Source organism: Thalia democratica, chromosome 5, assembly GCF_965202585.1.
Source record: "Thalia democratica chromosome 5, ktThaDemo2.hap1.1, whole genome shotgun sequence".
NCBI classification, from domain to species: Eukaryota; Metazoa; Chordata; class Thaliacea; order Salpida; family Salpidae; genus Thalia; species Thalia democratica.
The window spans coordinates 40,589,568-40,661,656 of NC_139169.1; the positions used below are offsets into that span (position 1 = coordinate 40,589,568).

The following is a 72,089-nucleotide window of genomic DNA, read 5'->3' on the forward strand; positions in this document are numbered from 1 at the left end:
TTAATATTTTTTTAGGCAAGAAGTAAAAATTAATTTTTAGATTTATTTTAAAGTTAGAAAATTTACAGCTAGAAAAAAAAAAAGTATTTTTTAATATTTGTTTTCCTTTAGCATGTAGTTTTAAACTGTTGTAATTGAAAATTAACCTGTTTTTTTTTAAGAATATATCAAAAGTTTACATGACTTAGTTTCCAATTTTCGATTAGTTTTTAGTTAAACTGTTTTACTTTTGTAAATCTATAAATGTATTTGTTTATTTGTTTAGCATTAGTAAAAATTACAACTTAATATTGTGAGTTATTCTTTTGAGTTTTTTCTAATTTTTATTTAAGTTTTGTGTACGACTCGATGACTGAGACTTAAGAGCACTTTCGTACACCCCCAGGTCCTTAGACCAAAATACTTTGTATGTATTTCGTTTGTGACCGATAAACTTACTAAGTGTAACTTTTTAGAAAATTTGTTCCTTAAAATCTTTAAAGGAAATGATATGGTGTTGTTTACTAATTAGCTCGACAATCGAAAAATTTAAGACTTTTTGATTGTATGTATGAGTGTTTATTTGTTTTTTGTGTTCAAAAAACTCCATAACTTTTATTTCAAAAGCTTAAAGCATTTAAAAAAAAAAATACTTTTGTTTCTAAATAATACTGCACCTATCGCGAATAATTTTTATAAGAAGTACAGTTCACAAAATACTTTTCTATTAAAAGTAACCAACCCTAATGTAATCTATATTCTTCCTCCCTTATTATTTTAAGCTTAAAATGGTTAATGGTTTTGATCAACTTTTTCTCTCTTGTTCATCAAGTGGTTGCTACAGAATCTATTGCAGCAACTATGCTTTAATTACAAACTAGTTAAATTTGTTTTGATAAGTTAAGAATTTGTAAATTTTCAAACATAAAAAAAGGGAAACAAGTTTCAGCAAACATTTTAGAAATGGAATTAAAACTTTAATATAAAATATTGATTAACCTTGATAAGCTATAAAAACTTCACAAATACATAAGTAGAATTATTGCACTAAACTAAGTTCCAGCAAACTAATTAGTATGTACTTCTGATAGGATTTGTGCTCAGACTATTAAAGTCTTAAAAAATTACAGCACTTACAACTATGAATTTTCGCTAATCACCTAGCATGATGTTGCACCAATATCAAGCTGAAAAAGTATTATATTTGATGTCTTTTTCAACCATAATTTTAGGCTAAAAATCTATGTTTTATAAATACATAGTTAGAGTTAAACTTATTTCTCATAAACTGATAAACCTTTAGTAATTAATCGCTTTTATTTTACAATATAAATCAACTATATCAATATAATACATTATATGGATTATGATATTGTAAATTATAAGCATTAAATATTGAAGTTTTATTAATTTATAATAAATAAATTACTTCTTGTTTTCTATCTTTTTAAGACAAATTATCTTCTTAGACTAAACATGGATTTTGAGCCTAGAATTATGTTCAAAAAAAAACATCAAATATAATAAATTTTCAGTTTAATATTGGTGCAACATCATGCTAGGTAATTACCAAAAATCCTTTATAGAACTATTATAGACCTTTATTTGACAGTATTAAAATTAATAGTCTGAGCACAAATTAGATACTTTGTTATATAGTAGTTTTTTCACTGGACAAAATCAGACTTGACAACTATAGGTGTTTTTTGAGATAAAATTGAGAGCGTTGTGAAATGTTAGGTACTTTAATTAGAAGAATAAAAGAAATATTATACTAGATCAGGGGTTAGCAAACTGCCGCCTACAAGGTCCTTTTCAGCCAAATTAATACATTTTAAAAACAATGAAAACTAATTTTTTGTTATAAAAACTTACAGTTAGACTCTTAATTCAGTAAATACTCTTTATTAGTGCTCTAATATTGCTTAATTTATCATGTTTTTGATCTTAAATAGTAATTTTCTAATGATTACTAGAACTATTTTAAAATATAAACAGTCCTTTCTTAATTTTTTTCTAAATAGTGCGGCCCTAAGCAATTTTTCCTTGGAAAATTGGCCTTGCCAGTTACATAAGGCTGCCAACCCCTGTACTAGATTCTATATTTAAATCAGATCTGCAAAGTTTGAAATGTTTTTATAAATAGTTGTTTGTGTTAGAGTTCTTAGGTTAGTGGCCTATACTCCAAAAATGCAAATATAATTCTTTTTTAAAGGTACAGTTCAGACACTTGTAAGATTTCACATACATAAATTAGAACTATAAAATACAAGCTATATTGTCAGCTATATTGTATATTCAACAACAGGACTGCAAAATTTGAATAGTTTTTATGTGTATTGCTGACAACAGAACGAAATTTGATCAACTTTAAACCCTTTTCTTTGAATTTTATTTTATTATTTTCTTAATACATTTTCTATTATGAGCTACAAAGATCAAACAATTAAGAATTTTTTATCATTTAAATTGTTTAAAAGTATTCAAGGAATTGTTTCAAAAGTTCAGCTGAAGTTTGTTTAAAAATCATCTGACAGAAGTCTATCTTGTTAATGTCTTACTTTCATTTTACTTTTATACTTTATAAATATTTTATACTAAAAAGCTTCCAAAACATAAAAAAAAGTCTTTTAAAGTTAAGATATTGCATAAAAACTGTCTAGCAAAATCTTGGTGGTTAGTAATTAAGATTAAGTTATAATAGTGTACTATACGTACACCTGATATTAGCTGCTTTACCAAAAGTTGAATTTTCTTGTTCTACATTGACAGTTATATAATTAAAAAGAAAGTGTTAAATGAACTTTTACTTGGCAGGCCTCATTAGCTTGCAGGTTTCACTTTTATCACGCCTGGTGTACACTATAATGCAAAAGTTAAAGGTGTTAGTTTTTTAGTCTATTAAAAATATAAAAAGTGCTAATTTTAGTTTGCAGTGGTTGTTGAAATAAAAAAATCTGAAATATAATTGTACTAAGTTTTAAAGGTTTTAATACTGTTGCACAGTAATCTAGTAGGCAGTAACTAACTTTTATGGGGACTAAGATTTCAACTAAATAATAAATTTGTTTATATATACTGTATAGCAGTTTTTTTTTTAACTTTTTTTCTTTGCTTGATGTACTTTAAAAAATGTGTTAGTTTGGGTAATGCTTTTTTTTCTAATACTTAATTCAAAGATTACTCAAAATTGCATTATAAATTATTTCAAATTTTCAAAATATAGCTGTAACAACTACACAAAAAAACATATACCTTTGATTGTAGAAAAGTTTTGGATCAATACCTGAATGTTACTTTTAGACAAAATTACTGCTGATATATCTAGAAAATTTAGTATACCAGGATGGAAATTTTATCTGAAAAATCTGGAGTTTAAAATTTAGGAAAAAATGTCTTGAAACGTAAAAATTGCTACTTTTTGAAAAAAAAAGTTTAATGGTTTTTGTAAATAAATAACATTTTAAGTTTTTAATAATTAGTAACTGTTATATACAAAAAGAATTTAACATATTATAAAAGTTTTGTTTGGTATAAAACACATTTCAGTACCTTTCAGTAACTTTTATTGAATATCAAATCAATTTGCCATTAAATATATGAGAAAAATTGTATTTAGAAAAACCCTAAAAGGAGCTCAGAAAATTTGGAACACATTTCTAAAAGTCAAGGGCTCTAGTATACAAACTGTTTAGCTTATTCAAGTTTCCAGTTGATTTGTTTAGTATTTTATTTATGCTACACAACAAGAACTATTTAAAATTGCATTTGAACTGTCCTCTAGCTGTCTTCCAATAAAAAGTATATTAAAAATTCTGAAATACTTAATATCTGACAATTATTTTTTAAATTTTTATCTGATAAAAATTACATTTAAAAATAAAATTAGTTTTTTAAAAACTTAAAATACTTGAGTGTGTCTTTCTTCTTTGTTTTAAAAGTGGTATTTTTATAAAATTCAAGATAAATTTAAGATAATTAAGTGTGTATTTATGAATAAGAAAAGTTTATGATATGACTTTGATATTTTATAAATGTATTAGCTGATTTAAAAATATCTCTGCAAAATTTGAAGTTTTATTGTTTTTGAGATGTTATTATAAATCATTAAATTGAACAACTAAACATGTGGTTAAGTTTGGAAAAATTGCTTAAAGCTGGTAGTAATTTGATAAAAGTGTAGAAGAAAGTATTAAGAAAAATCAAAAAAAAAACATGATAAGAGTTTGATAAAAATTGTTTGTATTCATATTTGACTGTATGGTTTTTTGCTTAACTTTGAAGGTGTTATTAAAAAAAATATTTGGTAGTGTAAGCATATGTTTTTTTCTTTCTGTTTTAAATTAAAAGCTTAAGATTTTTCTACTATTTTATTTTCTATTTGTTCCAGTGTGCACTGTTTCAGTTATTTTTAGGTTAAATTTTTCTTTTTTTTGTTAATTTTGTCCCATTTTATGATGTAATTTAACTTTTTATCTTATAATCATAACAATTAAATGTTGTCTATTTGGTGTATTTTGTTTTTGCCTATGAATGATGATTTATTTGTTTTCTTTTTAAAAAGTATTTCTGCTTATATATATAAAAAAGTCAATACATCAATTTTTTTCTATAAATACAAACTTTTGATTATAATTTGATAACAAACGAAGTCTGATAAAGACTTTAAGCAATATACTTTGGTGCAAAACATCTTTAATATGTTTTTTTACCATAAATATATGGTACTCTACTTCATATAGGACATGCTTAGTTTAAAACGAAATTAATTCCCACCATCAAAATATAGAGCAGTTTAAACCAAGTTTATGTAAAAAAACATCTATTACTATAGTACTTTTACTTTCAATCAAATTGTTTGTGCTTAATCTATTTTTTTTTCTTTTAGGCTATCCAATATGTTTTAAAATAGAATATTGATTACAAAAATTGCAAAAATAAAAACAAAACTTAACTTAAGGGCATTTATTTAAGATATAACGACTAAAAAAGTAATATTAAATGTTTACAAAATGTTTGGAAAAAAATAATACTGTATTGTATTGAGATATATGATAATATAATAATAATAATTTTACTAAAATTAAAAATTATGTTTAAATTGAACTTTTTGTAAATTTTAGTTTTTAAATCGTAGGTCAGACAAAAATGAAGTACTTATTGTTGGTAAAGTTCATATGTTTTAACTAAACCAGTTTTTAAATTTTTTTAGTAAACGCTTATAAAATAGTTATTAAAATCAATGCCATAGCTAAAAATAGAATTTGATAGAATTTAATTATGCACTTTATATATTAAATAAAAGCAATGAAAAACCCCTTCCTTGAGTTTAATCCATCCAAGAAAGTAATTAGTCCATACATAGGCAGCACAGTTGGAAGTTTTGAAAATGAAGTTTCTTACATGTGTTCAAATTCATTCAAAAGACTAGAAACTTTATGCAAAAAATACGGAGGCTGCTTCCATCCAGTTGACAACAGAAAAACTTCATTAAATTTCCATCCATCTGAAGATTTTTCTTTGCTGCAGTCATTTGACCTCATTTCTAAAAGTAGGCCGTTTTGCATTTTTATTATAGGAGACACCTATGGACCTTTTTGTGATGAGTTTTCAATAAATGACGAAAATTTAGTCAATGATATAAATGATGTCACTATAGTGAAAAGAAACTTAAAAACTGCCATATCTCACGGACATTTGTGGTTGAGTGAAAAGCCTTTTTGCAATGCGAGTTTGCTTGAACTTGAAATTGAGTTTGCTGCCCTGCAGAACGGCAGCAGCTTATCTCGAAGCCACTGTCATTTCTATTTTCATGACAAATACAATATATTTTTGACTGAAGCTGAAAGAAAAGATGTAAAATTATCTAAAAATTCAATTGAAAGTTCTGAAGGCCAGGAAAAACTATCTAACTTGAAGGACAGACTCATAGATGAGGGGTACAATGTGAGGTTTTTTCATGATGAGAAAAGTTTAGATGATGCTGTGCTTGAAGATTGGTCAAGAATAATAAATTTACAATTTGAAAAAGAAGTTGATGAAAGTTTAATTGGTAAGATAATAATATTATTATTCTAGAACAAATTACAATATTCAAATATTTGTTTTATAGCCTATTTTTAAACTGGCTATTTTACTCTGATTATTTATATAGTTTAATGATATGTTAGTAAAACTTAAAAAAAACTATTAGTTGTTAATTTTCAATAAAGCATTTTTGAAAGTTTAAGCTTGTGTAAAATTTAAAAATGTAAATTTATTAACATGTTTGTTTGCGTACTTTTTGCTTTAAAGGTTGCAATCAAAGTTCTCGACTTAAAATTATTTATTATTTATTGACTTATTTATTTGTTTAAGTTTTAAGATTGTATAATTATTAAGTAACGTGCATTTTCCTAAATTTAGCCTAACAACATTAAAATTATCATATGCTAGTAACTTTAAACTATAGGTTTTAATTAGATTTTACTCAGTTTTTTGTTATACTTTTTTCTTTTTAACTTCTTTTATTTCAAGTTTAGCCTAATGTCTTCCTACTTGTTATCACATAAATTTTTACAGATTTTAAACAACTGAATATCTCGTTTTTTTAAACGAGTGAAACATTGTATTGTAATAAAATTTTAAAAATTTATCATTGAAACATGTTTGTTTAACGATTTCAATAACAAACTAACTAACAATTCAAAGTAAAATTTTATGAAGATCAAAGGTTTATAACTGATTAAAGAATATTATAGCATTTAAGTTTAATTTTTAAGTGATTGTACTTAAGGATTTGAAAGCAGTGAATTAAAGAACAAAAGTAAAATATTATTTGAATAATATTTTGTATATTATATTGGTTTGCTTTTTAAGAATACTAAAAAAAACCTATATATAAGTAAGAATTTTATATAAACACAGACAATCCTTTATTCAATCATGAGTGCTATGTGAAAAGATTTAATAAAAATTTGAAGGATAACTATTACCAATGTTCTGAGTTAAAAGAGCTTGAATCAAGCACTATTGACCATCTAAATTCAGTTCAGATATCAAATGAAAGCAACAAAAATGAAGGTTTTTTTTAATTATATAAAATTAAATGTATTTTTATGTGTAACTTTAGTTTTAACAGCTTTAATTTTACAAAAACGAAAATCAATTTTTTTTTAAATTGTATTACTATGTTATAGTATACAAAATTTTAAATAAAGTTGTTAAACAGGCGAAGACAAATATCTGTTAATAGGGGAACAACTAGGAGATGGAATATTTTCGACTGCTAAATCAATTGTTGAAGAATTAAAAAGGTTTGTTAATAAGTTTTTAACATTGAAAATTTCTTTATTTGTTTTAGTATTTGATTATGTATGTTTCTCTTTGTTTTTAAACCATAAAGTTTTTTTTTTAGTTTTTGAAATAGGCAAGCTTACGTTTTATTTCGAAGTATTTATATGTCAACAGCTATGTACAAAAGTAATTTCTACTTTTGCTAAAACACTTGTATACTTACCTAAATTTGTTTTTCCTGTGTTTTAGAATAGTTATGCTATTTTTTTTTTGAAAAAAACCGCAACAATAAAAGTTATTGAAAATAAAATAAAGATTCTTGTTAGTCTTGTGTTAATGTTTACATAGTGATCTGCTGTTCATAGTTTTGAAAAGTGTTTTTAACTTACTTATATATATATTTATACTTAAGATTAATACTATTATTATATTATACTTTACATTAGACTTAATTTCATAAAAGTTGATGTGACTTAACATTTATTACTTACAGTTTAACAGTATTATGAATTGATCATAGTATTCAATATTTTTGTTTGTTTTTACAAAACATAAAAAATAAACAATTGTAAAATATAGTAGCAAAACGACAGTTTTAGAGAAATAATTGTAATTTTATGGTTTTTCATTAACTAGTAGCTTTTCATACAATTCTTATACCATACTTGTTGAAAAGTTGTAAAATTTTCAACAAAAAAGTTTTTTATTTTAATACTTTTAGAATCATAGTTCTTTTCAGCTGTACATATCAAAATATAAAAAAATTACATGAAAACAGTTACATTATTATTAGATGAGAGGTATTAACTTTTGAAATTATAATATATTGTTGAAAGTTTAAATTTTTACCTAGTTTTTTATTTACAGTTTTTTAATAGTACTTTTTTAAGTGATTAAAAAAAAAATTTACTAGTATTCTTAATTTTTCTTTAATATTTATAGTTTTTTTTTGTTAATGATAGTTATCTATTGTAGTTATTAAACTTCTAATGTGCTATTTTCTGTTTCAATATTTATACGGGCTAAATAGTAAAAAGCACTTGTCTAGAACTTAAATTTCACACCGAATTTACTTATATTAACTATTTGTATTTTAATTTTGTAAACTTGAACTTTTACCTGAATTATTCTTCAAACTGTTTCAATTAACCACAAATTTTTTTAACAGCCCTACCAATAAAGCACCTACAACTTTGGAGGCTAAAAAAATTTTAGTGTTGTCCGGAGACAATTGCTGTGGAAAGACATCTTTTTTAAATAGTTTTATTAAAAATTATGAAAAAAAGTTACCTGAAAACATATTGGTATGCTATTGTACAATATAAAATAGTTAAAATTAATGATAAGCAGGTTTTTACAGTACTTTATTATTTGTAAGTTTGAAACTTTATTATATAAGATATCAAACTTTTATTCTAAGATTGGAAACTTGTTCAAAAGTTTTGATGTCATTATTATGTTAAAAGTATTCAACAAACAAGTTAAACATTACTAAAAGCATCATAAACCTACCGACTTTTTGTTTATACTTGTAATAAAAAGTCATTTTTAATATAATACAATATGTTTTAAATCTTAATTTTTAAATTGTAAAAAAAAAACTTTCAAGTGATAAAACATTGTTAATTTATCACTACTAATTCGTACTTTCAATTTTAAAATATAAATAACTACAACTACCTAACAATTCTCAATAACTCAAAAGTATTTATATAAAATCAGTTAGTTCATTCATAGGTAGTAAAAGAGTTTATCTGCAATGAACAAGAAAAAGTCACTGATGTTATGTTGAGAATTATTTGCAAAATAAGACGTCAAGTTGCTGGAAGGTTGTTAATTTTGTTTTGATATTTTTCGTTGAAGTACACTATAGACTTTTTCAATACATTTTTGTTAGTCGGTTAATGTGTTTTTGACTTTTTGTTATTGAATGACAAAGAATAACTGTAATAAAATATAGTAGCTTCTGTAATTTTATATAAGACTAATATTAGATATAAACAATTTTAAGCTTTATTATTGTCTTTGATTAAATCCTGGTAACAAACTATTTTATAAGTGAAATGAATAAAAAAAAATAATATTTTAAAGGTGTACAATTGCTGAAGTGTGTTGTGGAAATGAAACGTTTGAAGAAATATGTGAAATGTTCAAGTTCACCCTTCAACTAATTCCATGTTTTGTTTTTATCGATGGCATTGATCAACTACATGGTGATAATCCGAACCAAGTTGAAAAAGTTAAATGTTTGTTAATAATCTTAATATTTTTGATAACTATAAGTTTCTTTACTATATTTAATACTTAGTTACTTATTAAAAAAATGTAAAGATGACCTAAAAATAGGGGCGGTGATGTAGGATGCCAAATCTGGCCTTTAAAGCATAAACATTTGACCCTTGACGTACTTTTGAGCTTTAAACAAACTTGTTCAAAACGAACAAACTAGGCTTTTTTTTACAATTAATATTTTTATATGTGATACCTGTTCAAAATTTAAAGTTAATCGTTTGCCAATAAAGATCATAGCGAATCAAGCTCACTGGAATATATAATAATAACATATTTAAACAGTACTCTTTCTTTATTAAATTAACACATGTTCTGTGTGTTAAAAAAACACAATTCAACGGAGCTACGTAAAAAAATAATGTAACGAAAGAATGGAAGCTAAAGTAGGTGTATATTAGGGTGCTTATTTTTACAGCTACTTTTGATTTTCCAGCTGGAAAATTTTTTATGTTTCGGAAGTATCATAAAAACACTCTGTGCAAAATTTTAGATGATTTAAAGAAACTTTCACCTTGGCACCAATCGATTTTCTAAAAGCCACCCCAATGCAAAATGTATGGGATCCGAAAATTGTGACCTTAGAGCTTTAAGTTCAAATTTTGTTTACATGTGGCTAGTTGTCACACAAACACACTGTGAAAAATTTAAAACGATTTAAAGAAAGTTTTATGCTGGAATATATTGATTTTATGTAGTATAACTTTTTGTAAATTTTTTTGAATTTCCAATTTTTTTTTTTAAACAAGAAATTCCATCATAAAACTTTCTTTAATTTGTTTTAAATTGTTCACAATGTGTTTGTGTGACAATTAGCCATATGTAAAAAAAAGTTGATCTTAAAACTCCAAGGTCACAATTTTTGGATCCCATACATTTTGCATTGGGATAGTTTTTAGAAAATCGGTTGGTGACAAGGTGAAAGTTTCTTAAAACGATTTAAAATTTTGTACAGAGTGTTTTTATGATATATCCGAAACATTAAAATTTTCCAGCTGGAAAATCAAAAGTAGATTAAAAAATAAGCACACTAGTCTATATATGTGTTTAATAAATATATATCATTTTGTGGGACTTCGATTTGAATTTATTAATTAAGTAGTCTTATGAATTGGTATTTCTTCAACTTTCATGTGAGTGGTTTATATTTTGATTTATTATTTAATTTTTAATTTTATTCTACCTTATCATAGTTAAAATCTAATAACTACAAATGTTGAATAGGTTTATAACAGTGAGATTTAAGATTATATATTGTATCTGTTATTAACCATTGATATACAATAATCTATAGTAATTATTGTTATTTTCAATAAACACATATATACACCTACTTTAGCTTCTATTCTTTCCTTGCAGTATTTAATTTTTTACAGAGCTCCGTTTATGTGTTTTTTGTTAACACACAGAAACACGTGTTAGTTTAATAAAAAAAGAGTGCTGTTTAAGTTAGTTATTATTTTTGTATGTGTCAATTTAATTATTATTTCATTTGTGCTTATTTGATAATGAATTTATTACAAATAATATTTTTAAGAGTTTTTCTTTTTGTTTTATAACTACTCAGATCACTAAGATTTTTAAAAACAAGTCTGACCTTGAAATTTTTTTTTGTACATCTGGTCTACCAACTACAAAAGTTGCCCACCTTAATTGCAAAAATTAGCTTGTAGAAAATGTGTTTTTTTTCATTTCTTTATTCAATTTATTTTTTATAATTCAGTAGTGCAACCGAAAAATTTTATATTACTAAGAATATTTGAGAAACTTAGTTATATTGATACTGTTGTTTCACTACAGCATTAAAATGGATACCAGACAGTTTACCATCGTTTTGTCGGGTTGTCATGACAACGAACAGTTGTGATCTAACCCTCAAGTATTTGTCAATGAGATCAGATACTACAATGATTAAATTCCCCCAACTTAAAACTGATTCATTGCAGCAAGTAGCTTTGATCAATATAACTCCAAGCGGTTAGATTTTCTTTCAATCTTAGTCGGTGTTTATCAATGTGTTTTAATGTGTACATTAAAGTCAATTTTATTCTTCTCACATAATAATTTTACAACTAATTAGATATTTAAAACATATTATTTAACTTTATATGCTACTTTAAAATTATTCACAGTTGCATGGGGCATAACTTTTTTTTAAATGTTTAAAACTTTAAGATTAAAAGTTTTGAGTTATTTTCATCAAATGAACAATACTGACTTGTTCTACTAACTTACAGTAAGAGGCTTTCTGACTCCTGAAAGTCTGATTAGAATATCTGAACTTCCATTCAGCGACAATTTGATTGTGACATCCTTCGTGGTATCTCTGTTGAAATTGTGCAAAAACAAACAATCTGTTGAAAACCTGCTTATCAATCTGTCTGCTCGTAGGATCCTCAAGTTAGTACTTTTAGATAGTACCTTTTTGTTTAGTTATTATTACATGTTTTATGCTGTATAAAAAAAAATCTCAAACAAAATACAAAACATTTTTTTGTCATATTATTGGTTTATTTATTTAGAAGTTGTTGCCCAAAACATTTTAGTGTTGCCTAAATGCTTATCATTATAAATAAATCTTTCAATTAAACAAATCTTATGGTTTTCAAACTACTACGTACGTTCAAACACAGCTTATTTTGGCGGGGCAGTTTCAACTTTATCAGCAGAAAATTAAGTTGGGGCAAGGAAGAACATCCGGGTAGCTTCGATGCAAACACCACATCTGGGTGGGTTGCAGATGCACTAAAGCTGCTGCTGTGCTGCAATCGAGGTTTGCTGCAATCCGAGTTGCTGCACATGCTGCATTTAATGGGGTACACTGGCCATTCGATTGTAACTCCACACGATCTGCTACTTTTTATGGTAGTTTTTTTGTTAAGATGTTCAAGTATAAATGTTTTTTATTTCAAAATTATTTAATAATGTTTTACTAGCTCTCTTTACAATACAAAATGATAACCAAATGTTTCGATAGGTTCTATATATAGTTGTCTTTTATTAAACCAGTAGCCTATTTTCTCTAATGCTTTATATTTTTTAGTAGTTTGTTGATTTTTTTCTAAAGCATAATTTTATTCATACTTAATAATATTTTATTAACTTTAGTATCGGTTATTTGTGAGAAAATAGTTATATTTTTCATATTATTCTGTAATGTTCATTTTGTTTTATATCTTGTAAGAAAAATCCAGTTTTTAATCCTCATAAATGTCTATAAGATTATTTCAAATTTTATAAAGTAGAACTCACAATAATGATAATGAAAACTTTGAAGTTCTGCTTCCTCTATAATAGTAAAACTACTTACACTTAAAACTGTAGGTAAACTAAAATATTAAATTTGGATATCAACTTACAGTAGTTATTAACAAATTTCTTTCATATACTTTATTCAAAAATCGTTTTAGTCATTTTGCCATCCTGTTGTCAGATGTGTACCCGGTGGAAATATCATATTTTCAAATAAATCTGTTAAACAATCACTCGCTTACTCATTGATGAATGTTGGTACTTACAGGTTAGAAAATTTTTGATTGTATTATTGTTTAATTCATTACCATAGCAGTAATAGTGCAAGTTAGTGTTTTAATTCTGCAAGGTTTATAGTTATGTTAGTCAAATAAAAATTAAAAATAATAAGTTTCAGAAATTACTGTTAAACATGGATTTTAAGAAACTTTTTGGAAAAGTAGGATAGATTGTTTTGTAAAATAATAAGATCAAAATTACTTTTTTTTTAATACAATAATTATTTTGAATTTAAATGCATTTTTATCGATTAAATTTCTTTTATAGCTTATATATTCTATACTTTAAACTACCAAATAGTAAAAGTTTATAGAAATAGTGCTTAAAGAACTATTCGTTTTAAGGAATATATTTCCAAAAGATCTTTTTTCAAATGTGTTAAAATTTTGTCAATTATAAAATTAAAACTTAAAAAATGATTGCTTAAAGTACTGTACAAAAATTATGTTTACATTGATGAAGTCTTTTTTTCAAGTATTTTAGTTTGCATGTTTTTTAGGGTATTTATATTCACATATAAATAGAAATTTTGAACTTAAATATCTCTTAAAACTTTTTAAAATTTATTAAACTGCAAAAAATTGTATAAACTAATAACTTAAACTTAAACTGTATAAGTTAAGTAAAAAATTAAAAATTAAAGTTATTTGTAAACATGCTTTTAGTTTATTTTTCAGCATTTTCATTTGTAGTTTTAATTTTCAGTTCAAAATCTCAAGATCTTCAACTGAGTTTTCGCTCCTTTATCGCATCATACTTTGAGAAATTTTCAACAAAAAAACGTCAAATTGTTGAGTTGCCTTGGCAACTTGTGAAGACTAAAAACTTTCAGAAGTTGAAAACCTTTCTAACAGAACCCAGGTTAGAGCTTAAAAAATTTGTTGCTACAAAGCATGATAATGTACTTTACAGATTCCCCATGTTTAAAAAAACTACGCACAGCATGTTTTTAATTTGAAAGTTTTGTTCCCACCAAGTTATCTAATAAGTATTTAAACTAATTTTAATGTTTTAAAGTTTGTTGTTTGTACCATTAAAGACGCATGATGACGTCATATAGGTCAACATAAACTATTTTTCTGGTATACTTTAAATGGGGACGGGTAAAAATGCACGAAAACATTTTTACAAGAGAGTCAAAAAAATTTATTAAATAAAACATAAAATAAAAAAGTATTTAATAAAAAAATTAAAAAAAGTAGAAAAAATTGTTACCGACCAAGGGCAAGGGTTAGGTTAACAGTGATAGTAAAAATAAAAAAGAAAAAAAACTATGAAAAAGAAAAATTAACATAAAAAATATTATTTAAAAAAAATTTAACTGGTGCAAAAGTGTCTTCGTGCAAAATGACTCCTCGTGCAAAAATGTCCCTTTGTGCTTAAGTGACACTTCGTGCAAAAGTGTTTTCGTACAAAATTGACTTTTCGTGCAAAAGTGTCCCTCCGTGCATATTTGACACCTACTCACTTTGAATAAATCCATAAATAAAATACAAAGTAAATAGTTCATACTAAAATTTTTGTTTAAATTTTTTTTTTGGTTACAATGCAAACTAATTTAATAAACATGAAAAAATAGTGACATTTGTGGCTCCCTACCGTATGAAGTCTTTACGCTTCGCCCCTAGTTTATCCTTATATATGATAAAATAAAAAATATTAACGATAAAGTAGCTTTCAAAGTAACTTACGTAATAAAATTTTAATACTTTTTTTATTGTTAAAGAAATGGTTTGTGCAGAGTGAAATAATTTTTGTACACATGACTATAAAAAAATGTTATCAAAAGCTTTAAGAAACACTGCTATAATGATTTTTTTTTAACAACTTAAATATAATGATTTTTAAAATGATTATGGGTATATATACATAATGGATATATTTTTTATAAATTACTTCTGTTTTAAATAGTACAAGTGACAACTTCTTGTAACTCAATAATGTTCAAAGTAGCAAAGTTGTTAAAATCATTCACAGAAACTTTATAGAAATGTGCAGAATATCAACAACAGATGTGTTTTTCTTGCGACAAATTATTAGTTACTGGAACATTTTAATAGCAGAAAAGTTTGATGTTGTTCAATTAGTTGAGGTTTGTTTCTTAGAAATTAAGTATTTTTGAAAAAGTTTCAAGGTTTAGTACAAACATTTTTTACCGTAATGATAAGTCATTTATTAATGTTTATCTAAAATATTTAATTTGAACCTCCTTGATTTAAATATTTTATATTGTTTATAAGTTTAGTATTATAAGTTTGTAATACAGTAATTGTATCTCTAAAAAATGTCGTATTAAATACACTATGTTTTTTGTTAATATTTATGAAGAAAGTTTTTTTATATTCGCTCTAGTATTGCAAATGATATTTTAGTTAATTTATTTGTTATATATCTTTGTAGTACGTAAATTTGTATCGTGTTTATAGATTTTTAGAGATATTTCTCAAAAATTATAATGAAAAAGATATAAAAACAAAACATCTTGTCGTTTATGGTTTTGTTTGTTATAAGACATTTGATGCATTTAAACAAAAGCCGAAGATAGTAAATAAATAGTTTTAGATTTTTTTGATATATACAAATAAGTTAAATGTATCATACAGTTTTAAATTAGTTGTATATTGCGGATAAACTCATTTAATACATTTATAAAATGAGGTTTGAGTAGTTGTCAGCTAAGTATACTAAGTCAAGCATTGCATAAAATATTTTTATAGAGTATAATTCGAAAAATAGCTCTTTAAAGAAAATGGGAGTTACTTAAAAATTCTAAGAACATTATTAATTTTCTCATGTTCTTTTAAAGATTTTTTATAAAATTATTATTAATTTCAAATACAGTTTAAATATAAATATCTTAAATAATTTGATTTTTCAGTTTTGTTTTCAGTAACAACAAATTTTACTACTTTTGTTCTATATATCAAAAATAAAATAAAGTTTAATCGCTAGGAGATGCTCTCGAGTGAGAAACGGTTAAATTCCGATGAGTTTTCTGACGGAGTGCAAGATTTGTATATCGTGATGTCACAAATAAACACCAATGATGTTAAATATAATATCGATGATTTAAAATCTAATGAAAGTTTTGTGCCTGAACGCAAAAGGCCTGCCAATAAAAATGAAAATTTCCTTAACATAGGTTTGCTTTCATAACTTTTTCAAACAGTGTTAAAGTTTAACTGATTGGTTTCACCTTTAAAACTGTTAATAGATTTTGAATTGTAATATGTGTCTTTAGATTCTTTTATAAAATAAATAGTTTTTAATTTCAAGGTGTATACAACAAAGCTTTTTTATGTTTATGGTCAGCTTATGTTATTAATTAATACAAGTTTGAAACAATTTTTCAAAGTTTAACATTTGAAAATTTAATTTATAAAAACATGTTCGTCATTACAAACGGGTTTTTAAAAAATAATCTAAATTGTTCGAACATATTTATGTGCTAGTAAAGCTTTTAAATTATTTAAACATAACCGTTTCTTCACAACTCGGTAAACTTGTAACATTTGTAGAATGATAACTGTTTTTCTTTGTTTGTTTGAAAATTTTAATTGATATTCCTTCTTTAATTAAAAGGAAACCAAATTTTTTATAAAAAACATCATAATAGCTTTATAAACTTGTATGAGATAAGTGATGAAAAGTAATAAAAGCATTCACGTTTCTATCGTGTAGAACTTAATGAAAAATTTAATCTTTTTGAAATCAACAAAATTTTTATACGAGTAGAAATAATAGGAAATAATTTTATATTAAGGTGTTTATGGTCTGATTTTCATACCATAAACATTCACTTTTCAACACGTGAAAAAATGTGTTTTATCTCTTGCTTTTTAATTGTCTTCACTGTTTATATGAAAACACGTTTTAGAAAACCGAATATAGACAGATATGTGTTCAATAATACTATATAGTTTGATTTATGAAAGGCGGTAAATATACAATTCTAATTATATAGTAATTTTATGAATTAATAAAACTAAAAATGGTTTTAAACAAGCAAAAAACATATTTTTAGAAGTTCATTTTAAGTTTATGTCTTTGAAGTGTACTTTTTTTTTAATGATAGATAGAGCTTTTATTTTTTTGTTTAACTTTTTTTATACGATGGTAAATAAAAAAAACAGTAAGGTTAAAGTATAAGCAATATATTTTTATAATTCAAACTTACTTTATACTGATTTCTAGGTTTTATACAAAATGTTCGTGTTGTTGACCTTTATTTTTACTTATTTAATAACTTAGTTTATTACATTTAATTACATTTTTATAGCGCTGAGTCGTTTTTATTTGGCGCAAATAATAAAACAAGTTATACGCAATTCAAATATAGGTTGTATAGCAAATTATTAACTTAAAACAGTTATTAACTTTTTTATAAAGGTTGGTCGCCTGAAAAAGCTGTAGTGAAAAATCAAGATTGCAATTCTGACTTCAGTCAAACAGATTTGATAAAATTGAAGTTTTATGGCGCCTGGTTTTTGTACAAACTCGGAAAAAATTACTCTAAATCTGCCAAAAAACTTGCAATAGATTGTAAAAAGTTCATCGAGATTGTTAGTGTTTGTTACTATTAATTTATTCTTGTAAAATTTTATTAAGCCATGATGGTCAGTCTAATTTTTAAGTGTAGTCTGTTTAGCTTCTTAAAGGAAAAAAATAGAACTTTTATTGTTTTAAGTTTCTATTAAGTATTTTTTTCCAACTCGAAAAAATTCAATACAAAAATTAATTAAATTTTAAAACCCACTAAAAAGTTAGCGATTTTTTCTGTAACACTTTTTTATTATTAATATACTGAAGTTGTAGATGTTTTGAGTACAACTTCGAGTAGTCAGATATTTTTATTAACTCTTCAACAACTTTACAGTCGGAACCTCTCAACTCTGAAGAGCTTTTAGTGAACCTCCAACTCGTGGATCTCCTGTGCAAGATGAAAGTGTCTTTGGCGGAAGACAAGTTGGTGGGAGCTGTTGCCAACTGTCAAGCCAATCAGTTGGAAATACTCGAGTTGAACTGTGAAGAAAAGAGAGCTGCTTCTAACTTCAGAGGTTTACAAGCAATTGTTTTGTAAAAGCTTCCGACGGACACTTGTATAAACTTATAGAATATTTAATGACAGTGCTATCTAGAATAAAATTGAACGAATAAATATGTATAAGTATTAACAAAAGCAACTATTGGCTTTTGGTTTTGTATTGCATAGGTAACTTATGTTTAAATAAAATGAAAAGGTTTTATGAAGGATATTTTAATTAATGTTAAGCAAGCTTTTGTGTCAGTTGTTTTTTTAAACCAAACCTAAAAATAAATAGTTGGGTTGACAAACTGTCTTAAATAAGTATCACGAAAAAGCTTAAACTATTTTTAAGTAGTTGTAAGTTTTAAACTTGTGCTTTAAATTAATGTAACTTCAATACCCAAGTAGTTAGTACGTGTGCAATTTAAAAATTGTAACTTACAAGTCGTGTTCAAAATAACCAAAGTAAGTTCGTGTAAGTGAAATAAAAAAGAAATTAACAAAAAATAAGTGTTTTAATAAGATAGTTTATTAGTAAAAATCACAAGATATCTAATAATAAGTTTCTTATCTCATTTATTTACATATTGCTACAAGAACTTATGTGAGTAATCTATATACAATTAATATTAGTAGAGTATTTTATTTACCGCTGTATTAATTTTTATTTCTAATTACTAAATGTTTATCCTCTAATCTATATAAAATATTTACACCTCTGATAAAATTTGGTTTAAATTTTACCATAAAATAATGTTATAAAGTTGTAATTTAGTTGTTTATTCTACTTATAATATTGAATTGATTTATAAACAGTTTTTAACCGTTTTATTGGTTTTTAATTCTTAATGTGTGTAACAGAGTTATTTTAACGAGATTTTCAAGTTTTCATTTTGTTAAACGGGTAATTTAACTAAAGTATTAATTAATCGTTAAAAAAATACTTTTCTATTTTTTTGATATTTAATAACTAGCTATTCTCGTTATAAAGTTATCTAATCTTTTTATACTTGCACATCAAGACTTAATAAAATACAAAAAAATCAATAAATTCCACTTATGGATTAAACCTTTTATTTCAATAAGCATTAAAAACAAATCAAACGATTTTATGTTACTTACAAGCCATCAATGAAATATATATGTAACTCCTAGGTCGTTTGAAAATTAATGAAACAAACTAAAAGGGGGGCATTTTAAAAAACTCATAAATAATCAATTTAAAAAGCTTTCATCGCAATAAAAACACCTTTCATGAAAGGAATAAAAAAAGTTTTATTTTGTTCAATATGACATATTTTAAATTTACGTATCACAAACTTAAATTCAATTAAAATCGACGCGATAATGCAATGTAAATTTGTAGGTAGAAACAAAAATAAATCAATTATTTATTCAGCCGCGTCTAGAAATTTATGAAAACAATTCCTTTTTATTTGTAAACGGCTAGGTATTTTACACGTTTGCTAAAATATCCCTTTTTTTGAATCATCAAACTGAACTTTCTATTTTTGAAGACATTCCCAGTTTTTTCCCAAGCAATTTTTTAAAGTTTGTATGTTTTGCTCTTTGGCTTTATTCGGAATAAATCACTTTATAGTTTAGTCAGTTGATATTTGATTAACTTAATTATTTTTTAGTGAACTTTTTATTGATTTTACCGGTTTAAATCTGTAGCATTAAGCAATATAAATATTTTGTAGAAACTGGATATAAGTATTTTAGATACCGAAAAGTCTATAAAATGTTAAGTTAATTTTTAAAATTAGTACATATAAGATGTTTGTTAAAAGATGATAATAAGCTGTAACTGTTTGTTATTGCAGTTTAAAATTTAGAAAGTTTTAAGTTTTTTGTTTTATTTGAAACCCCAAACTAAATATTTTAAGTGATTTAAGTAACAATTTAAACAGTTAACTATTTTTTTTTCTTTACAAACAACATTTTAATTATCCTAAAATCGTATTAACATTAAAAAAGCTTATTTTTAAAACAATTATTCAAACAGGTGATATTCAACTGTACATCGCTGATTTGTTGATCCAACAAAGCCGGTTTCTACAAGCTAAAAATTACATACTGGTGAGTTCATTATTAACAATGTAATTGTAGCAAAAAATAAAAGGTAAAAGTTACGTTTTTAATTTGAAAAAATTCGAGACTTATAAAAACGGCTGGTAAAGTTTGATGTTTTCAAAATTAAAAAAATATGATTACTAACATTTTTGCTACGCAAGAATTAACAAATATTGATGTATTAGAAACTTTATGATTATGCTTTATGTTTTATACGAATAATTTGAAATTTTGGTGATTTATTATTATTAAAAAAAGTTGTCAAAATACGTTGTAAAATATTGAGTTATGACTGAGAATAACAAATATTGATGCAAAAAAGATGACATAAAATTTTGACGTTTTGTATCATTTTTTATTTGCATTTGACTCAATTGAGATTAATTTGTCGCACAAATTTCAGTCTGTTAGTTTTACTCACTTTACGTCGTAAATTAACATTTCAATAAAGATTTTTTTACTTAACTCTAAACTCATTGCCATAAAATTCATGACTCGACTTGGGTTTTTGATTACACCGTCGCATTATTTCAACTTTTGACGGTTTTACTTCTCAAAATTGTTATTTTTCGCTGCCAGAAAAACGATTAATAAACTGGTTAATAATTAAAGTGTCTTTTCAAGGGTACGAAGTTTGAGTTATTGATATAAGTTTATAAAGTTTTGAGTTATGAATAAAATATTGAAACCATTGAAAAAATCACTTTTTTCCTTCAAAGTTTTATCTATTCATATAAGTTTAAAGTTTACTATCTGAATACATTACAGGTTCTAAAATATTTTTAGAATAAACATAAGTATTATAAGTATTAGAAACAAAACCTTAAACTTCATTTTTAAAAGCTCAAAATTATTAGTAAAAATTCAATGTTTTTTATAAGAAAAAAATATTTGAATAAAAACATTATACGTTTAATTTTTTATAATTAGGTTAAGAAAATTTATATAAATCATAAGCTTTAATTCTATAACTGCTATTTAATTCATAAAAATGCTTTCTTTTTAATTTGCGTAAATCTCAAGTCTTTATATAAGTAAATTGAAATAAAGTTTTAACAGATGGCATCAGAAGAATATCAGTTAAGTTGTAATTTCGATGGTGAATCCATTTGTCAGTGTTATATCGCTCAAATACTATCTAAACAAGGTTTGTTGTCTTTTTTTTTACAATTGCATCGTTAAGAAGTAAAACTTATTAGAAAAAAAAGTCCTAAATAAAATTTTGGATATAAAAGTCTATCTAGCTATATAATTACATTTTTTGTGAAGCTTTTATAATTTTTCATTTAACAAAAAAATAGTTTAGTGTTTTGAGGTAGACAATGCGATGAATAGTTTTTTTCAAAACGTTAAAAAAATTTAAATACTAACTTTTTGGACTTTGTACAATTTTGTTCAGTTACAACTACAAAAAAAAAACATTTTTGAATAGCAAATAAAACAAAACAAATTATATTCACTGCTTTAAGCCATGACATCAAGTAAGCGCTTGAAACTAAGAAAAATTGAATTCGAGCAATAATCAAGTTAAATTTTCCTTGGTGGTTCTAAATATAATTCAATAACGCAAAAAATCTCAGCCAAGTATAATTGCCAAAAAACAATTTTCGAAATTCGAGCCAAATATTCGGCTCGTTAATTTACAAGAAAAAATTCGTTTACAAATTGAACATAGTCCATAAATATTTTGAAATAATAAACAGTGTCACCCGACAAACAAATTATTGGTGTTTGCCAAATGTTTATAAGATTAAGTCTCATTATTAACATGAATTTTTAGCCACACAGTTTCGATTATTTTTATTATGACCTCTTAAAAGTTAAATAACTCGCTTTTTAGCTCACTATTAAATCTTATTTTTGAATATTACCTAAAAATGTTTTATAAATGTGTTTTGCCTAAAGGTGTATATTTATAATTATTTTTTTTTTTAATTGAATACCTAGTTTATGTAAAAACATATTAAAACAAATACTTAGCATAACAAATTTTTATAAAATAAAATCATAATCTAAGTTGTTCAAAACCTATTTTATTAAAAGTTGTGTTTATAATATGCAATTTAATATTTTTAGGAAAATTTCTAGAAAGCGAAGAACTTTTTCAAACATCGCTAAAACAGGTGAAAGAAGTCCACGGAAAATCAAACTCAAAAGTAGCCTTTGTGAGAACTTGTTTGGCCGATCATTACTGCCGGTACCTCGATAAAAAGTTTGTTGAAATAACTTCGTGTAATTTAAATAGACAAAACAATTTCGAAGTTGCATTGTTAAGTAGCACAGGTGGCCATTATATCTGTTTCATCTCTGAGCTGATTCTAGTTTGAAATTACTTCGAGTAATTCACTAATGTATCGAAATTGTCATGTTAAGTATGAGAGTAATTCATATTTGAACTTATCACAATTTGGCATGCCTTATTGTTATGTAATTTGTTGAAGTACTCGTGATAGAAATAAGTTAAATATATATTTTTAGAAATTTTTCTACTTGTATTATTTTGTCAGAAACATGGTACTTTGTGATGATTTATTGTTTTAAATGAAAGACGTTTGGACTTAATAGTTATTACGGTGAAGTGTTTTGAAGTGTTTGCTTAAATTTTTATAATTTTGATTTTTCACAGCAATGAAAATACAAGGAGAGCGTTATTGTCCTATAAAGAAGCTTTAGAATTTTATGAAAGAAACAAAGATTATGTTCAATGCGCCAGAATATTGACATCAATGGGTCGGTTTAATTAATATAGTTGTTTTAGTAAACTTTATGTAATAAACAAGAAAAATAGTTTTTATCTTAATAAAAAAATAACGTTTGACAAAGTTGAAAGGTAGTAATGTTTAACGTAATTAAAAGTATACAATATAATGTTAACTGTTTTTTTTTATTTCAAAGGTATTTTATTTAATAATTCCAGGTAAATTACTTGATATGGAAGCAACTTTAAACAGCAAAAATGAAGCGTTGTATTGTTTTCAAACAGCAAAAGATTTATTAAATTTGAACTGTGATTCGTTTTCTAAAAACTATAAAGTTGTTCTAGACAGGTTAACTTAAATTACGACTAATATGATATAAGTTTAGTAATTTAAAAAAAAGTATTTAACGTCTATTTTTTGATAAGTAATATATAAATTAAAATTGTTGGTATTCTAGTACAAGGTTTTAATACATTAAAAAAGTATCAGTTGTTTTTTTGTCTAATATAATCAGCAAAATGTATTAACCCATTTTTAAAGTAATTTATTTGTGTATTTTAAGATATAAAATTGCAATAATGTGTTAGTTTATATCACTAAAAATGACATACATTTGATTTTATACAGTATTTTCAAATACGGCATAAAAAAGCATACAAAATGTATTGTAAAGTTTTATAAACAAACAGGAATTACAAGAAAACTGCGCTCGACTTGATGACTGGGAGGTTCAAATTTTCCGGGGGATATTTTGCAAAGAAAAATTCCCCGATCAACTACCACCGTCCCCGAAGCTTCATGTCGTGCGCCCCAAACACAGACCTGTATGACGTCATACAAGTCAAAAGTACACCGCAAGTTCGATTTGTGCTAACAATTAAAAACTAGTTTTTCAAAGACAGTTTTTTGAGTTAGAAATACCTTGGTGTTGAAATTAGTTGATGTTTTTCTGACGATTTAAAACAATTTAAACTAAAGCCATGGATGTCTTTTTGTAAAACTTTTTAGTTAAAGACTCTTCAACAAAATGCTACTAATGGTTATTATGATTGCAAAAAATATATTTTAGTTTAGAAAATAACAAGTACCGTGTTATAAAACGTTTTTAAAACTTTATAAAAGCTAATAAACTTTTTTAACAGAAGTTAAGACCACTGACATCAAGTTATGATTTGTATCGACCTTATGCAGTGAATTTGTACGGTACGCAGCCTGTATTAAATAACAAGAAAATTGATCAAATCACTGTTCGTTTTAATTAAGTTTTTAATAGTGGTAATTTATATTAAAATAAATTTTTCTACTATTTTAACAATACAAAAGCACAAAATTTTCTGAATGACTTAGCCGTTTGTATATATTTTTTAAATTTTTGTTTGAAATATTTGTATTTAAACTTTTGAAAGCTAAAATTTATTGAAGCTTGTAATATAGTCTGTATACAAACTTGGCTAAAGATCGTTTTACTTTTATTGTTATATATAGACGTACATATATATATATATATATATATATATATGTAGTTTTTTAAATTTAAGAACAGATCTACGAAGTCTCAAAAAAGCTTTATTCTTAGAGCTTTTTTGAGACTCCGTAGATCTGTTCTTAAATTTTTTTGAAAGCAGTGAAACGCCGTTAGTCGGAATAAAGTTTTAACACAAAAACATCTGTGGTATACATTCCGATAAGCTTAGCTTATCAGAATCTCTAGAATTTAACGCCTTTTAACGTTACATCTTATATAATTTATTATATTATATGTTTTGGTTTTAAGAAAACAAATAGAGAGATCTCAACTGCTGGAGGATAAATAATGAAATTATTCTTTCAAAAATTTATTTTAAAAACTAAGTTTCGGTCAAAGACTTCGTCAGTGCTTAAATAAATCTAAAAAAGATATGTGACAGTCATGGAAAATAGCATTTAAACAATTAAATTAAAATAAAACCAAATTTTTACTCAAATTTTTTACTTAAGAAACTAAATAAATCAAATTTTAATGTTAAGACTGAGATTTAGGTGAATTTTAAATTTTAGTTAAGTTTTAAAATCAATAAAACAACAATAATGATAATAATAAAAGCTGTATGTAGCTTTCTTTTTTCTTCTAGTTAATTTACAGAGCAAACATTGCTTAAGCAAAAATGTTATAAATAAAGTGAGCTTAAAATTGAGTTGAATTTAAAGTAGCTTATTTTAATCGTGACGTAACTATTGAAAACTTAAACAATCTTATGCTTTTAATCGTTATGAAAATTTGAAATCCCGCTCAAATGTTTTATATAAAAACTTATAGTTAAAACAAATTCTTACCTAAAAATAAAACAAATTAAATTATAATTCTGAGTTTGAATTTGTGGCAAAGTTTAAATTTTAGTTAAGTTTAAAAATCAAAGAACACAAATAATAATAATAGAAAAAAAAATCTGTGTGTAGCTTTCTTTTTTCTTCTAGTTGATTTTCAAAGTAAATGTTGCTTAAATAAAAAAGCTTAAGTTAAGATGAATTTTAATCAAGCTAAAGTTTATTGTTACTTGAATATTGTAGATTTAAGTAATTTTGTGCTTGTGATAGTTACAAAAATTTGATAAGTCTGAAAAATGAAATTTGATAATGTGATAGTCTCAAAAATATTAACTCAATTTTAAGCTCACTTTATTAGTAACACTTTTGCTTAAGCAATGTTTGCTCTGTAAATTAACTAGAAGAAAAAAAAAAGCTACATTCAGCTTTTATTATTATCATTATTGTTGTTATATTGATTTTAAAACTTAAATAAAATTTAAAATTCACCTAAATCTCAGTCTTAACTTTAAAATTTGATTTATTTAGTTTCTTAAGTAAAAAAATTGAGTAAAAATTTGGTTTTATTTTAATTTGATTGTTTAAATGCTGTTTTCCATGACTGTCACATATCTTTTTTAGATTTATTTAAGCACTGACGAAGTCTTTGACCAAAACTTAGTTTGTAAAATAAATTTTTGAAAGAATAAATTCGTAATTTATTATATATATTTATTTATATATATGTATATAAAAACAAATTAAACAGTAATCTTTCTTTATTACAATAACACATGTTTTTGTTTGTTAAGGGGTTAACACACAGAAACATGTGTAAGTGTAAAAACGAAAGAATACTGTTAAATTTGTTATTATTATTATATATTCCAGTGAACTGGGTTTGCTAGGATCTTTGTTGGCAATTGCTTAAATTCATGTTTTTTAATAATTATATATTTCTTACTAACATTTATATATATAACAATTTGATTTTTTGTATTAATAAACATTTACTAAAATGCTTTATTTTGACACATGTTAGATAAAAATGATGCAATAACTTGTTACACAACTTTTATAAAGTTGATTTGCTTAAATACATTATTTAGTTTTCAACTAATAAAACTTAACACCGTTAATTTAATTACAGGTAGAAAAAATGATAGCGGGAAAAAGTGAGTTTTTCTACAAAAATTAAAATAAATATTTACTCATTAAAACTGAATTTCTAAATGTTTAATAAACTTTTATTTAAAAACATAGGTTTATCTCATCAAAAATTATCATCACATCAAGTTTATGTTAACTTACAAACATGATTGTGTACTTTTTGTTACTTTTTTGTAACAAAACCTCCACAGCTAGTCAATAATTCACTGAGAACCAATTTAGAATATCAGCTTTTAATTGAGAGCTACAAGTTTAAATTTAATTTGCAACGAAAAATAAAACAGCTATTTTAATCACTCATCGGTTGAAATTTGCACCTGTTCCGTTCAGATTTGAACTTTTATTCTTTTTAATCTGCTTTTACATCATTCTTAATACAAGTTCAAGATAGCTTCCGTTTTTTTTTAACTAAATGCCCAAAATACACACAAATGAAAGATTGAATTTTGTTAATGATTAATTGAGTTTGTTTCAGAAGTTTTAACAGTTCAAATCGAATACTATTTCCGCTTAGTATTAATTTATAATTGGTTTTGGGCTAAATTAAATTAATTGTGATGACAGCGTTTTGTTTTTGCTTCGTTCAAGTATTGTTTACGGTAAATATTGAAGTTTTACGACTAGTAAATGGTAATATTTTGAACTTTTTCTGGTTATGATGACAATTTTTATAGATAAAGTTGATCAGTGTTTTTTATGGGTAAATTAAAATATTAATGTTGTAGTTATTAAAATTTTATACTTCAACAATTTATTTAAAGTTTTATAAATGTTTTTTAAATATAGTTCTTAATGTTTAATAATTTTTCTTTTTGTTTTACTTGAATGTAGTTAAATTTTTATATTTATATAACTTATGTTTTTACAGATAGATTGCATTTTTTAAACTTTATAGCTATTTACACAAGATATTTCCATACATCGTGTTACATGGCTAAAAATCAATAATATTTATATTTATAAATTCAACAAAATTTATTAAATCTATTTAACGATTAACAGAACTTTTAATTGAGGAAAACAACACCATGGACGAAGAAAATGTGAAATTAGAAGTGGAACGTTTGAGTGTAAAACTGGGAGCTGACGAGTTTAGAAATTTAAACAAGTTAGTTGATGCCAAGATGCCATTGAGACTTCCAGGGTTGAAGAATAACCTGAAAAAAGACGAGTTGAGCGTTGCCATGAAGTTTATAAACAGAACGAACAATGTGAGTTGGTCAACTACGTCACAAAAGCATTTTAATCACCTAAGTTCTACTGTTTAATTGACTTGTGCATCTTTATGTACTCAACGCTTTTTGTTTGTAAAAACGTTCTTAATGGAAAAATTTGTTCTTAAAAACTTAAACTTGAATGATAGTTTTAAATATAGTACAGTTTTATTACATAATAACACAATTTTGTTGATTTCGCAACACTAACTCAAATATACTTTGAATATTTACTATAATTTATCTTTTTTAAATAAAGTTGTTTATACTTACCCGACAATCAAAACAGGCTTACAGACCAAAAACAACACCCTATATATCGCGAAAAGCTTTAGTAAGCGCAGACCATAAACAAAAGACTATTAACAGACTTCACCGACCTAAGAGGTATGATGTGTTTATAGTTTTATTATTTGTGTACATTTCAGTTTTAAATATTATTATTTTTACGGGGTTTGTTAGTTACATAAAGGTATTTATGCTTTTATAAATAAAAAGCAAGCAAGTTTCTTTAGTAAAAAGTATACCACATATATACTTAAGCAAACAATACTATTTACAGAAAGTATTAGTATATCTTAACTACATTTGGTACATAATTAAATATTTAGTAAGTTGAATTTATTTGGTATCTGGCAATATATTAATCAAATAGTTAGAACATAGTTTCTTAAATAAGTCTTGAAAAAATACAGTTTTAAATTACAATTGACGATTTAGTTCTTGTAATAACAATATTGTAATTATGATAAACTGAAAAGCAGTATTTTTTCTTCGTACAAAATTCTTGTGAATATCTGTATATAATAAATCATTTAAATAAAGTATTATTTTTCCTTGAGGTTTTTAAGTAATAGTTTAAGTAAATGTTCTTGGTTTGTTTTTTATTTAAAATGCAACGTTTTCTAAAACTAATGTTCAGTAACCGATGACTTGAATTAATGATTCATGAGTTCTTCTTATTTTCAATTAGCATCTATTGAAAAACTTAGTATAGTAAATTTTTAACCTATGTATAACTTTAAGTCTTATACTTTGTATCATAGTGTTATTATAAGTCAAACAATACTTTCTGTTTCAAAGCTTTTATAGCATTGAAAGTATAAATAAACTTGTTAAAAAGTAATTATTAATAAGATATATTTTTATTATACAGCCACCACCAGCACAAAACGCTGCGACAAACCTCAACAATTTTGCAAAACATTCACGGACCTCATTCCCAGCTAGACTCACTCCAAAACCCGCCACCGAAACCCCGCGAAAGCGTCAGAAAGGGTTCCGGTCTGGTGCACAAAGGCTCCTGGTTCGATGTACCAGAAAGGTACATCACTAGTGGGAGCCATTATGCGCCAAAAAGAAACCAGGTAAGTTAAGGGTTAAAAAAGAATAAAAGTTTAGAGGTATATGAAAGTTTTTTATTCTTTCTAAATTATGGGTTGGTAAAATAAGACCTACTACTAAGTCAAGCAATTTTTTTTGGACTGCTACATATTTTTTTATTATAAAAACCTAATAAATAAAAAACAAATTTCAAAAATATATATATGGCAAAAACTTTATTATGAGTAAACTGTAGAGTTAACTTTATGACTATTTCGTTATGCTTTAGTTGTTGAACAATGAAAAGTTTATTTTAATAAAATTATACATAAGTATCGCTGCCCGCGAAAATACTTATCTAGTAACCCCGGCCTGTTGTGTACAAAAGGCTAGACAAGTTGGCCACCTCTACTCTATGTGAAATAATTTTGTTTACATATTTCAATAATACATATAGTTTAAAATAAGCTTTGGTTTTTTTTGTATTTATATGTTTTTTTTTTGTACAGATGCCTCCAGGGTCCTGGATTGAAAAATTTAATGAATTGATGTCTACATAGTAAGTTTGTTTGATTTATTAAAAAATTGTAGATAAACAAAAAAAGAAAATGCGATAATTAGTTCAACATTTTTGTAATAAATATAATATTGGGCCTTAAATAATTAAGTGTTTTTTTGTCTATGTACATTTATTATAGTTCAATTTAGTTGAAAATATTTTTTTTTAGTGATTTATTTTAACGTGAAAGTTTTTTTTTATTGTTAAAGTTTAAAAATATGTTGCATTTAGAGCAAAAATATTAGGCTAAAAAGTGCGATTTCAACCGATAGATTACCGTAAGTTGTGGTTTTATTATAAGCTCAAAATATGTAATGGCTTTTAAAGTTCTTTTTAGATACATTATGGACACTATTGCTTTAATGCTTTACAAATTATTTTTTTTACATTACAATAGACACATTTCTATCACCTTACATTTAAATTAATACTAAAATCCAACAGTTCAAATATTTTTAGAGTAATTTTTATCAATTCCATAATAAGCTTTTAGTATATATATATTGGGTATAAAAAAATTATTTCTTTTTCCTAATATACATATAACAAACAGTAGTAAAATAAATAAACGATGTTATATAAGTTTCACGGTTTATTAAAGCTGCTAAAACAGTGTAGTAAATAATAAAAATAAATTAAACAAATCGAAGTGTTTAGAAATTTTATTTACTTTTTAATCATTTTATAAAATATTTCAAGTAAATTACACATGCAGATAATCTATTGATATTGTAAAAAAAAAACTCATTATGTTTTACAAAACATGTTAAAGAAAACAGTCTGTTACGTAAAAAATTATAAATTTGTAATAATTCTACAAGAAAAAGTACTTTTTACATTAGAATATTTCTTAAATTATTATATTTGTTGAGCTAATTGAAATAGCTTTGATTGATTAAATGATTTTAAATGCTGAATAGCTGCCATTAAATGAATAATTTTTCTTAAAAATATTCAAATTTGGATTTTAACAATTTATATAAATGCCTAAAGTATAAAAAGTTACACATAAATTGAAGACTGATTAATTATATTTGAATATGAATTTAAAACTTTTACTGCTTTATCAACTTCTTAATTTTATAAAAATAATTGATTGTATGAAAAAACTTGTTAGATATGTGATTTTAAAATTCTAAAACAGAAATTTTAAAACATTTCTATACAAAACTTTAAAGATAAACACTTTTTTTTATAGAACATATAGGAGCTTGTTTTTAATTTACTTATATTTTTACAGAAAAATTACATTTAGAATACAAGTACGAAACCTGCCTATGAAAATTCAACAGCGATTTACTGAATCTGTGATGTCAAAAAACTATTGCAAATTATATGTTTATGCATTTATTTCTACCTATCCGTCTTTTATGTATTTTCTACATTGTATCGTCCTAATATATTAAATAAACGATGCAATTTAATATATTTGTTATGTTTTATGAAGGCGAAGTAGCAAAAGTAACTCGTTTTTTCTTGTTGTTGTTTGTAATCATAGGTCGTTTTACACCTTGACCACTCACACCGGTTGAAAAATTGTCATTGCAAAACTTGTTATTCATCCTCGGGTTGGTTCTTGGCTGAACGAAATGTCTGTTTTTAGGAGAACTCGAATAATTGGAACCCGCATTGCTAGTTCGTTGCAAATTACTTCGCTGCAAGTTGGTTTTAAGAGTTTGGTACAGTCCAGTTTTGAAATCTACAGGATTAAACTGGTCCAATAGAGGAGTTTCTTTCAAATCGTTTTGTATTTCTCTCACGGATTCCTCCTGAATATCAAATTCTGAACTTAAACTTTTTCGATTCATCCGCATCAACTCCTGACCTGAGATTGCGAAACTCAGCAGCTTTGAGCACGAGGGAAGCACTACAAAAATTCCGCTCGGTTCCGTTGAGTTGTTTGTGGCGTTTTTACAAATCAAACATTTCTGGTTAATTGAGAGCGTGTGACAAAGAGCATTGAACCTGTTCCTGTTCGACTCCAAATCTTCCCAGTCGATTCGCCAGCAGTTGGAGCTATAGAGCATGTGCGGACGACCGAATAAAGTGGAGAGGCAAACTTCGTCGATGTTCAGCTTGTACAAAACGCGCAAAACTGTGATCGGGACACCAGAACTTCTGGAGGCTGAATTAGAAGCTGACATCGGATTTGAGGGAACATTCGAGCAGTTTTGCCCGACAACATTCAACTCAAAGCTTTTTCCGCAAGAAAGCTCCAAAACGTCAATGAGAAACTCGTCAACGTCGCACTTTATGATGCGGTTTGTTTTGGGAAAATGAATTTGAACGTGCTCGTAGTCATTGTTGGAATCTTGCAGCCAGGCGTCAAACATTGACTGAATGCTGATGACTTCCATTTCAATTTCGTGAAAGTTTACTTTGTTGACTAACTGGTAGTCCTCGTATTGAGAGGCTTGTGTCTGTGTTGCAAAACCATCTTCTGATTGAAGGCAGAAAACGTTTACTTCTTCCACCTTTTCATGGTTGACCCTCTTCAGCGCTTGCACGATTGAAGTCTTGATTGAAGTGGCGGCTTGGTTTGAAATTAAAGTGATGCTTAACTCGCTTTTGCTCTTGGCTAAATTCAACTTGCGAAACTGAGCAATTGTGTCTCTCAAAACATTCTCGTAATCTTTACAACTTGCTGCTGAAACTTTCCTGGAGTTCTTCAAGAAACCTTCTATTATTTTGGCAGCTTTGTTGATTTTCGTGTACGACGACTTCATTAATCGTTGCATGGGGAATATGACGTCACAATAGGGCGAGAAAGTGATAAGGCAGAAGAAAGGGATTCTGTTCGATCCTGACCTCATGTTGCACACTAAAGAGAAGAAGTTTGATAAGGACTCACTGATGCATGACAGGTATTCTGTTGTGACGTCACCAGTGAGATCAATTAGCAAACATCTGATTGGTTGCCTTGAAAACGGGTGACGCAATTTAGCTGTTGCTGGTTGGTCCATTTTATACTTATTTTTATCCTGCAATATATGATGATTTAAAAAAAATGGTTTGTCCTCATCTGAAAAACTTAAGTTATGTATTTATTTAATACTTTACTTTTGTTTAGCATAACCAACAAAAATGCTAAAGAATTACAAAAATTATTTAGTTTTTCAACATCTAAAAAAGGGGTTGGTAGACTGAGGGTAAAATGCGTCCAATGTACTTTTCAACTGAAATCATACCAAAACTTACATTTAGACTCATGGTTCAAAAACTTGCAATTACTAGTGCTAATTTATCACATTTGTGGTAAAAAATACTACTTTTTAATGATTATTACAACTATTTTGAATATTTGAAGGCAGCAGAGGAGTTTTTTTTACAGTCCAAGCAACTTATAAAAAAACCTTATAAAACTAAAATTGGTCTGTAGTTTTATATTTTGATTATATCTCTTTGAATCAGAGTTAATAGTAATAAAAAAATTATAAAAAGTACAACACTTAAAATTATTTTTTTACTTAAGCGCAAATATTTTTACAGCTAAATAAAATAAAATAGTCAATAACTATGAACAATATTATCAATATGATTTATACTGTTTATTTAACACATGGCTGTTTATAATGGACTAGTATATAAAAAAAATAAATACTGTTACAATTAAAAATTACATATCTTAAGATTTGTTTTTTATCACAATAAAATAAAATGAAGATAACAAAATTCTGATTATAAATAAGTAAACTTTACCAAGATATTTATTAGCTTTTGAATTTTGAAATAAAACAAGTATTAAAACTTTATAAAGGAGAGTTTATTTTATTCAAGACATTTTTTCTTAGCAAAATGTATAAAACAAAATACATGTGCTTTAAACATTCAATGTATGATAAAAGTTTACAAACAATTTTTCAGCCAAATACTTCTCATTGTTCATTTATAGAACACTAGTAACAACTTAAAAAGTTTTGGCAAGGGAAATTTCCAAATTATCAATTAAATCATTGTACCTTTAAATAAATTAAGGTTACTTTTATAGATGATACAATCTCTTTAATAATTTAGTACAAATATAAACTAATTAAAATAGGTAGGAGACAAATATGCAGGAAGACTTTTTGCTTGGGTTGAATTTATTTTTTATTAATTCAGTTTTTTTATTACTACCACTTTTACCCCTTACTCTTATTGGGTAACTTTTTTTTTCTATTTGTTTTTTTTTAATTAATTTTATTTTTATTGCTTTTTAAACTTTTATTAATCATTATTTTTTTTTTTTTTTCACTGTTAACCCATACCCTCGGTCAATAACTTTAAAAAAAAATTTCAAGAATAATTTTTTTTTTTTTTTCATTATTTTTACTATCACTGTTAACCCTTACCATTGGTCATAGCTTAATTTTTTTATAATTTTTTTTTTACTCTCGTGCAAAAATGACCCTTCGTGCATATTTGAATAAAATTATTAAAATTTAATAAACTTGAAATATATAACAATACTACAAGTGAAAATTTGATAACAAATTTGTATTTTAATATTTTAATCATGATAAATAAATGTTTATACAGAGTTTACGGAAACTATAATATAAATCAAATTTCAATTGCCACAAAATTAACATAATATATATTATTTAACATTTCGTCATTCATTAATTAGCAAATTTTAAATCTGTTTTTCAACAAGCATGTAAAAATTCTAGTAAATACAAGCTTAAAACTAACAAATAAAAAGTATTGCAAGCCTTAATCTAAAAAAATGTTTTACAAAACTATAATTTTAAACATGAAATTAATTTATTATTGTACTAAGTTATTACTCTTAAATTATAAAGCGTATTTTGTCTAACAGTTGACTTTAACTTTTTGCAAAAAAGCTACTACTATAGTTGAAAACTAGGTAACAATAACAAACATACAACTTTGTTCAAGTAAAAAGGTATCTTTAAAGTTTGTATTTAAGTTTTATCTTTATAAGTATTACAACTATAGCTCACTTAATAGTCAAGGATAATTATATATAAAATTGTTATCAGGAAAAGTACTTATACAAATTGCATTAGTAAGTATTAAAAAAAAACTTAAATAAATATTTGCTAAGAAATAAATAAAATAAAAAAGTTTATTTACTGGAATTTAAACTAACTTTAAAGAGAAAAAAATTTTAAGCAATATGTTTGTTGTAGAAAACAACCGTTGTAAACATAATTATCACTAGTACAAAACAGATAATGAAAAAAAGGTTTTGTAAACTCAAACACTAAAAAAGTACAAACTACAGTCAATAGAAAAACTTTGACATTTATCAAAAAAAAAATTTAAAGCCCTTTATAATGTAGCAAATACTAAATTCATTTGAAATATAAAGTTATAACTTCTGTATATGGATGAAGTTCAATACTAAAATCATGCGTAATACTGCTGTAGTTTATAAACTAAAATGTCCTAGCCTTTTTATAAAGTGCAAAAAACAATCATATAAAACTACAAGCATAAAAAATTGTTCAAGCTTACTGCAACACAAAGACAATATGAACTCAACATAAGACTTTAATAAAAATATAAATTAGTAATTACAGCAACAAGGTTTACAAAAGTAAATTTAAAACCTTTGAACTAAAATATATTGAAAATTATTTAAAATCATCCTCATCAAGCGAAATAGCATAAAACAAACTTAAAAATTTTAATGATATAAATTCTGAATTCTAAAAACAAAATATATATTTATTATAAAGATTCATTACTCTTAAAATTAATTGCTCATTATAATAACACTAACAGATAATTTTATGAAGTAAAATAAAATACTTAATGCATAACTAAACTTTGTCAAGAATAACATTTTAAATTGTAAAATTATTTTTCTAATTTTAATCATTATTAATAGAAAACTAATTTATCAAAATACTTAAAATTCTTAAAAACTGCTATATAGTTTAAAACTATAAAAAGCTTATATTTAAGGAAATCATGAACACTTTTAACTTTATGGAATAATAAACCTTTATTGAGTAAAAAAACAATATTACTTGTATTGTTATAAATAACATTTAGTATATGTAGACTTGTACAATGTACACTAGGGTGTTTATAAAATCAGCAACCTTTAAATTTTCACCTGGAAAAACCACTTTGTGAAATATCGCATAAACCTTATGTGCAAATTTTCAGCTGATTTGAAGTAGTGAATATAGACATAGAAGCTAATTTAGATTTTCCGAAACAACCCAATGCAAACTGTATAGGACTCAAAAAATTCAACTTTGGAATTTTCAAGTAATTATTTTTACATGTGGGGCCAATTATAATGTAGACACATTGTGCGCAATTTATGTTAAGTTTTATGGTGGTATTTATTGTTTGTTGAAAAAATCTGGAAATTCAAGAAAACTTACAAAAATGGATAGAAATTACATAAAATAAAGAATTGCCTTAATAAACATTTTTTTAAGTCGTCACAATGAATAAAAAAGTTGCACATAGGGTTTTTGCAATATTTTCCAAGGTGAAAAAAATTCCAGCTGAAAATTCAAAGGTTGCCGATTTGCACCCTAATGTACACTGCTAACACTGTGCTAAAAAATAGTTTTGGTTTATAGATTTTTCACAAGTAAGATCACGATTATTTACCTGAAAAGTCAACAAAAAATAAATTATGGATATAAAACTATTTAAATCTTTCTATTTATAGTTTCAACTTTATATAGACAGTTTGCAATAATTCAAACTTCTCAAAGTAGAGCAAACATATTGTTAACATCATTACTTTAAAACTTTATTTGACTTACATTCATAAGCTGATTTTATGGTATGTATCCTAATGATTAAAGTATTTCTTCACACCAGTACACTAACCATAATTTTGAATGTACACATTTTTCTACTTGCTTCAGATAAAGCTTATAAGTTACTTATGTGTAACTTGGAAAAACCACTTCAGTACACACTTTAATCGTATCAAAAAATGTATAAAACAATTAATGATACTATTACATATTAAACTTATCAACATTTTTAGTTATGAGATATATACAGTTTTATAAAAAAAATTCAAATACAAACGTATGGGTAGCAATTTTTTTTATTGTTATTTTTTTCAACTTTTTGAAATTTCACTGCATCTTTTCAAATGCTTTGTTTTTTGAGCTACATGCTCCAAACTTTTAGGAAACATAAAAAAGAAATAAAAAGCTGTTATTTTGTAAAAAACAAAACAAAAACATTCAAGTGAGAAAGATTAATTTTTGGGATAAATAATTTAAAAAATCCTAAATGTAATTTTTTAAATATTAGTAGTAAAACAGCTGTAAAAGAAAGTTTAAATAGTTTTAAAATAAATAAGAAATACTTTTGGTGAATTATTCTTTTGTTGCTTTTGCTTCTTTCATATAAAAGGAAAGCTTTTAATTAAACTACTAACTATGATCTTTTATGTATCTAAAGTTATTTTGAATTTTGTCAAGTGTTTAAAAATGTCTGATAAATAAGATGTAGTACTTAACAAAATAAAATCAACTAGTAGAATAAGATGGACTCCTCTATGGACCCTTCCTCTATGGCTTTGAAATACACTTTTAATATGATTTAATTTCATAAAGACTTAATAAAGCAAGAATGATACTAGTTTACAAAATTTTGTTAACTTTGAAAATTCTACACACGTGAAAATTTTTACATGTGAATGCTTTCATTTAAAACACACTTGTCAAAAATTTTTTGTATTACTAAAACTTAAAAAGTTAGATTAATTGTCAGAAAATTATAAACTAGTTGTAATTGAAAAAACCAAGGACTTTTTGTAAACGTTTATCATTTTCTATACTTAACAGTACAGGTTCAAAATATGATATAAAATGCTAGCACTGAAATATATTCTTAACATCAACAAACCAAGTATACATATAAGATAAATTTTTTATTTTCTACTTATGTTTTACTACAATAATAGCTTGTAAATACAGTCGATGCTTCTAAAAGATAAAACTTAAAACTAAAACCTGCCTAACAGGGTTTGAAAATGTATATTTTGCGATTTTTAGAGCTCGACTAATAAAATAGAATGTTTTGATTGATAAAATAGTTATGTAGCTTTTTAACTTGACTAAATTAATTTAAAGTAAATATATATATATATATCTTTTTTAAAAACTTTATCTTAAATAAAATTATAGTAACCAATATAAGTTTTATTTAAGCTAAATGTAAATCAATCTTATATAAAACAGTTGTTTTTTTATAATAAAAATGTAGTTTTATTTAAGTGCCATCAAGATATCGTCTTTACTTTTCGTGAATATGTAATTAACTTAGTTTTTTTTAAAGTAAGCTGAAATTAAAAAATGTTTGACTAGCTCACTGTAAAACAAATTATCTACTAACTTACAAAAGTTTAAAATAAAATAATAAATCTTAATTTTTAACTATGAAAACGTTATTTGATGTCTTTTAAATAAATTTTTCAAAAAGACAACTTTAAAATATCGACTAAACTTTCACCGTTATATTTAACACAAAGTCCAACTTTAAGTTATAAATTTTTTTATAACTAAATTAAACCATTCTGTAAAACAAAATAACTTAAGTTGTGTACACGTAATTTATTTTTAGAACTTATTAAAAAACTGAGTTTTTCTTACGGAGATCATCAGCTAAAAAAATTGTTAACATTTTTTTGATAAATAGATGATATTAAGTATATTGTATGTATGCTTAATTTTAAACAGGTGATTAGCTAATATAACTAAAATAAAATGAAAAAATAAGTTATTATTTACACAAAACCAAATTTTTACAACCTTTAAATACTATTACAATCATTTTAAAGGAGAATTTAATATGAGCAGAACATTTTAAAATAAATTTTTAAACCCAACGTTTACAAACAGTTTAAAAAAAATTTTTAACCATACTCATATTAAAGCTACTATATTTATAAATAAATTACTAACATCATCTAAGATGTCTTAAATTAATAAACAAATATTTTAAATGACAACAAAATAATTATAACTCAAAAAAACTTTATTTGTTAATTTAAAAACATGTGTTCAAAGTTACAAGATTGTTTAAATTTAATGACCAAGTTTGTAAACAACCTATAAACTATAAAATAGTTTTACAATTTTCAAGTTTTCTTTATAATTTTATTTAACGTTAAGAGGTAAGATTTTAGAGGTAAGTTAAAGTTTTTATAAAATTTTCAATGTCAGTTTATTGAGATAATAATGAACATAGTACTTTTTTTCACTGGAAAACAAAAAGACCAAATAAAATATGTTGTCTATTACAAAAAATAAATACAAAGCCGAAAATTTTAAAACATTGCTACAATGATAATAAGTCTTTTAACATTTTCAGGCCAAATTAAAAATAAATTAAAACACTACAATTTTTCCACTAAAAAAAAATTGTTACTAAAAACTACCGCGCCGAACTGTTAAAAAAGCACACTATAAACTTATTTTTTAGTGTTTTGAACAATAATTTTTATTAAGCTATTTAAAGATTAATATAATATAAAACTATTAAATAAAATAAATTAAACCATTTTTATTTACTTTCATTTTTTTTGTAAACAAAATCTAAAACTTTAACCAAAGGCAACACAACATTGCATTTAATTAAGTTTTTAAGTATATTTCATAAGTATTTATTGTGTAACTTTAGAAACTACGATTGTATGTTCTTTAGCGGCAAGAGTATATTTTTTACAGAAATAAGTTATGATACTTGTACAACAATAAACTAATATATATATTTATTTCAATCGTTTTACTCAAACTAATTGTTTGTATGATTTATCTTCATTTAACTGTGAGTTTGAATTAATTTTAACTTTTATGCTAGCTGTAAAAACAAAAGTTTGAATATTACATCCCATAATTAAAGCTTTAAAATTTTACATGATTTCAGTTCATTATAAACTACTTATCTAATCAATCAATTTTTTTTATTCGTTTCTGATTATATATGTTAAAATAAACTCTAGAAATGCTAGAAAATATAAAAACTCACATGAAATTATACAAACATTTCAAAGAACCGAAAATAGAAAACTGGTATTTTAAAGTGGCACCCTTCGAACTTTAGCGACCCGGTTTCGGCGTTAATTCCATTGAAGTATGGAGAAAGAGGCCGTGAGAACCTTGTGACGCAACAACGAAAACATCGTGACGTCACAATCGACTTGAAGTTTAAATTCCCTCCGTCCCCTCTAAACGCCGACAGCTGTACGTCGTTAAGCGACTTTTAATAGCATTTCTTGAGTTTCAGCGCTGTAGAAAACTACACAAACGACGAAAATGTCTTTTTATGAAGTTGCGGCATCTGCGCAAATGGATAGAATGACATCAAAATGTTGGTGCTTGTTTCTTCTGCAAAACTGATTGATGTTTGCTAACAGACAAACAAAACTATCAATCAAAGTAACCTTGTGACCGGTTTTTTGTTACAAATCAAGTTTTAGTTTTTATTTTCTATTGATATTATGATAAATTTTGTTTGTTTGTTTTAAGCACTTCACCCAAGCCAAATTTGAATTTAATTGCACGCTAAGTAGATTAAGATAGGTAATATCAAAGCGTCTGGAGCTGGACAACAAACACTATCAGTTAGTTGATAACACTTATTTATTAAGAGCTCTTCAAAACGTATTATGTATTTACACTTCATTATTTTATAGAGGCGCTTTGATGGGTAAAAAGTAAAGACAACAAACTTTAAAATCTTCAAAAGCTTTTCTATAAATCACCTTTTGAAGACAATACGCTAATAAAGAAGCTAATAAAACCTGACGAGTCCAGTTGCCAACAAATTTTGTTGGTCAACGCGGAAAAAACGTTTTTTAATTTAATAGATAATAATGTTTGCTCACCAGCCAGTATGATGAGCACAGCAGAGTCTCTTCTGTCAGCAAACAACGGCTTGGTTAACGCTCATGTGAATTTGTTGTAAAGCGGCGCTGGCCAAAGTGACAATCAACAATGTGTGTATTCTTCACTTAGCCTGATTCGATTTTTGCGCGTTAATTTAAGTTTGATGATAAGTTTTACACAGTTAGTTATCTTGCATTACTGATGGTTAATGCATTTAATCTGTCAAATTATGTTGGATGCACAAAATTAAACTTCCGTTAATGTTTTAAGCAAATATAAATATTAATTTTAGGTAAAATTATATTTTTAGAGTTTTATTTTGTTACAACAATTGAAAAGGTTAAATATATAAAGTCTTATCTTTATGTTTGCTTAATTTTTTGTTATAAGAGTACTGTGTGTTTAAAAAACAGTTAAGTCATTGTTTTCAAAAGCGGCTAAAGTTGAGAAAATATTTTAATGAGTAATTTCAACATTATTATTATTTTAAAACTAAAATCAGTTTTTTTTACCACTTTGTCTATAATAAGATGTTTATATTTTGCTAAGGTTAGTCTTACTGCAGCTTATTTACAATTAAAAGTTGTTCCTTTATCAAAAATAACTTATGTTTTAGTAAAACAGAGACAATAAGTAAAAAAATTTTAACTTTTAAAAAAAGCAATAACGTTTTTACCTACGGACATGTCATTTATACTTAATTATCAATAGAAAGTGTCAGTCTTTTTTTTATTAGTTTTTGATTTCAGAAATAAAAATTTAATGGTTTCTTGTAATTTTTTACTTTATGATTTATTCAACATACTCAAAGAAAAGATTACTATACAGATTCCAAAATACATATACCAAAGGTTCTTTTTTTATATATTTTTTAGAAGTGTTTCTTAGCCTAAATATCAAATCAAACTTCATACGTGATACAATTTTTGTATGTATTTGTTATTATTAAAAAATTATTTCATATACAAACTTTGGAACTATAATTAATCATAGATAATGATTTTTATACAAATACAATTGTGCAAACAAAGCTATCAAAAAAGGCTTAATTGATTTACAGGAGTAAAAACACCGAAATTAAATATCTCGCAAACAAATAATGGTTACTTTACGTATCGTTTTCGAGAGTGTTTCAAAGAATTCGAGTGTTTGTTCGATAAGATAAAACACTAAAAAAGTGTATTTAGTTTTAAATGATGACCGCAATTGAAGCTGAGCTTTTGCAAATAAAAGCCTCTTGCGATGAAAGGTTTAAATTGTTTGTTTGACAACCAGTAAAACTCAGTATAAATGCTTATCGGCAAATATTTGCATAAAAGTTTTTGTTTACAATTAAAAGGTGTGATGAGCAAAACTGTTATATTTTGAAGCAAATTTCAAAAGCGAACTTTTTTAAAACTCGATGTATTTTCAAACTGAAATTCGCCTTTCTAAAATGGAAGCTTTTAAAAAATTCCCCTTGAGATTGTGGCAGATGAAAGCTGTTCATGTTGTACCTTCTTAAATTTAAGTGTCTCTCACACTCGAAATAGTATATTTACTAATAAAAACGGTAGCTGAAAGCGCGGCATATGTTAAATCGCGTTTGAGGCAATAAATGTGCTGAAAACCGAGATTTGATTTGAGAATTGAGCCGAAGCCTCTCGACTAAATTTGAAATTTGTTTGTTTATTTAATCGCTACTCAACAAAAGTAGGAAGCTCAAATCCACTTGTTTTGTTTAAATTGGAATTTTGGGCTCTTTGCTCGATCTTTTCATTTCATTGTGTTTTTCTGTAATTCGGTTAAATTTTGGTGACTCTGTCAGCATTGTATTTTGCGGTCATTGTTTTGAGGTTCGATTTCAACACAAATTTATTTTTATTGTTTTTTCTTTGTTTAAACTGTTTCACTGTTTTTACGGCATATGCTGCTTATTTACTTTTCTTTGGTACACAAAACTTTGAAAGTTTAATTGAATTTCAATGCTTCCATTACAGAAACTTGGACTTTAATTAACTGCATTAAAACAAAAAATGCTCTTCAGGGATTTTTGAATTACATTATGTAATCAGTAATTTTATATTAAAAACAACATAACCTTGTTTTTGTTTTAAAAAACAGCTATAGTATATTAAATATTTTGAAGTAGCAACCAATTTAAAAGTTTTTGCATATATAACAAATGTAAGTAAAAGTATTTATGTAATTACGGTACATAACTTTTATTTTGTATGCTTACTTTTTGTACAAACGGTTATACTTTTATTTTTACTAGCATTAAAATATTTTATACATAAGATTAAGTTTTTTCCGAGTAATTCTGATACTAATATGGCAAAAATTTGATTTTTTATTTACATTATCTGTTTATAAAAGTCAATGTTAATTAATTCATTAATTTCTAATATTTACCCATACAGACTAATTTCATCTCTAAAATAACTAACTTTTTTGTTCTATTTGTAACCAGTTAAATAGTTTTGAAGATAGTTTATTAATGTTATCTAATGCCAATATATAAAAAAACTACTTTAAAAATATAACTAATTCTAAATAGTCATTTAAGTTTAGTAAAACAAAAAAAAATGTATTAATTTTTGTCATACAAAATCTTTCAAATTTATATGTTAAGTAGATTAAACATTTAGACAGAAGATAATATTTTAAAATAATGTAATATATAAATAAATATTTAATAATTTAAAGTTGAATTTAGATGGAGTTTTCTCAAGAATTTTTACTACGTTGCTTGTTAAAAATAATAAGTATATACAATTAAGTTAAAGTTTTAATCGCAACGTTTATCATGGATCATAGTTTTATATAGAATTTTAAAAATATCGAATTAGTCTAACTTTGTTTACATTTAAGCTGGTTTTACAAGTTTGGTTTATAATTTAGTTTAAATAAGTAAGTTATTACTTTTTATAATAAATTATTAAATAGTTTTGTTACATTAGAAAAAATGTTAATTTTATCGGTACCATATAAGCAGGCTGTGTTGTTTCTATCAATGGATTTTAAATTGTAAACAAATAAATATATATAAACTAAACTGTTAGACTTTAAGATTAAATTGGTTTTTAACATAATTAGCTTAAGATTTTATACTTTAAGGAGTTAATTTCAATACTAATAAGAGAATCTGTATATTTGTATATCGTCCAGTACAAAACTTAAGTAAGTTAAAAAAAAATTTTGATTTATCTAACGCTGAATAAAGTGTTTTTTGTTAAGATTTAAGTTTTTATCTAAAGTCAAGTGTAACACTAACCGTCAATATTCTTTTTTAATTTTTAGACTAAAGGATTATAATATAATTCAAAATAAATTATTTCTAAACCTTTAACTTAAAGTTTAGGAATGTATGTATAAGGTTTTTGAGTACTACTTGTAATCTGTTATTTAATTACTAAAAATAGCTATAAGAAACAAATTAAGTTTGATTTAAAAACGGTTATAACTCGCATTAGAAGCGAAAAAAATTCCGACAACTTCATATAAAAACTTTATTAATGCAAAACTTAAAATCTTTCAAACAAATATAAAATTGTTGTGAGGAAAACTAAACTCCTTATCTTCATTGCCTATCTCATTAGCAACGAAATTTGACGACTGCCTCGACTTTATGTTGCTAGGCAACGAGCGCACAGGTACGTTTCCAGGCAAATTGAGAACACCTGGACCTAACGAGCATCTCATGATGACCCAAGGATGCGAGATGAAAATTATCGAGATAGCATCTTGAAGTTTTTATTGAAAACATGACCTTTTAATGCTAAGTTGCCAGAAGAGGCTTCTTTTTTGTTATGCTTGCCGCTTGTGATTGCTTCATATTTCTCATAAAACTATAAAATTTGCTGATCCTACTTTAAGCTGCTATCTAAGATAAGCCGCTTCTTCTTGAAAAACTAATTTCCGCGGTGTCGCTAATATTTGATCAAACCTCTGTCTTATCAATGTTGATTATGATGTTTCTTGATTCGAACGGCGCAAAGATTTGCATAAGCCAAAATTTCCCACAATAAAACGTGACGATTCGTTGGCGGGCAAACTCGATGCTTCCCGTGTTTGCTCGTGCAAATATTAACCAGGAAACTTTGTGACTTGCTGTCGTCATTCAATCAAGTAGCTTGTAAATTGCAACTCTCTTGTGGTAACCTTACTCAAGAAAAAACTGAGTGTTTCCCTTTTTAAATTTTCGAATTAAACGCAAATGATCATTGTAACTTTGTGGTTTTCGGTTGAAAAGCTTAATGGTATGGCATATTGATGTTTAATATTTTTTATATAATTGATCGCTTTTATTGTGTTTAAGAAATCTCTTAAGGTTTTAATGTGTTGTTTTTCATATTGCAATCTAAAAGGTTACTTGTTTCACATTAAACAGTTTAAAGTGGTTATTATATATACGCCAATGGGTTAAAAATTATTGTAATTATAAGCAAATTTATTCTGCTCGTTCAGAAAGATGTAAAAAGTAAAGCTTTTTTTCTTAACTTTTAGTAAAAAAATTTGAATATATAGCTTAGCACAAATATCAAAGCATTTATAAAAATAACTAACCTCTTAGAGTTCATTGGTTTTATTTCGGCTTATTTTATTTTCACAAAATTCTTTTAAAACTTGTTTCGATAAAAAAAAGTCTGTTATCATAAATACAAACAGGTAATCAAAATATGCACAAAAGTTTAGGCTCATAAGGCGACGCAAAAAAAATTGCAAGCGAAAAAAGACAAGTTTTTTTGAGAGAGAAGAAAACTTTATACAACTTCAAAATTCACATCACTTCGCTTAGTACTAGCAGACGGTAGTAAGAACAGCTTGGCTGTAAATTCGAGCACGTTTCAAAAAAACTATTTACATTTAATAGTTGGAATAAGGCACTCGTTTTATCGTTTAAATTGACAGATTTATTAATGATTTAGAGAGAAAAATGAGCTATTGTTTTCTATTAGCGCATGGTATAAGCCAGGCGGGTTGGCAACAAGCAATAATTGTCATATTATATTTCTACTGCGACGCACTGAGGGCAGACACCTGTGCTGTACGTTTGTGACGTCATAAATGAAAGTCTGTGGCAAACCGACTGGTAGATATTTTTGAAATTTATGTTGACCCTTGGTCTGGCATTTGTTTGTTTCGGTAGTTTTTTTTTTTTTTTGCTTTATTATTTTAGTATTTACTACTAAAGAATAAGTATTTTTATATAAAAGTTAAATTGATTAACTTTTTGCTGCTTGATTGAAAAACTAGACGTCAAGTTTAGTGTGCAGTTTATTTTGTAAAGGTTTCAAGAAGTTTTAGTTTCATTTTTCCTTTAATCTCATAAAGATTATTATCTTTTAGAACAATAAACAAACCCGCTGTTTTTGAACTCGGTATGAACTCATGTAATTAAGATTTTAAAGATAGTCGCTGAAAGAATGTTTGTTAGTATAACACATCAGCTCTTTTTTGTCAGCTGGTTCCAAGTTAGTGAATAATATTTCTTATTAGATATATTCCTAAATAAAGCTACTTTATTTTTTTCTTAGTGCTTATAGTTATTATTACAAATGTCTTTTTTTACACTTAAAATTTGAAACATAATTTTAGTAGTTAGCTAAAAAAAAATTACTAACTAATTTCTATAAGAAAACTATTTTGGTTTAACTGTTAGAAACAATTTTAAAAACAAATTAGTCTTTATATGCAATTTGTATGTGCTATATATAGCTACAAGTTTTGTTTTTTACTTTTTTTAAACTAAAGTAAATAAAAGTTTTCAATTAGTTTTTGTAAACAGTTTATATCACCTATTTTGTCAACTAAGCAATATTATTTTGACTGACGATATTTTTTTATTAAATTAAGATAGAAACTATTTTAAAAGATTTTAGCCGTTTAGTGAAGGAAAATATATACAAGTATAAATTAAGAGAATTTAAAACTAAACTTTTAAACCAAAAGTATTTTAATCTAATAACATTTCATAACTAAACTATATGTGATAAATATCATAGCGCGCACATATTTCAATCCGCCATTTAATAAGCACTTTGATAATTTCATCTGACTGTTTTAATTCAAAAGGTTAACAGATGATGTTAAATCGATTATCAAATGACTGCCTTTTTATTAGTAGTTTCCTATTAAAGATTGATAAAATTTTCAGGAGCTAATTCGTTTTTATTTGGTTTTTTTTTTGACATATGGCAACGTTTAATTTGATTTTATTTCAGTTTCATTTGACTTTAGTTTGATTAAATTATTGAAACCCGTCGATAACTTACAATAAAATTTTAGTAGAAAACTTTGACTCCAATTCGAATATGAAACAGATTTATTTAAAGCTTGTTAAAAAGTTAATTGGCTTATAGCACTTAGGAATAAATAATTATTACGAATAATTGAAATAAGTAACCATTTTATTGGTATATAAATAAAAAGTGTTTCATAATGCATACCAAACAGTTTTTAAATAAAATCAAAAACAAGTACGATGAAAATATATATTGATAATAAAACAACACTTTTATAAGATTAAAATAAAAGTATGAACAATAAAGTTATAGAAATGATAACGATAAGCCAATAAAATACAACTAATCATTTAAAACTCAAAAAACAGTCGTTCTAAACGCTTATATTTATTTGATTGTTTTAAACGTATAGCCAAGCAAAAGCAACTCGTAAAATTTTTATATAAAAATAATTTCGTTTAAGTTTCTTATGAAAATTTTTAATAAATTTTAAAATAACTTCAACCAGGACTACGGGCAGCGATAAGGTGTAAACTTAACAACACAGGCAAAAGGACATAAAGTGTGTACCTTACAGTTTTAAGATAAATTTATTGTTTCCATACCAAATAATAATTCTTATCTAATTATTTTCAATGAAAACATGCTTCAAATAACTTTGCAGAATTTTAACCAAAAAAGTAACTGTGTTATTTTTGTAGCAACTGTAACAAATCATGTTTTTGTTCTTTTAATAAAGTATCAATTTTTCAATATGATTTTTCTTTCATTCTTTTTCAAGACTAAGTGCGTACCTTAAGCTATTAAAGTATGTAACTTTTCGATATTTCTACTTTACTTTGTTCTAAAAATTAAATATTAGCGACTAGTATAAATCCTACTTGTTTTTTAAGAAACTTAAACTTATTTCGCGAACTAATATTGTTTACAATATGGACGACAACGGAAGCGCTTTTCTTCTCAACAACCAATCAGCAGCCGGTATGATGTCAGCCCTTCACGCCGCGGCAAACATGATTGAAAAATCCCCGGCATCGATACCAAACACTCACTTTCCCTTTTACCCCTACGTCACCCCGGCAACCCTGCATAGCAACTCGCCCCAAGTGTCCACGAGATCACCCCAGATGGCGCCAACTAGCGTCGCCACCCCGTTTGGCATTAACGACATCCTGAGCAGGACGGCAGCCGCGGGGGCTTCCGCAGGAAACTTCCATGGCAACGGAACAATAGACGACTTCAAGTTTAACCAGACCCCTAACTCCATGGAAACTATGGGAGGCAACTTGGGAGGCAGAAGGGCCGCTGCTGTTGCTGCCCACGCGGCTGCAATGCTTTTCAACAATCAGCAACACGGGATTGGTTACCAGAGCAACCATGCGGGGGGAATGGGGCAGCAGGGACAAGTAAAATTCGAGGGGAAACCCCTAACTGATTTACCGGGACGCCCTCCGATTTACTGGCCGGGAGTTTTGACTGAAGACTGGCACAAAAAACTTGGAATGCACGGTTTGCTATATCATTTATTTTAGAAGTAGTAAATTTCTGATAAATAAATTAACAACTTTTTAACTGTTTATCCAATATTTAATATTTACAGATTACGTAGCTAAAATATTTTAAAATAAACTATTATTCTTATACAGTAATACTTTTTTTTTAAATTTCTATTTCTTTAAGTATTCATTAATTATTACCTGTAAAGTATAAATTTCATAGCTTTTTATTTTTTTGTTTCAAAAATACTTTATAGAATTTAAAAGAACTTTTAACTTTGACCTTTTTTATTACAAATTTAATCTTTTAATAACTATTTCCTAAATATCCAAGTAAAAAATTTGCTGTTTGGGTTACATTAAGAATTTATGTTTAAACATATTAAGAAGTTGAAACATTATTAGGTTTTTAAAGTATTCTAAAAACCTTTGATAAATAAACATTTAATAAAATCTCTCTATTGATACTATCATGTTACTTGTTGCGTAATTTAGATTATTAAAAAAAAACTGATAGATAGAAAAAAAACTTACAAAGTATAAGCGAAATTCATGTAAAAAGCTTTTTACAACATTTATTTTAGTATCATAGCTAAAAGTTTTACTTAAATTGGCGTTTTATCCAATCTCATATAAAGTTGTCATGCAAGATCGATAATAATTATATTTTGCCAGTTTAAAAAAACATTCTTCAGTGTATTAAACATTATGGTGTGTATATTTTAATAAACCTTTGTATTGATCGATTAAGTAATGTCTATGGTACCGTGCTACTGTATATACAGCATTAAAAAAATTACTTTTAATAAAGAAGAAGTTATGTGAACAAAAGTACAACAAAAACTTTAGTTTAGTCAGTATTTATTATCAAAATTTATTTTAATACAAAAAGTATTTTACAACAATAAACGAGTTTTCAAAATTTTTATAGTTGGATTTTTTTTCAAAAAGATTAACAGTAAAATGCTTTATTGTTATACTATTCAAAGGTTTGAAACAACTTTAAGCAAATTATATGTTTGTGAAATTTTTTTTTATGGCACAAATATTTGTTGCATTAGTTTGCTTTTTCAATTTAAAACACTAGTATCATTTTGATCTAGTCTGAAAGCATAAAAATGTAAACATAAGTGTTTTAAAAGTAACTTTAAAATTAACTTAACCCCTTTACATGCAATTTTTGAAATTAATTTAACAGAACATATTGCCAGCTTATCGTTAGTAGATCAACTTTAAATTTCTGGTTTATAAAAAAATATTATTCCATTACAAAAATAATAAAACACCAAAATACCTAATTATTTCTTACTTTTACGTCTTTTGGTTTAAAACTTTGCTGAAAAATTTTATTCCTACATAAAAATGAACTTTAGAAATTAGCTTGAGTTTATATTTTTCAACTTAAACAGTCTTAAAAGATCTAATAAGCGTAAACGGAAAACAAACTATCAACACGTATTGTGACGCAACAGGGGCCGGCGGAAACTCCCTGGTGATGGAGAAGTTCGGGAGGAAGAAGCACACGAGACCGACGTTCAGCGGACAGCAGATCTTCGCTCTCGAGAAGACGTTCGAGCAGAGCAAGTACCTGGCGGGTCCTGAGAGGGCGAGACTCGCCTACAACCTGCAAATGACCGAGTCACAAGTCAAGGTGGGTGTTGAAGCTTACTTGCATGTTTTTTATTGAGAGAGCCAGACTTGTTTGAAATTTACAAACGCCGAGTTACAAGTCAATCTGATGTAGTTAACTTACCTTTATTGTCTTCTAAATAAGCGTACGAGTAAGCACCCATCTTCACAAATTGTTTCGACTGTTTCTCTTTTGAATTTTTAAAATTTGTGTATTCAAACTTTTATTTAAACAAATTTTTTAGTAACGATTATTTGAAAAGACAGAATCTCGAATTAAGAGGGTCTTAAGTATTTGTTGAAGTTGAATAAATTTAATTACCAAAACAACTCTCTCTTTAAATTATGATTTATAAAAGGTACACATTTAGTATAAAAAAGGAGATCGGTTGTTGTAAAAGCTACATCAAAGCCTTAAATATTTCTTGAAATAAATGTTTAGCTAATAGTTTTTTATTTATTTTAGATTAAATAAAACCATTTATCGAAGTCTTATTTATGCGAAATTAAACAACTTTTGTGTAAACATCCTAGACAAAGCTGGTGCTACGTATTACTACAAATAAAAAATGATTAGTTACTAATACCAAATAAGTTTAAATGGAACTTATTTGAATAGAAGAATGGGTAAAAGAAATGTATACAATGACACTTGTTGTCCAGTGTAACAGAAAACGTTAATTTGATTATAAGATTCTTAATCTTATATATAAGCACATATTTATACATTTTTTAATGAAGGAAAATTTACTTAATTTTTTACTTTAATAAATTTTAATAAAGTTAATGTAAAAAGTTTCATTGTATCATTTGAAACGTGCTTTACAAGTATCTTATTTTCAAAATGTTAAAGACAAACATTTGTGTTAACACTTTTTTAATACCAATAATATATATAAGTTCTGAGAATTAAAATATTTTTTAACCAGTTTAGTATATAACAGAGTTAACTGTCTTAGGTTTGTAGGCTAATAAATAATCTGGTACTTTAAGAACATAATTTAGTTTTGCAATGCTGATTTTTATATTTAATTTTGACGGAAATAGTCATTAGTCTAAAGCAGGTGCAGAAATTGACACATAAAACAATGATTCCCTAGTTAAATAAGTCAAAGGAAATTTTCAAGTGCTTCATATAATTACCGTCTTAATCATAATTAAAATTAATAAAACGACACTTCTAAAGAAGCTAGAGAACAAAGTTTAAAAACTCATTAGATTAATACGTCACAATCAACTTAATTCTCTTATGTTTTAAAAGTTGCGCTGTGCAATCTATTTGCTTTAGCGGTGTAACTTTGCGTTTAAAAAGTGATTAAAAAGTCTTGTGTGCTTGGTATTTAAATTATAAGAAAAGAACAAGCGAATATATGAAACATTATAGCAGTTTTTTTTGTTATTTTAGAATAATTCGCTTAATTTCGTGCGGATTATAACGAGAAAAACTGAAACAAACAAAAATAAATCAAATTAAGAGAGCTAAAGAGACGTTTTGTATGAAAATAAATCTTGTTTACAACATTTTTCTCTTATTCATAGAAAAAACTCCTTAATTTTGACAATCCATGCTGAAAAATTTAAGTATAATAAGATATCTAATAAAGAACGCAAAATTAATCCTTTTAAACGGATAAAACTTTATGTTTGCAATAAAAACAAATAATTTTGAAATTCACTAAGCTGATATGTTATACAAATATTAAAAAGTACATTAGTTAATGCTTTTTATGTCAAATAACTTTTAATTGCATAAAAGTTTATTGCTTAAGTTAGGTATTTTATGTATTAAATCAAGCCAAATAATTAATCATTTAATGTTTACGCGTTTAAAATTTCATAAAAAGAGTTCTCATTAAACTCAAGTTATTGAACTTAAATCAGTGCCACATTAACAATGAGATAGTACTTACAAAAAAATTCTCTAACATGACTTGTTTGTTACGATTTTTAGGAAAACTGTTTTTACTTATTTAAATGTAATGATAAAAAATCAAGTATTTATATTATATGTCGGCACTTTTGATCGAGGGTTGATTTATTTTAGCAATGTTTGCCTAATGATGATAAAACAAGCATAGTTATAGTCTCATATCAAATATAAAGTGCATGTTATAGTAATTAAAACCTATAAAATCAATGAATACATGTTTTGCTGGTCGTTAAGCTAATTATATTTGCTTTAAGTTAAATTTGATTTCCATAACATTTAAGTAATTTTTCATTTAAGTTTTAAAAGCTTGTTTTGTATAATTTGATAGTTTGCTTTCTAAATAAACTGTGACAGCCATGTGTAAACTACTGAAAAACTTGTAAAATTGTAAAACTCATTAAAGTTTTTATTGTTTTCATTTAATAGCTTATCAAAGAGTTTTGTGTTTGCACATTTTTAACGACATTATATTTAAAACATTAATTATACAGCTATTTAAGCTTTTGAAAACAAACTGAAATGTAAGCAGTTGTACAATTTAAGTAATTTTCTCCATAATTAATAAAAGTATGTTAGCACGGAAATACTTTCTTAAGCTAATAAAAAATTGTGTGATATTATTTAAATTTTGTCAAAATAAAACTATAAAACTTGTTATTTTAATAAACATTAATAAAATACTTATAACATTTACTATTAAAAAACAACAACTTAGCATTTAATTATTGTATAAATTTTAATAAATTTAAATCATTAGAAAAAGTTCTAAATCTACGGTGTGCCACTAAAATTTTTATCTACATGGAAATTTAATTATTTTACTTTAAAAAACCGACTCCGTTTAAAAACGTGTTAGAAAACATGATAACATAAATTTATATGAATTTTAATGCATTTTACCAAATAAAGATATTGATAAGCTCAACAATTTATTGCACAAATCATTACACAAGATTAAAAATTAAAAACTAACTTTAATTTTTTTAAACTATTCAATTATCAATCCGCTTAAAATGTTCAACGTAACTACTGAACACAGCTCGACCAAAAAAGTATGTTAAACCTAATTTTCTCTTCTGCATTACTCATGTATTGAGGACAATCAACAAAAATTCAAACAAAATTCCACTTTTAAACTTTCAAGATGGCACTGCAAATTAATAGTAATCGCCCGGCATATGTCAAATCGGTGCTGGCTACAAGCGCATTTATTACCGAGTAAATCTTATGGCTTCCACTGCGACATATGTCGTTATCTAGTTAAGTGGTCGATTCACGACTCTCTCCAGATTACAAAGTGAATTGTTTTTCATTTTTGCAAGTAGGAAGCGAAATTGTTTACACATTTTCGTTCGAGTGAGGCGGCTTGTTTGCTTAATCGACGTAATGTTATTACGAATGTCAACTTAAATCTCATGAAAAGCAACTTTGTCACAATCCCCGCTTAATAATGGCACTAATGACGTCACGATGCATAATGGCCTTTGTCAAATTGGCTGCTTGGATCTTGTTAAATGCCGTGCAATCTGGAGAGGTTCGAGTTAACTTTCTCTTTTACACGACACTTCTTGCTAGCCAACTCTGAACCATACACAATTTAAAGCTTTGATTATTCGATTTAGGTCACCTGATCATACGAGACTTGATAACCTAGTACAAAGACCAGATAAAAAATGTTGTTTGCAGCTTCAAATGCAGCGCTAATTGCCGTTTAATGAACAACGCGCGGGTCGTGAACTCTATGAACATTGAATGTATTATGTGAAGTTTGTCGCAAGTATTGTGACCCGACATGCATTTGAATTACAACCTTAAATTTTTTTCTTTTAGAAATTGTAGCAAGAAACTTTTAAAAATGTTATATAGAGTTATGATTATTTTGTTTGATATTTTAGAAGTGTTTGACCGACTGAAAATTGAAAAAATTAAACAATTTCGTTTCATTTAACGTAAAACCTGTAAACTAAAAACTAAGAACTTTCTAAATTGTAACCATAATTATGAATAATCTAATTTAACGACAGTAGGTATACTTAGCATTGTAAATGTATAAATTTACTTAATTTTAACATTTTTTCAGGTGTGGTTTCAGAACCGCAGAACAAAATGGCGGAAGCGTCACGCCGCCGACATGGCCACGGCGAAAAAGCGTCAGGACGGTGAACTGAGCCAGAAAATTCTCGCCGACGTCAACAAACAACAAGCAGATCAAGCTGTGACGTCACAAAGTTCAAATATGACGTCACACTCGACAGATTTCTTCTCACCCAATCAGATTCAAGTTGAGAAGAAATTTTCTAACGAAAGCAGTTCGACTAAAGAGGGGGAAGAATCGGAGAAGTCCGACGACTCTTCCAACAACTCCTCCCAAAACATCCATGACAGCCACCATCACGTAGTGTCCATGGCAAGTAGCAACAGCCAATCAAGCGCGTTTAAACCGATGATAGACTTGTTTTCGGGAGCTTACAGACAGCAGGGAGTTCAAAACAACCCATTAGATGTCGCCATGTTCGGAGGAGGAGTGCAGAGAGGAGATAGTTCTCAGCAGGGGTTTTCCCAACAAAGAAACACCGTTCAGAGCTAAGCAGTTTAAAGTTGAAGTAAGTAAAAGTTTTAATACGAACTAACAACAAGCTACCTAAAGTATTATTACACAAAGTAAAATTTTTAATACGAACTAACAACAAGCCACTATCATTTCACATATAAAATGATTTGAAAAATTATAAAACGACATCTAAGTAGTATATAAAAATTTGAATCTCAGAAAACATTTACTTATACCTATAAAACGGTCTAAAATTAAAAATAATTCATAATTATTAATGGGTGTGTTAAAATTTAAACTTAGACAAAAAACAAAACAGCTAATGGCATCAAAGCTGTATGTTAAGTTAACCAGTTTAGGCTCTACTACCCCGGCATATATAGGTAGCTTTTAAAACTAGAAGTTCGTTCTAGTGTCAAAACAAACTTAACACTTTACAAAAAACCCACATGACATTTTAAAAATTTTAGAGAAAAGTTTTTTTTTCCCCTTTGTCAATCGTCTGCTTTCCACCAGCTTTGTGTTCAAACTCTTCTTCAAACTGTTAAGCTAAAGATTATATTTATATCTTGCACCAAAATTTTTTGACATTAGTACTTAGTAAAATTGCCATAACACTAATGTTGCTATGTTAATTTTTTTTATTAATATGTCTCCCAGTTAGTTGAAATTTGTCAACTAAGCTAATTAGCATTTTAGAGTTATTTTAAACGTGTGTTTAGTAAGTTCGTTATTAAAACAAGTTATAATTTATTTTAGTTTTAAAGTATAATTTTAAGTGTGCAGACTGTCGTAAAAATTAACACATACAATATGAGTAATTCATTTAAAATAAACTAAAAACATACCTTCTAAAAGCAAATTGAAAATAATAGTATGTGTATTTTCAGGTGCGCTACGAAGAAGAATAAAGAAGCTGGAAAGCAAAGAAAAAACTTAAACTCAAGGGAAAATTAACAGTTATGAAAGAAGAAGAAACTATTTTATTAGTATTTAAATGTCTTCATGTCTTTGCATTTAATATTGCAATATTCGTTTTTATGTTTGTCACGGCGTATACTTTTATTTACTTGAAAATTAAAATACTTTAAGAAATATAACATGTTTAACTTTAAAAAATGTAAACTAAGAAAATTTAGTGCTTTGCAAAAGTCAGCACAAGTAACCTTTCAAGTTATTTTTAACGGTACACCCTTGATAGATTTTATCATAACACCGCCGCATAGTTTTGGTCAAAAGTAAAAACAATACCGGGGCGTTGCGCGGGGTGGAGCATTTGCACCAACGAAGAAAAAGCACATCATGTTATAAAACTGTTATATTTATTATTTTAATAAACTTTTGTTTACAAACAAATTGTTGTAATTTTCATATTTTTGTCTTACTAAATTAGACTTTAAAAGCATAAAGTTAATGAGTTTTTTAGATATGCACTTATAAATTTTCTGCATCCCTTAATAAAAAAACACGCATCGTCATTGGAGAATAAGTTAGGCGAAAAAAACTTGGTAGGTAAATACTTAAGTTTAAACAACTTTAGTTAATACAAATTAATTTTCAAACCTAATAATTTTAGTTAGTAATAAAAGATCAAAAAAAGAGCTCTGACAAGTTAGAACAGTGGTCTTCACGGTGTGAATCTGTGCATAGAATTACTGTGTAATAAGTGTAATTCAGTAAGATGAAATAAATTTTTAATAATGTCTTTTTTATTTTGTAGGCTATCTTTTAGTTTCTTTTTATCTTGAATTCTACAAGTGGTTGTTAAAGAAGCTAATGCCTTTACTATATTACTTATATACCGATAACTTTAACCTATACGTGTAAAATAGTTTATAAAACCAAAAAAAAAAAACATATAAGTAGAAAAACAAAGCTTATAAATACAGCAAGGGGTATTACGTTATAAAATATTTTCGGCTACGCATTATTTTTTTTTTTTTAACATTATCGAACAAAAAAAAATTAACAGTATATTACTTAAACTTTAAATACATACAATAAAATAAACGTCTGTAGTGTTGTTTTTATTTTGTTAAAAGCTGAAAAAATTTCGATGTTATTGCATCTAAAATAAGAAAAAATTCATCAAAATGTAAAAAGCCAGAATTCATACCCTGCTTAACAAAAAAGTAAAAAGTAAAAAAAGTAAAAAGTAAAAAAATACAATAGACTAAAGTTCAATGGTTGTTTGTTGACAATTTATAATGAAAGAATGTTAAAAAAGAAAAGTAAATAATGGTCGAAAGAGCAGAAGACCGGCTGGTTGCACCGAAACTGCTCATTGCAAGAACAAGTTTTTCAAACTTAAGCTGCACTAGTTCTGAGGTACCATGGGAAGCGAATCATCAAAACATGGGATGCGTGGCTCGATGTTTTGGTGAGGAAGGTTGAATTGTTAAGATAAAATTGTTAAATGAAGATTTGATTTCAATTTGATAAATAAAGATAATTCATAGTAAATATAGAATTTCAAGCGTGAGATTTTTTAAATTAAACAAGTTACTTTACCCTTTTAATAAAGTTTTCTAAAAGAATTACCTTTCGTGCAAAAGTGTCCTCGTGCAAAAAAGTCCCCTCGTACAAAAGTGACACCCACCTTTTAAAATGTTGTACGAAGTTTATATTCATTCTAGGAGATGCTTTGTTTTGCAGAACAGGTGTACATGTAAATGAGGTTTGCGTCAAGTGTGTCTGAACACTCTGAACAATTACTTTTGACATTAACGTACTAAAAATGTATGCTTGTATGATTGTTACGTTGTGTTTTTGAAAAGCAGTTTTTGATTCTTAAATTAAAAGTATTCTTAAACTCGTAAAAATTACGTTTCCTACGTAGACATTTCTAACATACAAACAATGATCAGTTTTAGAGTTTTTTATAGTACTTGTTTTTTGTTGAAGATAAAGTTGTAGGTCTAATGGTTTCAACATAACTGTTTATATTAGTTCCTACAGGTTGTTACTAAAATTTATTCTTACAAATTATTTTTACTAAGTTTTCTTTAAAGCCGACAAATCTCACACAAAAATTTAATTCACCATTTAAAGCCAGTGCATTGCATTATCAGGTTGGTATCTGTAAGCTTTATAAAACGTGTTTTATTTTCAGTTTTCGTTTAAAAACTATACTAAAATTGTTAAACTTACATAGAATGTAGTTTAAAAACTGAGGCAAGTAGTTATTTTAAAGAAATATAAAAAGTTATATAATGTGATAACTTTACAATTTGTATTTTAAGATTAACGTGTTTAAAGTTATTGTAAGCATTTTTTTAAATAGTTGTACTTGTACAGTTTTAATTATCAACGTTAAATGTTAAAAAAAAAGTTGAACAACTTTATTAGTTTTAATTTTGCAATTAAAATCTAGTTAAAAGTTTAAACACTATTATAGTCTTCTTGAAAAAGACGTTATGTATTACAGTCATTTACTCAAATTGGATATTTGGATCTGTTTTGGTAATATAGAAAAACAAGTACCAAAAAAATCAGTATTTAATACGGCCTTCATCAACAAAGTTGAGCTGTTTCGCGCAATTATTAATAAATAATGAACTTTACCACACGACCGTCAACAACGGTTTCCAACGACAATCAACAAGAAGGACGAAACCGGTCGAAGGACAAAACCGGTCGTAGGTTGTCTCGGGTACCGTTGTTGATGGTCGTGTAGTTAAGTTCATTATTTATTACAAAACAGTATAATAAAAATTGGCCTGAAAAGACAATTTTTAAAGAAATCTTCTTTAGTTTTTTTAACTTTATTAAAAATTTAATGTAACTCAATTATGTACTAATTATAGTAAAATTTAAAAAAAAGTTTAAAAAAATTAGGTTTAGTTTAATTTTCTTTAGACTATAGAATAATTACAATTCGGTTTTGTATAGTTTTTAATGAAGTTCACGTTTCGGTTAATTAAAGTTCGATCATTAGTTAGTTTTATCGTAATTATAATTCAATTTTAGTTTTTTCTTAATACTTGAAAATTTATAGTTTTTAATTAATTTATTTTTTTACAGTTTATTTTAAATAAAACAGTGTATCAGTCTTATATTACAATAAATGAGATCATCAGACTTGTTACAAATACATATGAAAAAAAACGATAAAAATAAATGGAAGTTATATAAAATTATGAAGTAAAACAAAATGAAAACCAAAATGTAGAAAAAACTTATGGTTAAAAAAAATGTGGTATAATAAGAACAAAACTTTATAATACTAAACTTATGAAAGAATTTAGTACTTATGTTACACTTTTAATAATTTTAAAGTCACTATAAACTAAAAAAATACAATAATAATAAACTAAAGAAGAAATAAACCGAACTCACATGGAACTTAGTTGCAAAAAAAAAAGAAAAGTAATAATAAACTTAAACAATTGGTAAAGGTTTTACTTAGACTGTTGAAGGTTAAGTTCAAAAAATTATTCAAACTTGGCTTTATGACGTAATTATGATGCTGTTTAAACTGATGTATAATATAAATAATATGTTTTTGCTATAGATTTATAAAATTTTGCTAAATTGTCTTATTGAAGAAGATTTATGTAATCAAAACTTTTAATTTGAGATGTTATATTAATGTAAAACAATTTTCTACAGGTGAAGATAATTTCTTACAATTACAAATTATTAAATTTGCTAATTAACGAGTGATACTTTGAGTTTTAAAGCGGACTTTCTGAAATTGTGGGCATATTGCAAACAGTTCGTAGTCGTACCTCTTATTTAAGTTAGTCTTGGCCAGACATGTTAAAAAGCTCTGCTTTGTTTACTCAAGCGTGAAATTACTAACTTAAAACAAACCAAAAATAAAACACTTCATTGTTGAATTACCATAGTAACTTTTAGCATTTTAACATCTCTGCTTGGCTATCTCTATTTTTTCTAAAATAAAAGTCTTGCAGATGTTGTTAATGATTTTAATTTCTCAGATGTGGTAGAGGATGCTCTATTTTGTGTCGTCATTGATTTTGTTGTTTTTCTAATGCCAAATGTATTTTGCTAGTTCGGTCCCGTTGATTTTATAATTTTTGAAGCTGTTATTGTGACTGTATTATCTCAGCTTTTTAAAAGTGTTTCCGGTCGAACCTATATAATTGTTTATTTTCTTTGCAGATGATATCATGGCTTTGTAAATAACATTTTTTATTAAACATTTCTTACCCAGAGGGAGCATTTTGATCAGCAGTTACAGGATGGAGTCGGAGTGTTAGTTGTGTTGTTTTGTTTTTCGGTTTTGTTGGTTTTTTCTAAGTTTTCTTGTTGTGCTTTTGTATTATCACCTTAATATTGTTCATACAACTAAAAGACAGTTTACAGCTATTTTTGTTAAATGTTTTACTTAGTATTTCGTTTTGTTTTTAATTTATGTTTATGTACCCCCTTGTTTGATGGTGTTTCTATTTTTAGTCTTTCAAAAAAGTTTGAATTAGCCAATAAGAATGAGCTAATATATTTTAAACTGGTTGCTATGTAACTATTCACCTGCTCAGTTTAAAATGAAAGTACATAAATGATATATTTTTATTAAAGTAGAATTAAAGCAACAAATACTTGATCAAAGAACAATAGCCTTCAATTTAAAGTAAGATGGCAATAAAAAAAACAGAAAAAGATTCAAGTATGTTTGTTTTACTCTTGTAGCCAATATCTGGTCAAATTTCTACCATAGAAAAAAATGTAAAGCTTTTAGGGTATAGACAGTAGAGACATAGAGCAGTGGTTCCCAACCTTTTTGATTCCCCGCACCCCTAAATTCTCTTAATTTGATCTCGCACCCCTAACCCTATATGCTATAATTATTTATTAATAATTTGATTATAAAATCATTAAATTCATTAATTAATAATTTGTATTTTAATTTTTATGATAGTGTACTATCATAACAAAAATAAAGTACTTGAAATTTAAAAACATAACAAACATTAAATATTAGAAGTGAGGAAAAAGCACTAGAAAAGTAATAAATTTTAGGCTTAAACTTAAAACTAAACTTTTTATACATTTTGCTATGAATATATGTACTTAAAAAATAAAAATCAGCTGTTGTAAGTTAAGCTTATGTAATGTTTTTTTTTCAAAACTATTAGCAGCTAGGAGGTTTCAAAATAAGAAAGGTTTGAACTAAGATTTAAAAAGTTAAAAGATATTTAGTCTTAAATTGTAAAAAGATATGTATAAAAGCAAATACAAAAAAAAGTTTGTATACTTACAACATAAACAGAAAAAAGTTGATTGAAAAAGTTAAACGGATTAAATTCAAAAAAGGAATGAATAGAAATAAAGTTGATGCATAGAATACTTTTGCTGATCTATAAAAATTGGTTTCAGTAAAGCTAAAAACATTTTTTCTTAAATAGTATAACATACAGTAATTTTTGTGAACTTTAAAATTTACTGATGTTATATCTTTAAGCACCACTTTCTGCACAACTAAACTTAATAAAAGATTACATTATAAATGTAGTAGACTTAACAGAACCTGTTTTTAACAGCTAATGAAAAACCTGCTAAAGTTACTAATTTTTATCTAAGTATTTAAATTAAATAAGATGCTAGCTCATAAACTGTTTTAACCAATTAATGGCCAGTTAAGAAAATAAAATATTTAAAGAATAGATGATTAAAATTCACAGGTGTAAAACTCTAAGAAAGCTTTACTGAAGTGTTAATTCTAAACTAACAGCTATTAAATGAAATTAGTAAAATGAAGCTTAAATGTAAAAATTAACTTTGCATACATTGGCTCAAATGTTGCAACAAACAGATTTATTGGTAAACAAAATCAATTGTTGCATTGGAAAGATGTCAGACATGTTTACTTATCAGAATGCAAAAGTTTGTAATAGCCATAAGTTAAGTATTTGCACAAAGTCTATTGTGCCTCTTAGTGTATTACTCTTTGAAAGAACAATAAGTTTACTAGTTTAAAAGTACATAAGAAGAAAATTACCACCTTCCAACACGTTTTAAGGACATCTGCAAGCGCAATTTATAAAGAACTTAAAGAAAACTGATAAGTGAAAAGAGCTTGCTAATTAAGATAAATGGCAATGCACTACACATTAAAGAATGATGGAGAGATAAAAATAGCACTTTAAAAAATAAAAGCAGACAACAAAACCAAATGAAATAAACTTAAATAATTTTTGTTTTAAAACATTACTGACTATTTACTATATAGTAAGAGAAACAAGACATACTTTTCAGTAAACTAGATATGTTTTGAGCAATTCTTATTAGTAGAGTAGAAAGCTAACATAATATAAGGTTTTAAACTTATATAGTAACAAAGTAATCAAAAAAGTAATAAAAGACACAATAGTTAGCAAGATTTAAAACTAACTAAACCTACAAATGAATAGCATAAAGCAAAACTACACATTACAATAACACTGCTTACAAAATTTAAGCCGTTACAAAAATAAAGAAACATGGTTATCTTTTTGCTTTTATATAACAGGTTTCCTTAGTAAAATACGAAATGCTTCCAGTTTAATTAAATTGAAAATGTTACTACAGTTTTTAATTAATATAAGTCTGTATAAATAAAAACCATTTGCACACCTAGGGTTATTAACTAAATGATCTGCAATAGACAAATGTTTTGAAGCATTTAAAACTTTAACACAAGTATAATCTTTTTTTGTAATAAAAATTCTCTTGACTCTTTAGGACATGCTCTTTTATCCTTTTTATAAGTTGTCTTTTTAATGCAGTATAGCTTGCTTTACAGAATTTTATTCAAGTTTATTTATTATTCATTTTATCAATTTGTTGTGTATTATAGAGCAGTGCTTCTGAAATGGGGTTCCGCGAAGCCTTTCGAAATTTAAAAAATAAAATTGAAAAAAAAAACATAAATCATAAAACTTCAAAAAAAAATGGAACACATAAAATGGAAAACATATATAATTATAGCATTCATTGATCTGCTTAGTGTGTATCTAGCGGTAGGACTTTATGGGTAATCATTAACAATAGGTGTCAGTGCTGGCAAATTCATCATTAGCACCAGCAAAAATGAGAAGGCACCAAGATGCATTCCATTAGGACAGTAAATCTAAAAAGTTGGACTACTTTAAAAAGAAGGCACATGTCTTATTCTTGCAAAAGAATGCTTTGAAATCATCCATCAACCCTTTCACCTCAATTTTATAGGCAAGTTATAAGGGAGCATTGAGAATTGGGATATACAAGAAGGCTTTTACTCTTGCTAAGGAGTTTGCACTTCCTTTCACTATTGATCTGTGCAAGGAGGTTGCATCAAAAGCAGTTGTTAAAAAACTGAGAACAATTCCTCTGTCTAATGACACCATCCAATCCAAGGTCATGGAGATGGCTAGTAATACAGAGGATCAACTACTGGAGAAATTAAAAGCCAGTATATTTTATGCTGTGCAACTAGACGAGTCCACTGACGTAAGCGGCAAAGCCTTGTTACTCGTTTTTGTTAGATATTGTGGGTAGGAAGAATTCAACGAAGATATATTACTTTGTGGAGAATTATCCACAAAAACAACTTCTGTTGAAGTAATGAAATGTGTCGAAAATTATTTCATCAGCAAGGGTTTAGAGTGGAATAAATGTGTTGGCATTTGTACTGACGGTGCAGCTTCTATTACTGGGTCCAAAAATGGTGTAGTGAGGAAAATGAAGGATAAAGCATTTGAAGCTAAATGGATTAATTGATTTTTACATAGAGAAAACTTGGCAACAAAACATCTTCCTTCTTGTTTACAAGAAGTTCTCTCAGCGTCGATTAAAACTGTTAGTTTTATAAAGAATAGTGACACAAATGCCAGATGTTTCAAAGACCTATGTGAACGTTTAGATGCTGACCATCTGCGACTTCTTTATCACAACAAAGTTAGCTGGCTGTCAAAGGGGCGGACACTTGTTTGTCTTGTTGAATTAAAGAAGCAGGTGTTCACCTTTCTTAAAGATGAAACTCAGAATTAATTAAGTTCTTTTAAGATGATGTTTTTTTGGCCAGGCTAGCTTATCTCACCAATATTTTCGAAGAATTGAACACTTTAAACTTAAGCATGCAAGGGAAGCAAAATTCCATTTTTGTCATGACAGACAAGATTAAGGCGTTTAAAAATAGAACTAACTTTTAGAAGAAAAAGGTTAGCAATGGTAATTTTGCGATGTTTAACCAGTTTGATGAGGCTCATGAAAAATGCATAGAATTCAACTTCTCTGACGAAGTATACAACCACCTTGATCTTTTGTCTATAAAGTTACAACATTATTTTCCTGAAGATGTTCGCATCGGGAATTTATGAACTTTGAATCCTTTTATGTGTGATATTGCTTCAGAAGAAGTGAATCTTCCTACAGATACAGATAACGAATTGGTGCAAATATCTGAAGATAGCAATTTAAAATTGAGTTTCAAAGGGAAGGAGCATTTAGATTTTTGGATATGTGCAATTTCAGAGTACCCCGTCTTAACAAAGCGTGCAGTAAAGTTTCTTTTACCATTCACCACCACTTATCTTTGCGAGTCCGGCTTTTCGTATGTAACAAACATCAAAACGAAGCAAAGGAACTGTATGCTGACTCCAACCTTATCTGCCTGTCTCCGTCTCAGTCTATCCAAAATCCAGCCGCGCATTGACATGCTTGTTGCTAAGAGACAAGTTCAAGTTTCCCACTAAATGTTTTTTATTTATTTTTCGTTAGTTATCTTACCCGTTTATTACAGTAGTCTGTGAATTCGATTAGGTTCATGTTCATTTTGTTACTGCTTGTAGCTCTCATTTTGTTTTAATTATGCAAGGAAAGATTTTTATGACGTTGCGATTAATCATGTTTGTTTTCGTTTATATAGTATAGAATCATAAAATACCTATTGCCTCTGGCGCACTTTGAGTTTGACTCGACTTAATACTATTACAATTGGTATGATTTCTAACAATGATATAGTTATGCTAAAAAATTCGTTTTTCACTGAAATTCTTTTGTTTTTTGCAGGAAATATTTTATTAAACATTTTATGTAAAATTAAATTAGGGGTTCCGCGGAAAAGTTGAACTTTAGAAAAGGGTTCCGCCACTTGTAAAAGGTTCAGAAGCACTGTTATAGAGTAGTAACAATTTAAAATAAAAGTTAAGAATTGAAATTATATCATCAAAAAACCAAGAAATATCTGTTTTTTCTTAAAAAAATAGTTTAGTCAGAAATTAAACAACTCCTTATAAATGTTTTTATAGAATTTACAAGGAACTTTTACTGAAAATTTGAGGTATTTATTTCATAAAATTTTGGAGAAGACAGATTAAGAGTGGTATAGACATTTTTTTAGCTTGTGTAACCTGTAAGGAACTTATTGTACTCTACAGCTATATCTCTCAAAAAAAAAACTCACTACACTAGCGCGCTTTTGAAAACTCTGGCTTAAGCTATGAAATACATACTAGCTAATAGACAATGAATTGAGATATTTATACAGTAATAAACAGTTTTAGTAGATAACTTTTAAATGCACTTCAAAAAAATTACACAGGGATTTTGTTTTCCAATGCAGCATTTTAATGGGAACCCTGAATAGTCTGGCTTAACTAAGTATTGGAATAAAGTTACTTTTTAAATATGCAAAAATGTTGTAGATAACTTGTTTCTAAATCTTTTAATTGTTGTTACTTTTAAATATTAAAAGCAAACAAAGTTAATGCCTACTAAAACTTTTTGATAACAATTTCACACAAGTTTTATATTAATGTTTTTTGAATTTTATTACTAAAATCACACTAATAATCAGTTGTATAAGTCAGTATAATAACAAAATGCAACAAAAAGTAGTTATTTTTAACTTGAGTTTTTCAATTACTAATTAAGGCCATAGGGGGGGGGGTAGGCCATGTTTTTTACAAGTTGATCTTATTTTATAGAGTTTTTACTAAGCTTCAAGTTGCTTTTTACCGTTTTTAAAAATTCGAATTAGTTTTTGAGATATGACCGGCCAAAGTCGGGCCGCATAACAGGTTCCTTATGGGGAAGGAAAAACTAAAACGGCGAAAAAAGACTAATGCATTCAAAATCTATCTCCTCCTTCATTTTTTAAGCAATCTTCTTCAAACTTTCACAGTCTATTCTTTATACAATAACAAAAAAACGTTATTTGTGACTTTAAAAAATTTCAAGTAAAAATACCTTTTTTTTGAAAAAAAAATTTTTTTTTTATAAAAAATCACTTTTTTTTTTTTTGTCATAATTTTTTTTTTTTTTAAATTATTAAAATTCACAAATAACGTTTTTTTCTCATAATGTAAGGAACATTTCCTGAAAATTTGAAGAAGATTGCTTGAAAAATGAAGGAGAAGATAGATTTTAAAGCCTGTTTTTAAAAACTCGAGAAAGCGGCTTTAAAATTACCCTTTATATACCCTTTATAAAGACAACCCTTTATATAACCGGTCATAAAAAATAAGTTACTTAATATTTTTGAAATCTAAAAAAAGCATCTGAAAGATTATGAAATTTACTATAATATAAGTCTATATGTTATTTTTGGTCAAAAAATGGCTTCTACCCCCCCTATGGCCTTAATTGGAGTTAAAAGCTCAACAACACATTTGGTTTGAACTAATTAGACTAGTTTTATTTTTTTTTAGTTTCGTTTTAAAAGGGCAGTAAAACTTAATTTCAAATTAAAAAAAAGGACTTTCTAAATAAGTTTTTACAAACTGAATTTTTTTTTACTTTTTTTTAAATTGTCTTAAACTATAAAAAATTATATTAATATTTCAGGAATTTTTTTTTAACAATTTTAAAGCTCATGTTCCTAAATCACTTAAGTTTAAATTTAGTTTGTCAAATCTGTTTTAAAAAAAAAAAAAAAAAATTTTAAATACTTTTTTTTAAAGATTAATAATTGTATGTTTTTCTATTTATTTTGTTAGTTTTGGTTATTTAATTTTAAAGTATTTTAAACAGTAATAAAAAAAAGAAGAAAGCGACCATCATTGGATTTTAATGATTCTTATAAGCGTAAGTTTTGTAAAAGTACTTATTTAACAAAAGTAGATTGTTACGGCAGCAACCTTTTTCAAATTTGTTATTTTTTATTTATACACACCTGAAGTGTTTTATATTATGATTGGTAATTGTATGTAACAGTATTTAAAAGACATTTTAGAATATTTAAGTTAATAGTTATAAAACTAAATTACAGGCCAGAAGTTTTTATGCCAGTATTATGATTCTATCCTCCCAAGTAAGTTTCATTTTATTTGTAACTGAAGTTTGTAAGAATTCTAAAATTATAAAATGCCTTGTAAATTTGTCAAAAATACTATGATTTCTAAAATTTTATATGCATTTATTGCATTTAAAAACTAATTCAAGCACAAAATTAAATTTATATAGCGTACATAGCTTAGATTTACATGTGAAAATATCTGTTTTATACAGGAAATTTTTTCATTGTTTAACCAAAATAATTGCTAATAAATAGTTGATTGCTGCAAGTAAGTGTACTCATCTTATGTATTCTAAATGCATAAAATAAAAACAATTGTAATTTAAATTGAGAAAAAGTCAGTTCAGCTGTTTAAATTTTATGTTCTACTAGTTTTAGGGAAAGGGAGGGGATAAATCTCCTATTTCACAATTTAGTCTAATTTTTTTTAACTTTTAACTAAGCTACAAGTTGCTTTCTAAAGATTTTTAAAACTCAAAAAAGCAATTGAGATACTGTTGGTCAAAGTTGTTGACTACAATAGGTTTATTTTTTAAATTTGTTATAAAATATTTTTTGAATACTGCAAGGAAAATTTTCTGAAAGTTTGAAGTAATTATCTCAAAAAACGTATGAGGAGATAGATTTTTAGTGAAATAGTTTTTTTTTGTCTTTTTAGTTTGCGCCTCCCATAAAGAAACCTATGTAGTCTCCGACTTTGACCAGCTATATCTCAAAATTTATTTTGAATTTTTCAAATATGTGAAAAGCAACTTGTAATTTAGTTAAAACTCAATAAAATTGTGAAAAAAGTAATTTACCTTCCTCTCCTCCCCTATGCCATTAATAAATGCTGTGTTTAAATTTTCAATATAAATAAATTAAAACTGTTAATATATTACTAAATTAATGATTCTTAGCTTTGAAAATATTTTTTAGGTGGTCAAGGAGGTGAAATAATTTCAAGACCAATTTTAGGCAAGGGTGAAGATCCAGGTACTGTAATTAGTCTTGAATGTTAAATTACCATAAACTATTTTCTTAAAAGTAGTTGTTTATAAAAATTAAATTGTATTATCTATTTTTCTGTTGTTTCATAGCATTAAAAAAACCAACCTGAATTAGATTAACAAATTCAATTTAAACTTGTTAGTCTTCTGTAGTGTTAAAACTTTTAAAAAGGTAAATTGAGTTAATAAAAGTACATTTACACAGAAAGTTATCAATACAATGAAAATGATTATTGGATGACTTACTTTGTACACCAACACCAGTTGTTACTTCAAATTGGAATGAAGAGTACACAAGCTTCATCAGATAGTAAACACGTTTTAAATGAATAGTTATCCATATAAATACAATGCATTGATGCATGATTTGATCATAAATTTTTATGTTTCTATTGATTTAATGATGAGTAAGAAGCATGTTGAGCAGTAGAAAAGCTTAAACTTTCAGTTTCATTGCATTTTAACTATTTATTACTGAGCAGTGAGCATTTCATAGGCTCATTTCTTTTGTTTCTTGTTAAAAGTTAATTTTTCTATACCTGATAACATATTTTTCAGCTACGGAATTCAAAAACTTTTTAAGATTGAAAGCATTTTATGAGTGAGTTTTTCGTAGTTAAATAGTTATAACTTAATTTTATTATGACATTTTTTAGTAAGTTGTAAGCTACTTGTTTAATTATAACGAGGTTGCAATCTTTCTAGAAAGTTTTATTTTTTGGATAAAGTTATGCTACATCAAGCTATTATGAAATATTTTTTGTAAACCAAATTAACCTGGTTTGGTATAGTTCAATAAATCTAATGAATTTTATTCCTATTTAAGTTTGATTTTTATCAAAAATTACTTTTTTTTGATTATATTTTAATCCATAGTTATTGCTTTTTTTATTCATTATGTTATGACTTTTAATTTAATTTTCCATGTTGTTGCAACCAATAACTTGAAATAATTTTTATGACCACACATAAGCTTATCTTAAAAATATCGGGCTATTGCTTTATAGAGTGGTAATCTTGAATAACATTAAACATGTTTGTTATATTAACAAAATAAATTAAAAATATGTAAGGATGACTTTGTCTAATAATAAAGTAACTATATGTTTACAATTATTTACAGGGAGATAGAAAATAATTTTTTGCTACATGTTTATTCAATATCCAAAGCTAGCATTTCAGAACTTCTGTGAGTACCAGTATATTTAAGTAAGATTAAGGGAATAACATTTTTTTATGATTATTTTTCATGTTTTCCAAATTGATAAATTAGATTTTAAGGAAAACAAGTTCTTTTTTTGTCTTGTTTAAACTTATAATGTTAGATTATGTTATATGAAATTAATTGACTGTTAAGTAATTTATTAATGAAGCGTTAAAATGGTTTTTGAGCAATTTTTGTTAGTATTCAAGTAAAATAATTTACAATTTTAGGACGGATCTTCGGTCACAGGGATGTGATATTCGAAATGAAGACATAGATATTTCAACTAGATTGATGGAAATACGAGCTAAGCTTCCTCCACAGTATAGAATTGAGACATCGCATTTCAAGGATTTTTTAGATTACGTCCAACGAAATGAGAAAGAAATAAACGAAACGAATGAAGAACTGATAACAGAGGCGTTCATAAAGGTTAGATAGTAGTTGCAACATTACGGTGGTAAGTAATAATAATAGTAGGTACGAACATTAGATAAACCTTTGAAACTTGATAAAATAAAGAACCATAAAAATGAGCTAAAACACTTAAAGTTTTATTATAATTGATCTTGTCAATTGACTATTTCATGAAAGTTAGATGAAAGTTTTTAAATACTGAATCTAGCAATCATTTTAACAGCTGCTCATATGGTCAGATATGGATGACAAACATGATTGGTTCAGGTATTTTGATAATGATTTAAATAAGTTTTTTGACCATGCCATGGTGGACATTCATTTTGTCATAAGAATCATCAAACTTGCTAAAAGGCTCGGTGGAATGAACGAGCATAACAGTGAAGGATATGAAGTAAGTGAAGGAGTAGCACTTTACATAACAGGATACTACAAAAAGTTACTTGATTTCGCCAACCAGATATTAAAGGTTAGTGTGCAGTTTGCATGTTTTAGTTATTTATAACTTTTGATTATTTTATATGTTTAAAATATTGAATTAATATCAAAAAATAATACTGAGAAAATATTATAATTCAAAGTTTTAAATAAGTATTATAATAAAGCCTTTTGCAACTTCGATTTTTTATATTTTTGAGATCCCTAAGTTGTAAAAAAAAACTAGGCTAAACTGAAATGAAGTCAAAATCGTTTTGTAAAATTTTTTTGCTATTTTATGTAATTTTGCTTATTTTATAGTACCTAAATCCAAATTTATTTAAACATCTGTAGAAATAGATACATACTTTAATTTACAATTATCTGAAACGAAACAGAATATTGATTTATAGTAAAATAGTCTTCATCGCTTTTTTACTTTGCGCAACATAATAGTTTCGCTGTCTTTATTCGCTTATATCTTAAAAACTACTTTGGGTTAGGTTAAACAGTAAAAGTATCTGATAGCTAAGATAAACTTTACAAATTGAAAATAAGTGCATAAAAAATAAGTGGTCCATTCAATGCCTGTAAGCATTGGTTCTTTTCAATTTTATTCTGTAATCACTGTTTTTGAGCTAACAGATTAAAGCAATTAAAGTTTAGTTTAAAGCAGCAGCTTGCCATTATTTCTATTGACGTCAACATTATTTCAGACTAGAAATGAAATAAAGCATAAAACATTTGCATCTACAGAAATGATAAATGACACTTTGCGAAAATTTGATCCTAACAGCAGTGAAAAAAGTAATGACAATATTGCGTGGCATGCAAAAAGTTTATTTACAGATGATTTCTTTGACTACTTGAAAAAAGTTTGTCACAATTTATCTAATGATTTTATTTGAGTCATATAAAGCACATTTTGTTTAAATAATCAGACAAAGTACTTAATGTTAGCATCAATTTATGTAAACATTTTGATAATTCTAGGTTTATAAGTTAAATACAACAAGAAACTAAAATACAACTTTTGTAAATACTTTATTAATAGATATGAAGGAAACTAAATTTTGTAGTGAAAATCTAAGTTTTATTTTTCCAAAAATTATCATAGACTCTTATACATACATTATATACAGTTTATTAACTATATATCATTTGATTGTTAAAAAACACTTTAGACACACTTTTGTAAAAAGTTTTTTGTATTTGAAGAATTTTTGTGATTTAAAACTTTTTTTAAACCTTAAAGAAATTGAAATATATTTTTTATATCTTAAAAAGAACTTCTTTAAAATTTTAAGGGCAGTAAAAAAAAATGTTTAACTTTAAGTCATAATATACTTATTTTTATAATTAATGTTTTTTTTATGGTGCAAAGAAATTTATCTAACATTTTAAGGTTATATGTACGCTGCACTAATTTCAGTATTTGTGCTTGTAACAGATACTTGTAAGCAAATACGCCGGCGATTTTCACAACCAAAGAATGGAAAGACTTCAGTTTGTCTTGAACACTGACAGCAACCTCCATTACGTCACCATATATAATTTGACCGATATTCAATTACACGAGGAAAAACTCAGAAAAGACATTACTTATGGTCTTATTAAAATGCCAAAAAATTGTAATACTGATAAAGAATATTTGATGTATCTGATGCAACAGCACTCCGACTTACTTAAACACTTTATCAGCGGATTCGTTCAAGCTTTTGCTAAGATTGAAAACTGGTAAAAAATATTCGTTGGTACAGATTAAAATTATAGTTTAGCATAAACTTATTTAATGAAAGAGTTAAAAAATATGCTTTATTTCAGGGTTGCCACTCGGTCAGGAAAAATTAGGAAAAGTCAGGAAATTTAAGAAATGACAAAAGTCAGGAAAAATCAGGAAAAAATGGGGGGTTTTGAAAAAAAGTCAGGAGAAGTCAGGAAATTTGATAAAATTAAAATAAAGAAGTCAGATTTTGTCAGTTTAAATTTACAAAATTCCTTGTTTTCCAAAGCCTTCAAATGATAAAATTAAATAAAAGTCCTTAAAGTCAGAAAAAAATTCCAAAATTTTCCTAGAAATATACAAAAATATTTAATTTTATTTCCAATGCCTTCATCTGGTAAAAATTAGTAAAATATCCTTTACAAAACTGCAAACATTTTCTATTAGTATATTGAACAAGTACCCTACTTGAACAAGCAGATTTTGTAAGCTTTTTAGTATTGATGATCTGTAGCAAGAACACTTCCATAGTGAAACTGTGATATATACAAAAATTTTATCTAGCATAATTTTAGAATCAAAGTGTTTTTGTTTAAGTAAATAACTGAGTTCTTTATAACTAAGCAGTTTGTTTAGTATTTTATGTAACAAGTTAATGTGTATACTTTACCTCTTTATAATTTTTTAAAATAGTTTTTATTTATAAAATAAGTTATAAGAAAGGTATATGCCAAGATTAAGTTTATTTGTATTTTCTGTAGAATAACTTAAGTTTTTAAAGTAAATAAGAGTATATTTATTTGTTACAAATTTTATACTAAATGATAAGAGGAAATATTTTATAAATAAAAGTAAAAATAAATGAGTGCTAAAAGAAAAGAAATAAAGCCAACGAGTTGTGGCTTGATTTAGAGAAAAGATTCTCTTCAACAAGTGTAGGGGCAGCAGATGAGAGCGATTTAAATAAAATGAGGCAAATGATTTTAACTGCCAAGAAAATGAAGCGGAATGCAGTTCAGATGAAGGAAACCATATC

General features: G+C 26.2%; 2 protein-coding genes across 2 annotated transcripts; one reads left to right on the top strand and one right to left on the bottom strand.

Moving 5' to 3' along the window:
• Positions 1-5,286: 5,286 nt before the first annotated feature.
• LOC145836528 (tetratricopeptide repeat protein 41-like) lies at positions 5,287-30,782 on the top strand. The gene is made up of 28 exons (XM_082944323.1): positions 5,287-6,031; positions 6,886-7,041; positions 7,190-7,274; positions 8,423-8,558; positions 8,992-9,083; positions 9,346-9,500; positions 11,344-11,520; positions 11,781-11,943; positions 12,177-12,408; positions 12,954-13,063; positions 13,780-13,935; positions 15,052-15,166; positions 16,027-16,216; positions 17,464-17,636; positions 17,951-18,131; positions 20,109-20,182; positions 21,236-21,323; positions 22,253-22,388; positions 22,803-22,906; positions 23,094-23,223; positions 23,565-23,733; positions 24,018-24,122; positions 26,309-26,333; positions 27,331-27,539; positions 27,832-27,929; positions 28,699-28,909; positions 29,375-29,424; positions 30,665-30,782. Coding segments are annotated over exons 1-28 (4,266 nt in total). The 3' UTR covers positions 30,666-30,782.
• Positions 30,783-30,863: 81 nt separating this feature from the next.
• Positions 30,864-32,387, bottom strand: LOC145836529 (meiosis 1 arrest protein-like). Its single transcript, XM_082944324.1, has one exon. The coding sequence runs from the start codon at positions 32,385-32,387 to the stop codon at positions 30,864-30,866; it is 1,524 nt and encodes a 507-aa protein (XP_082800450.1).
• Between the last annotated feature and the right edge of the window lie 39,702 nt (positions 32,388-72,089).

Bases quoted from the DNA above. Each gene is read 5' to 3' on its own strand.
- LOC145836529 (XM_082944324.1), bottom strand. From the start codon at position 32,387: ATGGACCAACCAGCAACAGCTAAATTGCGTCACCCGTTTTCAAGGCAA.
- LOC145836528 (XM_082944323.1), top strand. From the start codon at position 5,287: ATGAAAAACCCCTTCCTTGAGTTTAATCCATCCAAGAAAGTAATTAGT. The intron at 9,501-11,343 runs GTTTGTTAATAA...GTTTCACTACAG, and splicing joins CCAAGTTGAAAAAGTTAAAT to CATTAAAATGGATACCAGAC. The intron at 23,224-23,564 runs GTTAACTTAAAT...ATAAACAAACAG, and splicing joins TATAAAGTTGTTCTAGACAG to GAATTACAAGAAAACTGCGC.